Source organism: Prunus avium, chromosome 4, assembly GCF_965620075.1.
Source record: "Prunus avium chromosome 4, drPruAviu1.hap1.1, whole genome shotgun sequence".
In the NCBI taxonomy this organism is placed as follows: Eukaryota; Viridiplantae; Streptophyta; class Magnoliopsida; order Rosales; family Rosaceae; genus Prunus; species Prunus avium.
This window is the reverse complement of record NC_142287.1, coordinates 32,914,246-32,974,882: the sequence shown is the minus strand read 5'-3', so window position 1 is coordinate 32,974,882 and position 60,637 is coordinate 32,914,246. Positions and strand designations below refer to the sequence as shown.

Here is a 60,637-nt window from a genome sequence, read left to right as displayed (position 1 = left end):
CAACTCGATACACGACTCATAACCCGAACGAGAAATTAGTAGGTCAACCCGACATGACACGTTTATTAAACAAGTCGAATCTGAGTTTAGCATTCTTGACACATATATGATCCTAACACGACACAACCCATTGTCAGCCCTCATCTAATGAAATGTTCTGCTGAATTAACGTAGCTATAAGCTTATAATTACTTCATTTGAGTTGACAAAGTAATTAATGAATTATTTTTCCCAAAACTTGTTGTAGAAAATGGAAAATCGACATGGACACGGAAGGTATAAAATGGAAATATGACATGGATTATTGATGAGTTTAGAGGAAAGGGTGTGCAAGTGGAGAGAGGACTATCTCATTCTGGGTGGTGACAGCAAGAAAAGTGACATGAGAGTTTAATTTAGGGTTATATATGTGGCTGGCCTGCCCCCTAGGCCTTGTTGCGTGTGGCTTTGCCACTGTTTTTGCCAGTTATAATATAATATAGCTGTAGCCTGTAGCCTGTAGCCACACCACATAAGATGTTTTTTGTTTGGTCGAAGCCACATAAGATGTTGATGTGGGATTTGTTTAACGTATGCGCAACTTGGTTGCTCCACAATCCTCGGGTCCAATTGCAAATGGAAAACCATCCAACAACACTTCCATTCAACTTGGGAGGCAATAACACAACTTATATGATCACCACTTTTCTACTGAAACTTTTGGTCAATTCATTGCATAAACCCCCCATGCAGGATATTAAATAATTGCACCATTTTCACCGACTGATTCACTCTAGGAAATGAGATGGGATTTTGACCCAAAGCATGCATTAGTATTGTCACGGGATGCATATTGTTCAGTCTGACAATATAAACATTTGTTTCGTAATATAAGTCATACGAAATAAAGCATTATCAATATCGATATATATTACGACTACTGGCCTATATATACATTGAATATTGGTGGATGCTTTTGAATTGAAGAGAGCAATAAAATAGCTCCCAGTGTAAGATTTTTGGTTCCCAGAATCCCAGATAGTCAGATACCACTGGTCTGGTTCATGCACCAGGACGAATAAAAACCTAATTGAGTAGACTAGTTATGCACAAGACAAGCAAGAAAGAAAAAGAAAAGTGGTTGGAGTGGAAATTTAGCAAACTGATCGAGAAGGCTAAGCACTTTTACGAAGAGAGGGTGGTGGAAAAGTAACATATATATGGTTAAAGAATAACGTACGAAACTCTAGAAATATATATATAGAATACGTGATTTGCTTGAACACACCTACAGACAGAGAATCTGGCAAATATATCGTTGGAATATTTTGTGTTGCAATCAGTAGTCCTCCTATAATAATTAATTTGAAAAGTTAATTAGACTAATTAGATTTGACAATTTGCAAAACAACATGAGAGTTTTCTTGATAAAGACTCAATTATCCCACATCAAATTAAAGATGCTCTTCTTAATTCAGATCATCAAATGTCTAACCACTTCTCCCTCCATATTCCATGTATTATACATCCCATGTGATGTGCTACCAACTTCAATATACTCTCTCTCTCTCTCTCTCTCTCTCTCTCTCTCTCTCTCTCTCTCTCTCTCTCTCTCTCTCTCTCTCTCTCTCTCTCTCTCTCTCTCACCTTGGTCAAAAGGAGGGAGACAGAGAGAGTAAAAGGGAAGATTACTGGTATGGCAATAATTATATATTAGTTAATTACTTAATAAATTAATGGAGAGTGGTGTAGTTAGGTAGGTCTTGGCAGTTGGTAGTTTATTTCCGGTCAGTCAGATCGGTTGGGGAATCTGTTAATTATTTATAGAGGACCATCCATGTGTGGACCATCTTCTTGCAATCGCCAATCACCAGTTATATTCTATCAATATTGAAACAAAGAGCAAGAGGACCACATGATTTGCATCCCAATATGCATACACTGTGCTTCAGTGAGCTTTGTGTGTAAGAAATTTATATATAAAAAAAAAGGTTTGAAAAAGAGAGTTTGGCAGGCAGGCAGAGGGTAAGTATTCTCCACACATACCTAAACTTTGATTTGCATAATCTCTACCTGCCAAACTATTTAGAAAAAGAAGTTAGGGAAACTAAAGGGGGTTGTGTCAAAAGGCAAGGGACTTTTCTTGCTTACCAATATATTAATAAAACTTACTAATAAATGTTAATCTTTGTAGTTAGGCCGACATTAACTTTTTAAAGTAGTCAATCTTCATTATCCCACTTTATATATACAATAATTAACATCGCATTTCATTCAACACCATAGCCAATTAGATTTTAGTCTTCCTTAATTGTTGGTTACAAATGAAAAGGAAACAAAAGGATTAGACACATTTATTAATGTAGGAGAGTGTTAATCATGTTATCTACCACGTCACTGATTACTTAATACATTCTTAGTATGACTGTCACACCGCACTTAAGTTATGAACATTTTTAAACTAATTAGCTAGAGGTCATATGTCTAATGTGGGTGTACACATGGGCAACCATGTGTGCACGTGGGAGTAACGAAACCAAACACTCTTGCATGCTTAATATATACAATCTAAACCAAACTTAATTATATGCACTTTTTTTTATTGGAGTATCGTTTTCGCTTGTTGGTTGATTCAGATTGGGAAAAGTTTTGTCCATATCCGTCGTACTGCTATTGTGATGGCTCCCTTGTCTGTTTGATCTAATAAACTTTTATTGCTTTTTTTTCCTAATATTTTTTTATTAAAAAAAAAAAAACCAAACTCATTAGTTATATATTATTATCGTATATTTCCTTATCATCAAGTTTCATTTAATTAAATTCAAGCTACCCGAAAAAGATTGTAAACTACCACATATATTTCTAGCAACAACAACCGAATTCTTGATAGCTATATAATTATATCTTGGGCAAGCCGATGTTTGCAAAGCTAAGCATATAATTATTTATTTCTCAACTTTCCTTCTTACTTGCTTTGGAATCATATTTGCATTGCACATCTTATATAATATTGTTAACTTGTCATCATTTGAGACCACTTTCTTAAATCTGAATTAATGCTGCATATTCTTGGTTCTTTGCAAGATATTCTTGGTGATCATTGTGCATTCCATGTGCCAACTGCTAACTACCACAATAACCAACTTCTTGATTTGAAATAATCATGTTTCTGAGCTTTAACCCAACCATTAACTCATTATTGACCCACGTTATAATTATAATAAGCTTAATTAATTAAACTTTTGAGTGCTATAACATGTGATTTGTCCGGCTTTATGGATCGCAAACTTAATTATCCTAAGCTTTTAGTGATTATGGGTAATCCACTCAACTAATTAATCTTTAAACATACGCGTAAAGCCTTATCCAAGGTGGTGCTTCTCAAATCAATCACTAAAAAATAATTTGATCCACACTACTACTGCATAAAACCGAAAGCAAAGAGTTGGATTAATTTCTCTTCCTCTTTCCAAAATCAGGGTTAGTGTCCACTTTGTTTAAATTTAACCATTCATTGCCTCCAAAGTCGGTAGCTGTGATCACCATGTGCTGTAGTAGAAGTACGACCTTTGTCCTTGTATTGTGAAGCAATTGGTCTGGTTCGTCATTATCAAGGCCAATCAAAGAGGTTAAAATGTCATGTCGTTTCACAAGTGGATTGCAACATTTTCCTTCATTAGCTTTCCATTGTTTGAACGAGTGAAAACCATTTTGTTGTTGTTTGCCCAAGTTAAAAACCAATATACATAGGGTACGAAATAAATCAGATTGATTTTTCGCTCAGAGTCCAGTAGCCGAAAGCATCACTAGCTTACGACGTCTAAAATATAAATTCGGATTGTTACGAAACACCATTATTTTCAATGAACTAACTCATTTTGTGAAACCCTAATGACTCCATTTCCATCTTCTGTTTGCAAAGCTACAACTTCAAGCGATCACATGGAAACCATTAATTGCTTCTCCAAGCTGTGCTGTGGTACCATTTGTCCCCGATTTGAGAAGCAAGTAATTGGGTGGTTCGTCATTGTCAAAGCCAATCAGATCCATATGAGCTAGCTGGGGACAAGGCCGCCTATATATATGGCCAAACAAATGTCATGGCTTTTCACAAGTAGACCGCTACATTTCCCTTCATTGGCTTCGACTTGTTTTAACGAGTAATAGCCATTCGTTTATATATAAACAAATGCATATACTGGCACATTTAGCAATCGCTATGAATTTGGAAGATTTTATTTGTTTTAATACAAAATATATATAATTAAATTAATAATGATCTTGTACTTTTAACTTTTTTGCAACTTGTATTTTGGACTTTACGAGGATTGCCATGCAATTGCTCACCATTTTCATCATTGATTTCACCAATGGTGTTTGTCGCTTCGCTGACCCCATCTGATCTTGTCCTTCAGATGTGTCCCAGTCACTTTGATTTATGTTCTCTTGGACGGATCGATGTACTAATTTTAAACCGCGCATCTTTGCACCAAAAATTCGAACTTAATTTTACTTCCATTTCAGAAAAAGTTAACTGTATTTATATTTTTTTTATTACAAGTGATAGTCTAAATTACGAGAATGAGGTTTCTCACACACAATATCAAGGTGTCATGGGAGATTCGAATCTTAGACCTCTGAACTGCAAATGAAGATCATTTTCCACTAGTCTAGATCCCTCGAGCAAGTAATTAACTATATATATATATATATATATATACTTAGTTATTGGTCTTGGTCATATTTATATGATTGCCCCCTAGGATACCTTAATAGCTAATAGAGTTCAAGCTTCATTAGAAATTATATGTACATTGCTTCAATGATTAATTATAATTATGTCAAAAAGAAAAGAAATTATGTTAAGACTATTATTAATATTAAAGAAGACAGTCCCCACTCAAGCCAGGTTAGGTTTGAAGTTTGATATATATGTCTTCTCCAAGAGCAGAAAATAAAAGAAAAAAACAAATCTGATTAAAGTAGCTTACATTAATCCAATGAAGAGTGGAGGGGTGAAGTGAAGTACCATCAGCCATCTTTGTCATCCTTCTTTGTCCGGTGGCCCTCGACAGTGCCTCTGGTGGCTTAGATATTGGACAGCAACCAGAATGTATATATTTCCTAAAATACAAAATCACCCACCAAATTACCCACCTTCATTTCATCAATTAATGCCATTATCTTGCATCAGCCCACATTTCTATACCACTCATGTGACATGTACCTATATCATACGCCACATCAATTAAATTAATGAAGTATATTTTAATAAATTAAAAAAAAAGGTGTTAATCATATTAATTAGTAGATGTGTACACATGATCTACTAACATGAGATTGCTGGTAATGGGTATCGAACTCGTTTGGGACTAAATGCACAGCTCGCACTTTACCAACTGAACCAACCCAAGTTGGCAATTCGGTTGGGCACGATATAAATAATAAGAAAATGGGTTGCGGAACGCACTAGTCACATATATAGGGGGGGCCATGGATGTTGATAGAGAGCATGAAATAGACCATGACAGCCCTCATATTCATAATATGTTCATCAACAAATGGGTAGTGAAAAATGTTTTGGGGGTTTGTTTGGCAATATTTTTCGAAGTAGTAATAAATCACTTTTTAGGGGGGATGGTGCTTTTTTAAGAAACACTTTTAAATGTTTATAGAGAAGTACTAACATTTTTTTAATGAAGTTTATGTTATTTTATTAATAAAAGTACTTATAGCAAAAGCGCTTATCATCATGCATTCTTTCTTAAAAATCAATCAACAATCACGTCATATTTTTTAACTAATGTAATCTAAAATGTGGCATTGCTAACTTTATTTTTGGGTTAGTATAATATATATGTATAGATTTTCTTTTATGCGGACTGTCTAGGTGTTATTATCATGTGGACACCATGTATATTTTACTTGCCCTACCTACTTTTCTTTATGTTACAACTAGCCTCTCTGCATGCGCTTCCGCGCCTGCGAGAGGTTTTTTTTAAAAAAATTTAAATTTATTTTATAATTAAAAAAGATAATGGATAGTTGTGTTCCATAAAAATAGGATCCATTATCTGATTTTTATTTTTATTTTTATTTTTTTAAATATGAAAAAGTGTGAATTTACCATATTATCCTCATTTAATTAATAATTTTAATTCTTAATATTTGTAATAATCAAGGGCATTTTCTGGTATTTTGAATGTTTCACCATTCTCTGCCTTTTGCTTTATATATATAGATGACGTCTACACGATGATAACGTTAAAACGTCGGTATGTAAGAAGAAGAAACGTATATACATGTACATCTGTGCGTGTGATGTGGGGGAGAGGTGCGGGGGCAAGTGATTTGACCAAGATTTTAGTGGTGGAAAGAGAGCAGAAAACGGCCACGTGGGGTAGGGTAACCCAACTAACCATATGCGTCCTCAAGAGGAAGGGACGCGGAGTTGCATAAAAAAAAGGGCATCACTTGGACTGCTCGCTATCTCCATTTATGTGTTTTTCACACTATTTTTTTCTATTTTTGTGGGTATGTATGTATAATGTTTGCTCTTATTTTTTTATTGGTCCCTAATTGTGGGACCCCATCCAATTATAACCCTTTTTTTTTAATTACCCTTCTATTGCAATTTAAACGTATGGTTATGATTTATTATATTACAATATTTTTTTTAAAATATTTTTCTTTTTGTTTGGAAAATAATAATAATAATTGGGATTGGACCCTCTCTCGAATGTCAATCCCCAATTGCCCTTTCCACCAATCCAATACCATACGTGGTCTTCTCTCAAGATGTCTGAGGTGGACTGGACCCTACCTCACAAGCGAACACTTCTTCTTTTCACCCCTCCCCACAACTCTATTTATACTCCACATTTCCTCTTCCTTTCTCCCCCAAACCTCACTGCCTCTCTCTCTTTCTCTCTCTCTCTCTTCTCTTTTCTTCTTCAAAATTCAAATCAGAGCGAGCAAATCTTTATCTGAAGCAAAACACAACACGTTGCGTGCATACATACATACACAACACAGCTATGTCTGCTCTTCCAAAAGCACCCAACTCTAATAGTTGGGCTACCTCTACAGCCCAAATGCCTCACACTCTCCTCTCTTCCTCCTCTTCTTCTCTAGTGGATCCTATGGGCTTCCCAAAAAGGTCCATCTCCTTGAGAAAAACACACCCTAAAGCAGCAACTCGCAGAACCACCAGCATTCACTGTGCTTTACAATCTCCCTCAGTTCTTAACTTCCCAAACCAACCGTATAATCAACCAATTATTACCAAGGAAGCCACTTCTCCAAAACCCAACAACAGCACCCACCATCATCACCAACCTCCACAGTGGAATTTACTACAGAAAGCGGCAGCCATGGCCATAGACATGGTCGAAGGCGCCTTGGTCTCCCGCGAGCGCCAAAACCCACTTCCCAAAACCTCTGACCCACGAGTCCAAATCGCAGGAAACTACGCTCCGGTGCCGGAGCAACCCGTCCGCCACTCCCTACCCATAACCGGCACCATCCCAGAATGCATTAACGGCGTCTACGTCCGTAACGGCGCCAACCCTTTATTTGAGCCTGTCGCCGGCCACCACTTGTTCGACGGTGACGGCATGGTGCACGCCGTCACCATAGACTCCGGGTCGGCCAGTTACGCCTGCCGGTTCACCGAAACCCAGAGACTCGTCCAAGAACGCGAGTTTGGGCGACCCGTTTTCCCCAAGGCCATCGGCGAGCTCCACGGCCACTCCGGCATCGCCCGCCTCCTCTTATTTTACGCACGTGGGGTTTTAGGCCTCGTCGACAAAAACCACGGCACTGGCGTCGCGAACGCCGGTCTGGTCTATCACAACGGCCGGCTGCTGGCCATGTCGGAGGACGACTTGCCGTACCAGGTGCGAGTCACGAAATCCGGCGACCTCGAAACGGTCAGTCGTTACGATTTCAACAGCCAGCTGGGGTCCACAATGATCGCACACCCGAAGGTAGACCCGGAATCCGGCTCCCTCTTCGCCCTCAGCTACGATGTCGTTCAGAAGCCGTATCTCAAGTACTTCCACGTCTCTCCAGACGGCGCAAAATCCCCAGACGTCGAAATCCCCCTAGCGGGGCCCACCATGCTGCACGACTTTGCGATCACAGAAAACTACGTGGTAATCCCGGACCAGCAGGTGGTGTTCAAGCTGCAGGAGATGATCACGGGAGGCTCCCCCGTGATCTATGACAAGGACAAGATGTCGAGATTCGGAATTCTCAAGAAGAATGCCAAAAACGCTGACGACCTGGTGTGGGTGGACTCCCCCGACACGTTCTGCTTCCACCTGTGGAACGCGTGGGAGGAGCCTGAGTCAGACGAGGTTGTCGTGATCGGGTCCTGCATGACGCCCCCGGACTCCATCTTCAACGAATGTGATGAGAGCCTCAAGAGCGTGCTGTCCGAAATCCGGCTCAATTTGAAAACCGGCGAGTCGACTCGGCGGGCGATTCTGTCGGAATCGGTGCATGTAAATTTGGAGGCGGGAATGGTGAACCGGAACCGGCTCGGAAGGAAAACCCGGTTCGCGTACCTCGCAATTGCGGAGCCGTGGCCAAAAGTGTCGGGCTTCGCGAAGGTGGATCTTTCTACTGGGGAGGTAAAAAAATTTATTTTCGGAGATAAAAAGTACGGCGGCGAGCCGTTTTTTGTCCCGAATGCGGAATCGCGTTCATCGGAAGATGACGGGTACATAATGACTTTTGTGCACGATGAAAAAACGTGGAAGTCGGAGCTCCAGATTGTGAATGCGGTAAATTTGAAACTGGAAGCGACGGTGAAATTACCATCAAGGGTCCCGTACGGATTTCATGGGACGTTTATAGAATCAAAGGACTTGGCAAATCAGGCATAGCCTAGGCGACTGTTTAAATATATATATATAGTGCTCGGTGGTTTTGCTGCTGTTGGTGGTGGCAGTCGCGGCGTCGGTGAAAATAGGATGGGTGAAAATTACCAGAGGGATGGTAGAGAGACAGACAGGGTCCCCGGGATTTCTCCTGGAATATTTAAAACCCTAACAACTTTTTTGTTTTTGTTAGGCTGTTGCTTAGCTTGTAACGTTTTTTTTACAGTCTTCTTTGTATTGGTAACTGTAACTTTTTTTGATCGCCATGAACCAGCTTGTAGCTTTTGGACTGTAGGTAGGTTTTGCGAGCTCAGCTGGTTTATGTTTCTTTTTTTGGTCGAAGTTTATGTTTCTTCTTCTTCTTCTTCTTCTTTAATATTATATTAATGGAGAAGATCTCTCTCTCTCTCTCCTCTCTCAGCTTTTGCTCTGTTGTAAATGAGTAAGAAATTTACAGTTTTACGTAACATGGTTGGCGTTTTGTACATGAGGATGTATATTCCTCCCCTGCAATTCTTACTTTTGCAAATTGTATCCAACCGACACTAATTAGGTTGACCAATTGTTGACTATTCATGTTTCATTTGCAATTCCAATGACTTTTACTTTAGGGTTTGCCTTACCCGAGTTGAACTGGGCAGCCCGGGAACTTTTGAATTAATTGCCAGTGCAAAGCCCGAAATACCCACCTACCCAACGGTCGGTTACGAAGCCTTTTTGTCTTTTTTCCCCGACCAATTAACCACGGTCAAAGCCAACATCAACGCCTAACCTTTGGGCAAGAGCAGAGGAGAGATGAGGTAAAAAGGAAATTATTGAATTGCTAGTTTCTGCATGGCTTCTCTTAATCACATTGGAACATAATTAGCTTTCATGGAAGAACTCTTGCAATCCAGTCCACACAACATAATCTAATTATTGGCTAAAAACCAAATCGAACATGATTCCTATGACTAACATGGATCAATGATTATCAGGTTTGCAAGACAACTAATGATACATTACAGAAAATATCTTACCTGATAAGATAACATACAACGTGAATTGTCGTTGACAACGCATGTGTACACGATAGATAATAATTAGTGATGGATACATACAATAAACCACGTCTTATGTCACATTATTACCAAGTTAAAACAATTTTGTATTGTTGTTTCCTTTTAATTGTACTGTTGTTGTATTCTAAGAATGATGACCACATGATGTTGATAACATGGTCCTCCATGGATACGTATTGAATACTTTCTGTATTTTGCACATATGTTTGCTTTCCTGTGCAAAGTGGTGATAGTGAAACCCCACATGCAGCTCTATTAATTCCTTTATTTAAATACAAAAATTATGCATTTTGTTTTTCAAAAGGCATTTTATTCATATTTTGCCGGAGAATCAATGGGAGCCATAACTTTGCAAAAGATGTTGATGGGCAATGAAAGTTACATTAAAGTGGGGGTGGGGGAACAAAAAGTCCCACTTAACTTTATCATAGAGAGGTTTTGTCTAAAAGTTCCTGTCTTTGCTTCCAAATATATCACTACTGGAAATGGACTAAGAAAGGTCATCTTTTACTTCTATATATATATATAGTTATTCTCTTTTTCGGATGTTCGCACGTTATTATCATACGGATGCTATTATAAACAGCCAAGAAAATAAAGAGGAGGAGTATAAAATATATCACGTCCGGACAATAATAACGTCCGCACAAGTAATAGTACCTTATTACGAGGAAACTGAAAATGGTGTTACTAGCTAAGTGCTGTTATGACGCATCCATGCACTTCCAAATACTATAAGTGAGTGAATGGTGAGGTGCATTATAAATACATTTGAATAATTGGATAAAGTTAATTTTTATATGAATATGCGATTCAGACTAACAAACAATTTATTCGAAAATTTACCGTACATGTGAATAAATTAATAATACGGATGATGGATGCTGCAGAGGAGACTTTGTCACCTAATGAAGAAAAATCGACCGACCGTTGTACAAACTAATAATCCCCACACAAAAAACATGAGCCATTTTATATTATATGCACAATGTCTCTCTCCCTTCTATCACGATCACACTCATGAAAGACAGACATTGGGGACACGAGCGGCAGAGGGTGGCTAGCCATTATTCAAATGTTATGTTTTTCTAAACATCCCTAGTCCCCTATAATGTCAAAGATGTTTTGTTTTGTAATTCGATGTGGGACTGTGGCATTAATTATGACTCTTCTTGCCCCATTTTTCTAATTTAGTTAAAGAAAATTGTTGTGTTCCCTCTAGGCTGTGGCCATCTGCTTAATTAGACTTAAGATATGTTTATTAATCCATAGTCGGACTAGGAGGAATTGAATTGAGGAGGAGTTAGATTGATGAGAATTAGATTTCGGATTCTTATTGAAGTTATTTACTAAACCATATAGAATTTGGGTTAGAGTAGTTCAAATTACTAAAATGTCCTTGTTGTTGAGTTAAAGTATGACAAATTTGAAATTATTAAACTTGTGTGAGGATATAATGAGTAAAAAAGATGAATTTTTAATTCCTTAATGTGAAGTAAACGCAGGAATCATCCACAATTGGAATTCAGCTCTTGATTCTAATTCCAACTTTTGATTAGTAAACACACCATTAATTTAATTTAATGCTAATCCGATTTCCACTATATGCGTTTTTAATTAGTCCATTAATCAAACGTCTTAATCAAGGGAAAATTATTTGATTAAAGGTTGTAAACATAAGTATCTTATTTATGGTAAATGTCCGAATAAATTAATTTGCTATTGTCGTGTTATGCATGGGTGGACTTTTAAAAAGATGACTGGCTTCACTTTAGACACATGCTCGTTGTCTGTCTGTTGGTAATAGTCGCCAGTCCTGGCCAGGCCAGCAGAGCAGTCGTATGGTACATATGGAAGCTAGCTAGCTATAGCTTTTGAAACTTGAGAATATTTTGTCTTCTTTGTCGGCAATGAAGGTGATCACCATCTTCTTCTGCAAAACCCTAGCTAGCTGCTTGCTGTGTCGTCAGTCGTAAGATTTTTAAGTGGTGCACTGGAAGTGTGTGTGCCATTTCCCATTTCCAAGCCAACAATAAAAAGGATTTGGATTTGGATTTGGATTTGGAAGCCAACAACAACAACAACAAAGTATATATTTGTAATAAATTACTGGGAATTACGTCCCTTTTTGTCATCTATTTATTTTTTATATTATTGTTTACTCTTCAAGAATACTTTGAAATGGTTATTAGATCTCTGGTCCCCACTATTACCTGCAATATTATTAATATAATGGAATAGAGCCTTGGAAAAAAACAACTAATTTAAAATTTCTTGAAATGTGACTCAAAAGTTCAAGCCTCTACATAAGATGACAAATGGAATCAAATTGTTCAGAAAATGAATAGAGTGCGACAAGGTTTTATTATTAATACGACAAGGCGGAACTATGAATTTTTTATAAGTGGGTTAACTAAATTTTTAAGCGTAAAATGTAATTATTATTATTTTTACTTACAATTTCTATATTTTTTCTAGACGAACACAAAATGCATGCAAAAAGAATATTTCATTGAAGAAATCATTATCGTGTATCTTACATGTTAAGGTTCGTAATATAATCCTACAAGTACATCCTTAGTAAAATAATCATTATTCTTAAGGTAAACCATTTTAGATTTTTCCTAGAAAAAGCATACACATATAAGAGATTAACAAAGAGAACCCAATCTAATTAAAAAGACATTGGATATTTAGAAATGGCAAGTTGATGGACTATATAAGTATATTTGTATATATATATCGATGGGTTGTACCTGTATAGTTTTATTTTTATCTATATATAGTTTTTTTTTCTTCAAAGAGCTACTTAGGCTACAGCCCATTGTAGTCCTCTATTTAGTTCCGCCATGTAATACGAGTAATGTGATGAGAATTCGAGCTTGAGACCTATTTTGATTTAGTAACAAAATCTTATCAAGGTTTTTCTCTTGGAAGCACAAAGATAGCTCTGCTCTTGATTAATGACCCTCGATTTACAATTAGAAAACTAATTATTTATTAAGTCTACTAGTATATTCGGTATAGAGAAAGATACAAATTAAATCCTGATGAAAGAAAAGACAATTGAATTCAAATTCGAGAAAGTGACCAAATTCGAACGAACGTTTTCTGGCCTCTACACACATGCAGAACATGTGAAACCCACGTGATTCAAAGACTAGAAGCCGAAAACCAGTGAAGAATCATCCAAGAAAAGAGTCACAAAAATAAATAAGGCATATGGGTCAAACTTGCAAAAACAAATAAAAAGAAGAAGAAAATCGAAAAACCTCTAAATATAAAAAGAGAAAGAAGACGACGGTACGCTAGTGGTCTTGTATGATACCGACAATGGCCGCCATTCGTAGGCAGGTGTTGCTTTTCCCTCACATGAGGCCGAAATCTGAGTATATAATTGGAATCTCTCTCTCTCTCTCTCTCTCTCTCTCTCTCTCTCTCTCTCTCTCTCTCTCAAGTATGTGTGTGTAGCAGCAGCATACACGTCCCTGCTTTCCCACGAACGTAAGTAGACAGATAGCTCAACTCAACCAAGTGGGAGTGGAACAAAGAACAAATTAGTCGTGAGTTGTGGACTATGACGAACTGTGTGATGTATATTTCTATTATATTGTATAATATAAACACTTTATTTCATAGTTAAATATGTTTTAAAAAGGACCTTTATCATTAATCTATGCTGTTAACATATGATATAATATAATGATCAAGCTTTCTTGTGGTCGTGTTTAATTGTAGTTAACAAGAAAGCACATTAATTCTCTTTCCTATGTCATGTTCAATTATACCTATAGCTCCACCTTTTTTATTAATTAATTACTACCATTACTTTGGGAAATGTTTAGAACCCATAACTCCAACTGAAACTTATTATATGATAACTAGTGAGTAAGTAGTTTTTGTGTGTGACGGGAACACACGTTCAATTTGAAATTTGAAATTGTGAATTTGTTATAAAATCACCCGCATTGTAGCAATATGATTTATTGACAGTAGAGGAGGGGACCTGATCGAGAGAAGTGGGGGAGTGGCCACTGTTACTTCATCACTCAATTCCATTACCCAACTTTTGTGATGTGTTTCAAAGGATAAGGCAAAATAATAAGCATACAGAAAAAGAAACCTTAATCCCATGAACCGCTCCATGTCCATATATCCTTAAGTCATGGGCGCCATTGACAAGAAAAACCGATTTAAATAACAAAAAAGTATTACCAAAGTGTGTATTGCTTGTGCAGTGATCACTAGCTAGCTATATATATCTATGTATATAGTTAATTATACTAAGATAAGAGACAGTGAGTGTTATTCTAATAAGCTTCAATTGAAACGTACGAGCAGCACTGTCACCACCACCATCATCCATCCATCCATAAGTTTATAGAACTTGCATGAGATCACAAAAGCCTGTGGCATTATATAATATTGCATGATTAAGTGCACACGTACGAGCAGCACTGTCACCACCATCATCATCCATCCATCTCTACCACATCCACAACCACATATCTTATCTTGGATGCTCATGTATATACATATACATATAGTCCAACTTATAACAATTTTTATAAATAGTAATAGTGATTATAAGGATTACTCCCTGCAGGTTAGGGTTATTATCAAAATTGGTCCTGAGGTTTCAATTTCATCATTATGAAACCCAACTTTTTAAAACCTGACCAAATTACGCATTCCGTCAACTTCATTGTTTGATTTTATGTTAAATTGTTATCAAATTACGCACACCATATTGAAACAATAAAAGAAATTTCTTTTACACATCATCATAAAAGTGACTATCCTACTAGCCATGTCAATAATTTAACCCAAAAAAATAAATAAATATCAAACGGTGAAGTTGATGAAGTGCATAATTTGGTCAGATTAAAAACATTGGATTTCATAGTGATGATGAAATCCAATGTTTTTAAACAGTCATATATACTCTACATCGATAACTTTGGCCCCAAGTCTCCCGATACGTGAAACAGCATATTGAACGTATATGCTTTTATTATTATAGTTTGTTCCATTAAAAACATGAATGTGAATGTTTTTATCTTTTCACCACAACCATCATCATCATCACTGTGATTACCAATTACAAGTTACAACTACGAAAACATATGTATGGTTTGTTGAAAAAAGTGAATGCAGATCCTAGCAATGCGGACTTCCAACCCTTTATATATTCAAAATTGCGTGTGTATATATGTATAGACACATACGTAGAAGAAGGAAAAGCAAGATTATTAACAATTATAATAACAATAAAGTATAAAAAAAGATAAACAATCTCTGAAGTCTCCTAGTAACTTGGAGAGCGAAGCATACGTGGTGCCATTGCAAAGGAAACAGAAAAAAAGATAAACTTCTCTGAAGTCTCCTAGTATCCGGGTTTGCCCCTTCAAGCGCACGAGAGACTTTTAAAGCAGCAGATGAGGTGAGTGAGGTGAGATGAGATTTTGTTGTAATTACTTTTATCGTCACCACCATGATCTGAGACCAGGCTCTATCCTAAGTTCCTAACAAGAATGAAGAATTAATGGATACAAGTTAAACATTGTGGACGAGCTCACAGGCTATGACTCATACCCTTTCTACACGTTGTGCTCAGGTAGGTATTCTGCTGCCAGAGACTTACCATAAGCAGGTGAACATGCTTATTCTATCATTATAATGGCCTAATCAATTAGCCTTGACTCAATTTTTCAGTGTGATTGTGTCATACTCTCATAAATGTTACTAATCGTATACATACGTTCTAATATGAGCGAATGATATGATTGATATATTTCTAGACCTAGGATATAGTATTTTTGATACAAGAGATATTGAAGGAAGGGGGAATCGGACTTAGGACCTTATTAGGTACTAGTAATTAATAAATAAATAAACATGTTATAACAAGAGTGAAATTTATAACATTGCGTGAAGTTGTGACGACAACACTTGAAAAATAGACTCTACTATGATCTAGTAGTGAAAACAGAGTCATAAAGCAAACACATAAAAAAGAAGAAGAAGAAGAGAAGCTTAGTCAGTTGCTATAAATGTTATTTTCGGCAATTATCTGGAAGTGAATGCTACCAAAAGATCAATTTTGATGTGCCAATTACTCTCACGCCCACAAGCATAAATTTCAATTGTCACATACTAGGGCCCCTGATTTATTCCATACCATATCCAATCCCAAAAGAAAAATTAATTAAGGGAGGTTGACACTTTGAATTAGACCTCACAAAACAAAGTGGATCACATTGCTTTCCAGCCAGTCAGTGCCTCCATCTATATCCCGATTGCTATCTGGGCCAAGCTAACTATGTCATGATCTATACATATTATTTACAAAATAATGCTGGAGATGGAGCTAGAGGGACAACGATGGCATGGCCCCCATTGCGCATGTCATATGGATATTTTGGGTCATTTTCATACAGGGTCAAGGTGTCATGTTTTCATTGGTTCCCCATATCCACATTGTGCCTCATCCACTGAGCCACATGCACCCAACATTCACAACATGACTATCCAAAAGTCCACCTCGTATATTTATATATTAGTGCTTATCTACTATAGTCTTTACTTTGTTGAAGGAAGTTACGAGTTCAAATCTCATGAACGAGAATTGTTCACTTCGAATACCATCAAGTTTCAAATATTGTCAAAACTTGCTGGTTTGCATATATATGCTGATCATTAAGGGCAGCTTGCAAAGAAATAATGCAGGACATTTACAAGGTGGAAAGCATACATGATGTCTGGAAAATTACGCTTGTTTAACATTGCAGACTTAAGGCAGAAGAAGAACCACGTATACTAAGACATGAATGACTGCAAAATGCCAAAGCCTATATGGCAAAGAACATATCATATCCAACATATCATGTCCAAGATTAATGCCAAAAGTTTGGCACACAAAGAACATATCATATCCAAAAATCTAATGCCAACTCACCCCATTCCAAATCCGATTCCTCCGTCCACATGGTCGTAATTAAATGCACGTTTAGGCGGCGCCATGTCTGAAAAAACAGGCATCCTTAAAACTAGGAGACAAAACCCAGAAAATGCATGGTGGATGTATATATATATGTTCATGCATATGGTTCGAAACCTAAAGCTCTTTAATTTGTTTCCTTGATCTGCCAGGCAAAGAAATTAATAAGAGAGAAGAATCACATCGCACTAGTGGCTAGGCATAGGCATAGGCTTAGGCCCTGTTCATGTGTTCCATGGGGACATGTTTAAACATGCTTTTATGAGGATCAAAATCATCATTAATTTCTTTGCCTTAAGTCTGTCTCCTGATAGTAGCTAGGGTTGAGAGGTTTGTCAGTTGTCTGTCTGGTTCAACTAATTACATTAGATTAACGTTAATCGATGATTTTAATTAGACAGGAAAACCTACCATATCTTTATAAGTATCTGTAAACTACCACAAACAAACAAATAGCTAGTAATATCATTAATCTAATCCCCACAGGTTAGGCATTGCAATATGGGATATATTAATTATAAAAGAGTGATAATAATAATTATGGCAATAATCTAGGCAGCTCTCTGATTTTGTTCCAACCATTCCACATGGGCAGATTTTGCTGCAGATTTAGAAAGCAATAAAATAACAAACAATTTGTGGAAGGATCCCTTTCCTGGATTTTGGGCATGAATATTCACATGAGAAGCAGAATCCACTTGGCAATTTGGCATGCTAAGAAATAACTTCACATACATGCATCATGCATGGGCAAAAACATTATCACTGACAAGTTTAACTCAAACCTATCTATCGATGTAATTCCATTTCTTTTTGTTAGAATTACAACTTACCAAAAGAATGATTTATAACTTTAATATAAGTTATAATTCTGATATCTTCGTGGTTGCATGCAAACACTTTACAACAATTGCAGAGACAGAGAGTATAGACATGGGGTGCAATTGACTCACCAGGCCACAGCAGGCCTTTTGGTCGGCCCATTTAGCCCACTAAAAGAAATGAGAACCCCAGTCGGGCCTAGTAATCCCAAGTTATAGTCCCAAAGGCGGGCATAGACTCACTAAGCAAGGGGACTACAATGCAAAAATCCTATAGTGAGGGCCTTATATATGGCCCTTAGATAAGTATAAGACCCTACTTCTTAACCGTTGGATTAGGCTAATCAATTTGATCCAACGGCTAATTAATTTGATGTAACGATTAAGAAATAGGGCCTCGACTATAATAAGGGGTAATAGGGAGGCTCACTAAGTAGTGCCAGTTTCCTTTCCTCAAAGCTTAGGTGCATTTCACTCTATATAAATGATAAAATGTTCTACAGAAGACCTCAAGGCCCGTTTAGTTCACAGAAAGAATTTAATGAGAAATCAAGAGGAAGCAAGGTATTTCACCCTGCTAATAACCATGTCTGGTAAGGAGGCGTTTGGTTCGTGAAAAAGGAACTCCTAGGAAATGAATTGCCATGTCTTCTTTTTCCCAGGAGATGAGAAATGAAAAATCATGTTTGGTTCATAACATAATGTTACGTTAGATCTAAAGTTTTGGAATGTGCAACAGCAACTACACCGTTCGCTTGTTTAGTGTAGAAGGCGCCTTCTAGAGTTATTTGCTTGGGCTGCTGTATAATTAGAGAGGGTGCAATTCAACCCTCCCTGGAGTTTCACCGGAATATTCCAATCAGTGCAGTTAAAAAGATAAAATCAACAAGTCTTTGATAACCATCTCACACTCAATTTCTCAATTTGACCTATGTATTACATGGGTAAATTTCAATTAACAATCCATAATTCAAAACGTTCTACAAGATAAACGCGATCTTCTTACATGACATTATAATTAATAAAAACAAAGTACCCTGGACCACTTTGAACATTTGCAAGTTCGAACAACACAAAACTGCTAACAAAATCTGAAATTAACTTAAGATTGCTAGAAAAAGCTGCTTAGAAAGAGGCGTAACTTAATGCTGCTGCACTAATTACTGGCAGAGCTGCTCAACTGCCGTCACAATCTGGGCAGGTTGAACAACAGTCACTTCCTCCAATGTTGCGGCATATGGAGTGGGAACATCCTGTGAAGACAGGCATATAATAGGGGCATCTAGATAATCATGGAAGTTCTCAGTGATTGCTGCAGTCAAGCTAGCACCAATTCCACCCGTCCGCATGCACTCCTCGACAATCAGCACGCGGTGTGTTTTCTTCACTGAATTTCCTATTGTGTGAAGATCAAATGGTTTCAACGACCTAATATCAATCACTTCTGGATCATAACCCTTATTCACCAAAGTTTTGGCAGCCTGCATCACATGATACCTCATCCGAGAGTATGTCAATATAGTGACATGCTCCCCAGGCCTAACCATCTCAGCTTCCTCAAGAGAACACACATATTCTTCATCTGGAATTCTCTCCTTGAGATTGTATAGCAACACATGCTCAAAAAGAATCACTGGGTTATCACTTCGAATGGCAGCTTTCATCAAACCTTTGGCATTGTAAGGGGTTGAGCATGCTACCATTTGGATTCCAGGAATCGACTGAAAATAGGACTCTAGACGTTGTGAGTGCTCAGCCCCAAGTTGCCTTCCCACTCCACCAGGACCACGAATAACTACTGGAATTTTAAACTGACCCCCAGAAGTGTAGTGGAGCATACCACAGTTGTTGGAGATCTGGTTAAAGGCTAGAAGGAGAAATCCCATGTTCATACCCTCGATAATTGGTCTCAGACCAGTCATGGCAGCTCCAATACCCATACCTGTAAAGGAGTTCTCAGCAATAGGAGTATCAAGAACCCTGAGATCTCCATACTTATCAGCCAGGCCTTTGGTCACCTTGTACGATCCTCCATAGTGTCCCACATCTTCACCCATTACACATACAGTGGGATCCCTAGCCATCTCTTCTTCCAATCCTTCACGTAAGGCTTCAAAAAGCAGAAGTTCGTGCCTAAGGAAAGAATGCTTATCTTGTCAACTCAATGAGTAACAGAGGAACCAAATAACTAACACAACTATACTATGATCCTGTAGATGTAGTTCTCATGGCCATATATATATCACTTCATAACCTACCCATCAATTTGAAGCAAAGATAAGTGCTGGGAGTATAGCACACACACGATATTGTGCCAACTCACAAGATAAAGATACACCCACTTATGCATAGGGGACCATATGCAGTGGAAAGGGAAAAAAAAGGAAAGTAAATTCAATACATTTCAATTCAAAATCTAAGTCAACCTACAAGGACACATCCAGCATGATTGTCAACTATTCATATTTTTATCTAATTAAGGAAATTATGAGCTTCTTATACTAAACAGTATCCTAAATTGTGAAAAACAATGCATGTCTTCATTGCGGACCTAACAAATACACTTCCTTTGCAGGCATGTCGAGACTCAAGCACCAATGTAAAAGATTGCAAATTTTCGCATCTACGCACAATAGAAAATGTAATTCCCATCTTGTCATGTACAGGCCCTGTTTCACAATTGCTTAAAGTTTTACTCTTAAACAATTGAAGATAACAAATAATTGGAAATAAAAAGTCAGACAAGGTGTAAATGTCATGCTAATGCTAGCCTACAATACCGATATTGAATCTTAACACTGAATTACAGGCAAAAACCACACGTTTGATAAGTGCAAAAATGTGAACTTGTGATGCATGAGAATCAAGTTTAGCCAAAAACAAAAGCTCACAAGCAAGCAAAAGCAAAAACTGAAACTTTGCAATCCCAACAATATAAAAACATACCCAGGTTTCGATGCCGTCGAAGCCGCAGCGCTATCAGCCTTTGTCTAGGAAAAAAAACACCCACAAGTAAAATCAGAATTCCACGCATTATGAATAACAAATTCAACACAATTTTCAAATCAATAGAAAAAAAATTCAAGGAGGAAGAGAAAGATGATTAACTGCAACAGCATTGGTAATTAGCTGATCGGCCCGACGAGCTCTTGAATTCAGAGCCGACTTAGACCCAGCATCAGATCTGACAACAAAGAAGCTCGCTTTCCTCCCTGAATCAAATCAATGAGCAAATAAGTAAACAAAAATAAATCAATGGCGCTGAAGAAAAGGCTAAAGAGGACCAGGGCAGACCTGGGAGGGATCTGCGTGAAGGGAGGTGAAGCTTCCTTGAGTTGGAGGAGACCGATATAGCAGCCGAAGTAGCTCCAAAACACTGAGAGACGGTAGCCATTGAATTTCAATTCTCGAGCAGAAATTGAAATTCCAAGAAACCAATTGAATAAAAAATGAAGCTAATGAAGAAGAATTGGAGCGAGAGAGCAAGTTTATATGAGGATTTGGGCGGAGGGATTGAGAAATGGGTTTGGCGATTTAATTGAGAGGGCTTTGCATTCACAGAGCGTCCCGCTTAGTTTTCATCGCCTCCATCTGGCGTTCTCGTCCCCTGCGTGCGGGTGTTGCACTACAATAGTGGAGAACGAGCCACGTGGGGGAGTAATGGTGGGGAAATTACGAGATTGGGTCTGTGTGTTTGAGAAGGGGTTACGTGGAGGGTTGTGAGTGGGGGTGTAGAGTGCTGTGGAGGAGGTTATACGGTGTGGATTAAAGTTGCCGTTGGTGCTGTTCTTGTGTGAGGCACCATTTGGTGGCCTAGCTTAACCAACCGAAACAGGCAGCTCGTTAATGTCAACGTGCAGCTCACGTGATACCATTCATGATAGAATCAAAAGGCCCAAACTATTGGGTTCTAAATTGGCAAGCCCACCTCGGTTTAAGTCGAAATTTTGGGTTCGAACATTTGATAACTAGAGTCATTCTTTGATAAATGTTCATTATGAGTCAGACTCAGTAGAATTTGATCAATCAATTTTTCTGTTGTTAAGGTGGAGAGTTAAACCAAGAATTCTCTTTCTTTGTCATCAATCCGAATCACTCACTGTTCGAGACCCATGATTCTATTTTATCGTCAGTCCAAGAGTATTGAGTTTAAAGAGAAACTGAGTCTCATAAAGTCACTCTATAATTACTCTGATCCCTAAAACATAAAGCCTCATTTTAGACATGCATGTTATATTGTTTGATTGTCAATTGAAATCAACTATTTATATATAACAAAATTTGTTTGGTAATGGTATGGAAAAGTATGCCTATCATCATAGAAAATAGTCTCATTATATCGATATCATCCCGATATATTGTCAAGATTGTTTAAATTGCCTATTGATAAATTATTAATATTTGTTGATATTTTAATATTGTCAATTTGCTACCGCAATATTGATATTTGAGATATCTAAAATACTTTATTTACTTATAATTTTATGATATAAAAAAAATTTATTACAAATTATGAAACAAAATGTAATGGGTCGGCCCATTAGCCCATAAGGTCAACCCATATGATTTGTGGTCGTTAATTGGTATCGTCATCTTCGTCAAATAAAAACAAAAAGGAAAATAATATTTTCAGACAAACCAATCCCCTTTACCTAAAATGGGAAATGGGAGAAAACAAAGAGAACAAAGAGGAATAGAAGAAAAGGCGCGTGGACAATGGAGCTTTTCTATCTCTTATGCTCCATCCTCTCCACCTTCCTCACTTCCCTCACTCTTTCCCTCCTCCTCCCCTTCAACACGCTCCTCCGCCGCTTCTCTTCACGCGCCGCCTCTTCTTCCTCCGTCTCCCTCTACGGAGGCACCGTCTGGCACGAGCGTCGCCGCCCCGTTCACCACTCTTTTCGCTATGACGTCCGCTACGCGCTCATTGACTTGGACCACCAGCCACAAGGCCTCCCCGACCACCTCTCCGCCGAGGAAGCTCGCCGCATTGCCGGCACCAATGGCCGGACGTAATCACTGATTAGCTAATCACTTGGTTTTCCTTTTGCTTAATTACTGGTTAGTTACATGCTAATAATTCATGTGTTTTGGTGAATTTGGTGTTGATGATGAACAGTTTGCTATTGACAATACCTCAAAGTGTGGGATACGAGCAGAACCCATTGAGCTTGTACTACTGCTATGATAGTGATGACCAGCTTTTGCAAAAGTGCATTGCCGAGGTTTGTTTTTCACTTTGCTGCTTGATTAAGTTGTATTTTTTTTTAAGATTATTGCTGCTGATATATATATATCATTATTAGGTAACCAACACACCATGGGGAGAAAGAGTGACATTTGTTTTCAACCCAAATTCTGATTTAGTGGCAAAGCCATTGCATGTCAGTCCTTTTATGGTATGTTACTATGTTTCAGTAGTAAATTGCTGTGCTCAATTCGTATTTGACAATTCTTGGTGTTGATAGGAACTTCTCTGTTTTGAAATTGATGAGTTCATCTATAGCTTTTGTTGTAATGTTATCTCACTCATTTAGTAGTAGCTTTGACCAATCACAAGGACAGTGTCCTGTTTCCTTAAGTTTAGATGCACAATGGATGAAGTGGAGCATATAAGATTTTAGAAAAGCATTGGTTGTTGCAGAATATCATACCACATTGTCATGTAGCAAACAAGAAAGAAAAAACTTTGAGGGGTACATTATACTAAGATCTTTCTATGTGCTGACTTAAGAGAGTGGAAAATGCGCGGTATGTGCATTTTGTAGATGGATGGGTAAGGGAAGCTAGGACGGTTTTGGGGGGGGAATGCCCTCAACATGTGGTTGTGATTTCTGGCTTCTGATAGATGTTGTACTTTGTCTAATTGTAGTCATTTCACTTGTTCCATTCTCAGCAGTAGGAAGAAAGTGTTTCTTGTGGTCAGTTGAATTGTAAAAACTGTAGTGATCAACCATTTGCTAAGTTTTACTGAAATGTCTTATGGTTTGTATGCCTTGCTCATTGTGCAAATGTCAACTTTGAGAAACCATTTATGACAATTGCAGGATATGTTGGGGGATTGGAGTATCAGAGCAAATGCTCCTGACGATGATCTATTTGTTTCCATTTCAGTTCAACACCCTGAGCTAGGTAATTATTTCACAGCTACCCTAAAAGCCAAAAGGGTATCCTCATCATTGGTGTTTGATCATGCACTGTTTTTCTGGTTGATGCCGCACAAGGTTGCAGTGTGGATATATTGGCATGTAAGTATAGTAGGATAGCTGCTTTATTTGGTCTCTGCTGCACTCTAGATCTTACCATAAGCTGAATCTGATAAATTTAATGAAAATTAAAACTTTGGTTAGAAACTACTTATAGTTGGATCAGTTACACTATGTGGACTTACTATACTTTGGATTAATTCAAGATTTAAGTCGACTCTTCCAAGTTGAGAATATGTCTATGCTTCAACATTGAATCAAGTGCGGTTCTTTTTCTTTTACCATTTCTTTCCCAGGCCTTCAAACTCTGGTGGAAGAATGTATCATTTGTCCAACACCCAAGGTACACCAACCCTGCATACAGGAAGGAAGCTTTGGAACGCGATGAAAAACTTCAGTGCCGTCGGGCTGCCAGATTGGACAAAGATGAGCAGCATCTGCAATTTGAAGGAAGTGGTCAAGGCTGTATGGCTAGCAGGAAAAGCGAGGCTCGTTTTTGTACATGGAGAGATGCTAAGTGGCCTTGGTCTTAACTCCGAACGGTACGACTTAGTGTTGTCCTCTATGTTAACATGGGAAGCAGCACTGGATTTGGGTAGTTCTATTTGTTCTTGTTCCCTCCAAAGTTTGTATTTTGGTAGTATACTATGCAGTAGAAAAGCCCATTGAAAATGAAAATACATAATAATGCAAGCTATAAACCTAGGCTGCAGCAGATTTTAGGAAAAGATCAAAGCTTAGACTGCAATCTTGTTTATGTCTCTTTTTGGGGCACAAATTATGTATCTATCTATGTGGATAAGTCAAGCTCCCACTTGACTATGAGCAGCTACCTACTCACACTATTTCTGTATATGATCATGTGGCTCAATTTTTCTTTTTTAATTTAATTTGATTTCTATATTGATGGACTGCTAACAACTCTTTAGTTTTTCTCTGATATTCAACTTGTAGGATAAGTTAGTGTGATTGTACTAAATAAATAGTTTGGCTTAAAATGATACATCGTGGTGTCCACTAATAATTTTTTAAGGGAATTTAAGGTTTTATGAAACTTCAATCTGTCAATTGTTAACAGCAAGAAACATTGTATTTCGATCCTCTGATTTTTCAGGTTTGTTGGGCTGCTTTTTCAGCACGCAAATGAAGAAAGAATATACAAGTAGTATACTAGTCACATGAAAGTAGAGGAAAATCAGAATTAGCATATAAGTTGAAAAGATTACGCAGTTGTTGGCCAGCTTTGGCAGTTCACCAATAAAATAAAAATGATTACGCAGTTCACAAAAAGGCTTTTGCTTTCCCATCCATTATCATGGTAAATAAAGGCAAACATTCACGTGAGATATGAGGAGAGGAATTTGTATGGAGTTTTGGTGTGAGAAGTGAAGAGCATGGTTATGTATTTATAGAAAGAAAACAAAATTATGAATTTTTTTGGTATTTTTTTTCTTCTTTTTCTTCAATTTTATATATATATATAAATTGATCATTGACGTCACGTTGACATCAGCATGAGGACAGCGCCCCATACAACAGTTCATATAATTCTTGCTTTTGGGTTGCCCAAATAACCGAGGTCCATTCTTGCCCAGGCTGACTTTCCTTGCTGGGGGGCTTCTTCCAAGCTCGAGCTGCCTTTTGCCCTAGAAAAAGCACCGATGGAAGTGCTATAATTGGCCATGGTTATTTTTAAGAAAAAAATAATTGTAATTTTAGATATCTTGCCCCATATAATCGATTCAAATTTATAAAATTAAGAATGAAAGAAAGTTTCCACAATTTTCTTGGGAAATCTGTGTGGTATCCACTTGCAACAACTTAATGTAATAATGTGCACATCATCGGGAAATTTTATTGGGTCGGTATCACACTATTACGTGCATCTAACAATTCACTCATGCTATAACTTGTGTATTACGATAACCAAGTGCATTACGTATTAATTATGTCATCCACTCATATATGATATATATATATATATATATATATATGTGGACTAACAATACCACGCCTCACTATGTCTCGTGATTGACTTGATGCAGAGCAGCAATCTGTTAATTTTATGGTGTAAACGGGTGGCGCACCGCAAGTTGGCAACCAATAAATAAACCCACCCACCAGCCGAAGACGCTTTTGGCGAGTCACGGCTCAGCACCGCTGGATTTCTCTTGAGAGGTATTGATCACGTGCATGAAGTTAGAAAGTATAAACCGCCGCTCTGGATTTCTCTGGATTTCTCTTTTTTCTCAGGTCAGGCGGCCAGAAACAACAAGGTTACTTCAACTTGAAGTTAGAGGAAGGACTCAATGTTTGGCGGCCACCGAATTAATAGAAAGTATGAACCGCCGCTCCTCTCCACTGCCCAATGGGCATGCCTGGTTCACGGAAAAACATCTCCAACTTGGGAAGATGCATATGGAAAACGTGATTTAGTTTATTCATTAAAGATGTGTTTGTTGTGTATCATTATGTTATTTACATGTTATAAATACATGTGCGGTACACAGATAAATTTGGTGAGAGTAGTATCTAGCAATGCTCATAATACCACTCTTCTTGTTACAAAGTTTTCAAATAACGCTATTACTATAGTACATGTACAATATCGACATAATATTGATAATTTCTTGATTGTGGTATTAAGACTATCCGATCATGTCTGTCATCGAAATAATAAGATAATATCGACACACAATATTGAAAGGAAAGTTTTTGGATAACGTTATCATGATTTAAGGAAGAAAAAAAGAAAGGATGCTTCAAAATGGAAAAAATGTTTTTATTAAAGAAAAGAATTGGCTTACAAATGTTGATGTGGTGAATCATGTGAGAAATGTAATGGTAAAATCGTAATGAGTGATGATAACTATCATATGCCGTAGACGTCGTGTCCATTGATGTGAGGTGGTGGGATCGTGTGATACACATGATATAATTGTTATTTTAGTTGTCGTATCAATTTATAAAGGAATTTTAGTAACTGAAAAACTTTGTACGAATAATTGGTGGTGACCACAGTTTTGCTTTTTCATCTAATTAGTTTCTTAAGCACCAATCACGTCCTCACCGTTCATCTTTATGGTGATGAAGAGAATGTTTTTATTTTATTTTAATCAATAACAGAAATAAAGGAGAAGAAGAAGAAGAAGAAAAAGTGAAAAAAAAGGTGCTTGTTTTTTTGTTGGAGTAAATTTTGGGCATCATGGGCTTAATTTGTGTCCAGATATTCGGAGGCACAACCACCGTATCATAATAATTGCAGAGATTCTAGGACTTGGTTTGATGTGGGAGGGTTTTGAAAAGTGTGCAAAGAATTATCGGGTGTGCAAAGCAAATAATATCATCACCAGTTAAGGTCTTCGAATACAAGGGTGGGGTGAAAGAGGTTTCTCACACACGCACACTCTCAAGGGGCTTTGAGGTTTCGAACTTGAGACAACTAGTGATTTACAAGTCAATAATCTTTTTCATTGAGTTATACCCTTTCGGCAATCGTTTATGATATTGTACTAATCCTTTAAAGTAAGGCATTATTTAATGATGAGAAGAAATCATGTTTATGGTAAAAAGAAATAATAAAGAAAAGAAACCCAAATTCTGACTCAAACACAACAATTCCTTTTTGCACCATGTTCAATACATCTAACCCTTCCTTGATCCATAAACAAATAAATAAATTGATACAAAGTTTGTGTGTGGTTCAACTTATAAGCGTGACCAAGCCGAGAAGCAGCCACAGAAACCAAATTCAACGTCCCCCCCCCCAGTTTTGGTATTTACACATTTAATTTGTTTTCTTTCTACCGACGCACGTATTCCTTGTTTTATACCGACGCACAAATCCAAATACAAAAACAATTCATAAATATAATTATAACTATAAAGAAAGTACTTGCCGACTAAAAGGCACGTGACTGAATATGATAGCAGTCGAAAATTCCAAACAATGAAGAAGAAAGAACGGCACAAGGAAAATAAAGGAGGCAGCAGCAGCTATAGAATGCTGTACAGTTTTTGGAGGGCATAATTAAATGAAGAAAAAATAAACGTTAAAATAGAAAGAAGTTGACAAAATCGTTGTTCACGTGCTTAAAATGAAAATGGGTAGCTAGCTCCTCCTCATCCATTCTCTTCCGCCGCTAGTGCAGCTGGCCTGCCTTTTGGTTTTAAATTAAACGTGCGTGCGTTACGTGTTCGATGGGTGTTTAGTTTTGTCCCGAAGTCATATTTACGTGGGGCCCTTGAAACACTTCTTTTTTATCCCAAAGCCACTCACGAGATATATAAATACAAGTCCTCATTTGATAACACTAAAAACTCACTCGCTCCTCCATCTTCTTCATCATCTTTTATAAAGAAATCAAAATGAGGAGAAACTGCAACCTGGAGCTTCAGCTTCTTCATCCTTCTTATGAAACCCGTCAAAAACAACAAGAGCAAGAACAACACGAAGAACAGCAGCAAAGGCAGCAGCAGATGATGACCATTTTTTATAATGGAGTGATGTGCGTTCGTGATGTTACAGAGCTTCAGGTATGTCATCTCATCTCTTTTAAGAGTTTTTGTTCTTGTTTTCTTTTTTCTTTCGTTTTCGTGTCCGGCGGACAAATTTTAGCAGACGGATTAATTGGCCTAATTCACGTATGTTAGGGAAATTAAGTATAGATTAAATGATATGGTAGGGATGAAGAACTGTAGAGATGTGCGGCTGCCTCATGCCGACAAGTAGGTGGCCTGCCAATATCTTGTGTTGACTCAAAATTTCACGGAAGATATTTTATTCATCATTAGAATCATAGAAATTGAAAATATACATGTACTTGTGTTTTGACCAAAACAATTTCCACGTTTTTTAAAAAAAAAATTTGTATATCAAGAACTACAAATTTGACCTAACCTAAATTTTAGTACATTTTAAAAGTTGAATTAGTTGGAGGTTGCAACGTTAATTTGAAAGTTTCTCATTAATCCTCTAATTAATTATGCTAATTAAATGTTTTGCAGGCTAGAAGCATCCTTTTTCTTGCAAACAGAGAAATGGAGGAAAGGGTAAAGAGTCCATTTACTCCAAGTGGATCAGAACCATCTTCACCAACTGTGATGTCTCCACTGTGTAGCCCTGTTGCTGGCATGTCTATGAAGAGATCACTCCAGAGGTTTTTGCAGAAGAGGAAGCATAGGGTTCAAGCCAAATCTCCATACCATCACTAGACTAGAAACGCACTTTTCGATTGATTAATTGCGAATTTGGTTGCATTTTTTTGTTTTTTTGTTTGTTAATCGAAGCGATAAGAGAGATTTGTAGACAGCATCTAGCTAGGAATCCTTAGCGAAATGATGATATATTAGCCTTCTTCTTGTATATTAATCGCTTCAAATCATGTTGGGAATATATCATCTATATATGTAAAGCCAAAAAAAATCCTTATGATATATTATGTCTTGATTGATGAACAGATCTATGAAAATTACATAAATTTTGGCAAAAAAAAAAAAAGAGTACAAACTTATATGAACAGATCTCAGAAAATTCTTTATGATTTGAGAATGCAATAAACAATCTTCTTTTATTTACATGAAGCAGTGATTAATATCAATGCTAATTAAACTTGGTCAGCAAACACTCTCAACAAAATGCGGTTCAAGTCACATAAGTTAATTAGCAAGTTAATTGTGGAGGCGTAAATAGCTTGTATCCTAGGCAAAACTTCTACTAACATGTTTACTTATCAGGAATGGGTATTGGAATGATTCCAATATTGACTTTCCCGTGTTTACTAACACATAAGGAATAAAAATTTATGTAAATTATACCTTAAAAATCCGTAATCGAATACCCACAAAATTGAGAATGGGATCAACTAGAATGGGATCAACTAGGAGGAGTAGTTAATCCGATTCCAATACCTTGATTCTCCTATAAGTAAATTTAGCCAAAGTAATTAACATGATTCAAGAGAATTAATTTCTGATTGGGATCTTTCTGTATTCATAGCTTTCTCGAACTAATTTTTGATTCAAGAGAATGGGATTGTCTAGCTAGGTACGTATCCTTGGAGTTTTTATATGAAATTCATATCACTATATTTATGCTCTAGGTGGCCAATTACTTAAGTATTAGACACTCTGACCTAATAACTGGGCAAAAAGAGATTTAATAAAAAACCTTCCCAGCTAATTTAATCATAATATAGATACGTACATGTAGTTAACTGTAATTGTGAAGATTCGAATACAGGACTTCAAGTAAATAAGAAAATACCGCCAACCACTTGAGGTCAAATCCCTTGATTTGACTTAGTGAAGTGTTTAGACTTATCGGGACTTGGGTTTTCACATAAAACTAACCAATAAAGGTTAAATTGAATTATAATTAAAGCCAAAGGAAAATTGGAAAATGGTGTTGGAGCTATAATTATTGGAAATAGGTGTCTGTCATACGAAATTGCATGGCAGTTTCTGGAAAGATATTATGTCTTCACTCATAGCTAAGTTAGGACTCAATTATGAGAACCACGTTGTCTGCTTTTCCAACTTCTGTTTGGAAAACTGCACTTCGTGGGACACAAATTGGAAGGTTCCCTTAAGTTACATGGCAACAGCAATGGCAACGGGGATGAAAATTCTGCAAAAAACAGTATATGAAACCGCAAAGGGAATAAATTTGTACCTGGCGCCATCATTTACCATCACAAAGCTGGAAATGGCCCCATCATAATTTAAAAGGGTTTGTAATTTTCTTGACCGAGAAAACTTTAAAGCAAGAGAACAAAAGTGGTTGCAATTTCTTGTCACGTCAAATTGTTGAAAATTTGTGTGTGCAAATCAAGTTTGCTGTTCTGCCCATGATTTTGAAGAGATCGCTGAAACGTTTTAAATGTCTTTATTGGATCTTGATCTTTTATGGTTAACGGCTAATGAGAATGAGGTGATATGACACAACAAATTGAAAATTGGATTTCTCTCCACCACCTCCCATTTATGCTTTCCTCAATTTCCAAAACTTTTCTGGTCCAATATTTTGGCTCCACTCATGACAAACTTATATAAAACCTTTCAGCAGCCTACCTACTCTTTCTTTTCTTATTCCATACAAATGTAAAATACTTACTTGTAACGGGAATAGCATGGCTGTCCAAGAAAGTGGCGTTTGGTGCAGCAGCAGAAGGGGAGTCTCTTTTTTATGTTCTGCCGAACTGTGGTTAAGAATCTTTGCAATAAGCTATGTTTTTTAACTGTAGGGACAGTGAGGTGAACTAGCTTTGTTTTTTTTACTACATGAGGCTTTTAGTGCTGATGCTGTTAAGCTGTTTTGTCTGCAACAAATTAATTACTGTAGTAGGGCTGTGAAGCCAATTTTCACTTCAAGTGAACTAAGTAAAAGCTCTTTATTGAACACCATTGATTCCGAATATAGAAGTCGAGTTCTCAAATATATAATTTCTGAACCATGAGAGTTCAAGACAGGAAATTTTTGACAGTTCAATGCACTTATAATCTGGGAGCAATCCGAGGACGATCCCATTCAGTCACAATGTGGTCACGGGTGATCTCCTTCAGCGAACGACATCCACTTAACGCCATTGTTAGCTCAAACTCATCATGAAGCATTTGAAGTACTTTCCTTACACCAGCCTCACCATCAGCAGCTAATGAGAACACCACTGGTCTACCAATCTGAAATTGGAACAGTAGGCATTGTTTCAAATTCATTGCTTTACTATATAAATCATAGGCAGGCAACAAAATGGATCCTATTTCTGATGTAAGTGTTAAGTGACATGTTTTACTCACAAATACACCAGATGCTCCAAGAGCCAGAGCCTTAAAAACATCAGTTCCTCTCCTCACTCCACCATCCAAAAACACAGGAATTCGGCCTTGTGCAGCTTTGACGACCTATAAGCCATCTCAACAAAGTCATAATCTCAGAATACACCAAAGATATAGTCCTAGAAGTGTTCCAAATAAGGGCAAAATAAAGAATAAATATAAGGGAACTACTTGGGACTTAGAATGGCTAAAGTTTCACGAATATAAACTGTTGAAGAAGATAATACTCCCCCGTTAACATTTATAAGTCATTCTACAACTTCGGGACACTTATATAAGTGTTAAACGAATCAATAAAATCAGATTTAGGAATGAAGCAAATGTACCTCTTCCAAAGCCATAATAGTTGCAGGGACATAATCAAGCTGGCGAGCTCCATGATTGGAGACAATAATTCCTGCAGCTCCATATTGTACCGCTAGTTGTGCTGCATTGTTAGCAGATATATCATGAGTTGGCCATAAATTTTCGATACAGATAAAGCAGGGAAGTTAGTTTTGTGTTGGAATGTTGACTCAGGGATATGGTTACTTACCATCCTCACCGGTAATTACACCCTTTACAAGAATTGGTAATTTGGTGATTGTCTGAAGCCATTTTACATCCTGTGCATGTGGCCAAGAGAATCATTTGAATTATTAATTCAGATTTCTTGTTTGAATTATCTTACATTGAAGCAACCACCTTTACCTTCCAGCTGAGAGACTGGTCGGTTTGTCCAGCAACATATGATGCAAGTCCAGAATCATTGGTCTAGAATTTCATCACCAAAATGGTCAAGGAATGGATGATAAATGAAGTTACCTACACAGTAAGTTATTTGTCTGATATGGAAAGTCATATAAGTCACCCACCTTATCCATCTTTCCGAGATCCAAATCCTCAAAGTTTTTCAATGTCAAATGTGGCGGCAAAACAAATCTGTTACATACAATGAACTTATAAAAGATACATAAAAGCCTTAGATTTTGCTGCGTTTTGAAACATCCTAACATCTTTGTAATAACTGTTTTTCTTTATTTCCAAATAATATCCTTGAATGAATGATCACCTGTTCTTGATATCAGCCTCCCTGCGCCCAAGCCTTGGAGTGTCCACAGTAAGAACTATGGCCTTGAAACCAGCCCTCTCAGCTCTTCTGACAAGCTGTGTGACCACACTCCTGTCTTTGTACACCTGAACAAGAAGCACAATAATCATGGACAGAGTTAACAATACAAAACAAATGAGAACCTTGAAAGGAAATATATAATTTAGCCAAAGAGAAACAGGAAAGAACAAGAAAGAAAGTAACAGAAAATAGTGAGGGATGAATTTGAAACTCACATAGAGTTGGAAAAAGCGAATGCCAGGTCCTGTTGATGCAACCTCTTCAACACTAGAAGTAGCCCAAGAAGACAATGTCTATAACAACCAATATGCATATATGAGTTACTGATACAGCTATTATGAAAGTCACAGAACAAAGCTATCCACTAATTGGCTTGCATCTCAAAGGCAACACTTAAACAAACTGTGATAGGAAAACATAATTCAATATTAAATGATATAACAAGATGGTGTCAAGCCAAACCATAATTGTGTCAGCCGCGGCTGCTGCTCTTGCCGTTGCATACTCTCCTGATTGAGAATTACAAAATTACATTTAGCCATCTCTGCTTTATAGGAAAAACTTGACAAATAAAAACTGTAAAGAGCTTTGAATGTATTCCAATTGTTGTTTAAGTTCAATATTTTTATCCAACTTACATAAAGAAGTATGTCACAGAAAAGTACAAATAAAAGGGGCTTATACCTTCAGGATGAGCCATCTTCTGCATGGCTGTAGGAGCAATCATGATGGGCATTGAAATATTGAAACCCAACACAGTTGTTCTCAAGTCTATCTTACTTACATCAATAAGAATACGAGGCCGAAACCTATTCCATCAGAAACAAAACAGCAAAAGTACAACTTGAGCAAAGAGCTTCAATGAAATCTAGCCCAAAATACCAAGGAAAAGAAAACTACTTTTTGAGATGATTATCAATTAGCAAGAGAAGAGCTTACAAAATCCTGGAAAATGCATGTTGGTTCTCCTTGAGAGTCCACTGATCCTCTGCACCAGATGCGTAGTAGTCATAGACCATCTTTGGCAATTTCTGCTTTGCAATTGCCTCATACTCAGAAACATTGGTTATCTCCATTTCTGCAACTTTATGCTTATGATATCCTCTCACTAATCTGAAACAAATTCAAATATGTAATTGGAATTTGAAAATCAAGTGAATCTTATGTTATGTTAATTGAGACAGTGAAATAAGTGAGAATAAAAATTCTGATCAAGATTTACATGGTTTCTGTGCCCAAAACGCAATCCTAAGTTCTAGGTGCGTAGTAATAGAAGAAGCTATGAATCAGCAAAAGCAAACTGGTACTAAAAGAGAATTAGGAAAAAGCCCCACTGCCTAATTGGGCCTAGATACACACTTGGATGCATCTTCATTTGGTTGTTTCTGCAAAACTCATGCGGAAGGCAACAAACAAACAATGTAAAAGAGCTTTCAAGTCTCACACGAGTCCAACCATGAAAGCGGTGTCTTCCAAGTTTCCAACTTTCTTTGATTTTGACTGCAGGGTATGTGAGCCCTACTCTCTCAATACCTTATTTGGCCATCTTAAATTGAGTTTTTACGATCAAACTCATGAGTTATGGGCTACTTATGTAAATTAAACGTGTAATTAGGCCCACTTAATAATATCAGAATTAAGCTTGAACAAATCTAATCATAACCCAAGAAAACAAACACAAATTACAGTACGGGATTGAAAATACTCAAGCAAGAAAGAAATGGAAAAAAATGCCAATTTGACTAGCAAAACAGAAAGAAAAGTATCCGATTTGATATAACAGGAAGAAAACAAGACTTCATTTTCACAGTACCATACATGATTTTGATCAAACCCATGTCCAAATTCAATCATTTAATCTAAACACAGAATCAAATTGTGTAAGGACAAATTCAAGAAGATGAAAGCTGCATGAATTGTGAAGCAAAGAGCACACCTTTTGGCTCTCCTCCACTTAGAGAGAATGAAGGGAAGAAACAGGGAGGAGCTGGAGATAACCTTGATTGCAGAGAAAAAAGCGAGAATGACAACTCCCGCAGTGATACTGATACAATTCTACAAACAAACAAAGACAGTGATTGGAGAAAAGTATTAAAGAATGATGGGTGAAGACAAAAGAGGTAAGCATCATCAGATAAGAAAAATTAATAATGTGAGTGGATTGGATTGGATTGGTTTGGTTTTTAAAGGTGAGCAAATTGAAACCAATCTGTTTCTTGGAAATGTGAGACTTTTGCTGAGTCCATTTGGTTGACTATCATTGCTGCATGCTCATTCCACATATACATTAGAATTTAGACAACACAAGTATATTTTTTTTCTTCTTTAAAATCAGAAATAGGTGACATGAACTGTGAACATGTGAATGTGAATGATCTGCTGTACTGCCCTATCACCTTCTGAAAGTGCATAGGTCACATGAACATGTGAATCTTCATCCTTGATGTGAATGCTCCAAAAAAAAAAAAAAAATGTATATTAGATTTTTAAAATTCTTTTGGATGGAAATACATAATTCCTTAATTCATGACAAGGACTGTTGCTGTGTTAATGATATTATCTTTTAAGGTTACTAAATTAGAGGTTTACATTCTTTAATTCAAAATCATTCTAAATACATCCCATTTTACTTTTTTGTGGGCCCATATGAGGTGCATGTATGCAAGTTGCCTTGCTATATATAAGACACAAGGAGCCAGCCACATAAGGGAATATATGCTTTTGGACAGTATTAAACATTTGGATGATGCCATGCATGAAAGAAAACCATAGGACAAAGTTTTAAAATAACAATAATTAATTTGAATATTTCCATGAATAAAGTTCAAACTGCTCTTTCAGGTTTCAGCAACTTGTGTTTCTGATTGCAAATTGATGAAGCTCACTTCTTATGAACAATCTGTTGATGAATCAACTGATGTTTGTGATTTCTTTAATTCAAAAAAGAAAAATATTTGAAACTAGAATCTCTTTCTTTGTCTTTACCATGCAGGCCCTTCATTGCTAGATCCCACGCCTTTGCTTCCCTTGTAAAAAGGCTGTAAAAATATAGACAACACACTCATCGACAAGACCTGAGAGTTAAGACTGATCATCAGCTTTTGATACTAGATACCACTACCAGAACTCCATTAAAAGCCAAAGTCTCTGAAAGACTGAAACTTTTTTTCGGTTAACAAATAAAACACTGCAACACTGCTAGTCCAATTCAGCAACTGATTATGTTATGATCATCAAACCTACATTGCAAAACCTTGGTTCTTATTCAATTTCTTCAAATTATCTTGTAAGTTGAAAACGTCTGGTGTCTCAGCTTTCCTTTAAACTTTCCCAAGGGATCAATATTTAAACCGTTTCTAATGTAATGCTAATCATTAAACTCAAAAACTTGGTTCAATTCTGTTGATGCGAAATGTCCGAATGGACTCATGAAATTCAAAAGAAAATCAGTTCCTCAAATTGCCTTCAAATGGAAAGAAAAAAAAGTGTCGTTTACAGCATGAGATAAAAGAAACATACAACAAAACTACATGAATTCAGTTTTTCATATGACCATGAAGAACCTGAACTTTTCTGAACAGGGTACTGACTACATGGCTTCATTCTATCAGACTCATTTGGGTGTCCACCAGCCAAGGTTTTACCATCTCTTGGTCCACTTGCATTCAAACAAAGAGGGGTTATCAAATTAGTAGAAATGCTCTTCTTCTTGTAAAGTGGATTTGTTGTACATAGACCATTATTTCCTCTTACATCCAACCTCTTCCCAAGCCTCTCAATGAACTCCTCTGGAAGTGATAGATCTCCACTTAGCTGATTGTTGCTCAAATTTAGCTCATTTAAACTTGGAAGAGTCCCTAAATCTTGAGGAACTGTCCCAGTAAGGCTATTGTTGTTCAGAGAAAGAGCAGTGAGATTTTTCAAGGAAGATAGAGAGTTGGGCAATGGACCAGTCAAACCGCATCCTGAAAAGCTCAGTGATTTGAGCTTCATGAGCTTCCCTACAAACTGAGGAATTTCTGTGTTGATTGGGTTGTTATCAGCTACCAAGTACTGTAATTGCTCCAAACCTGAAAGGGTTTCAGGTATTGGCCCATTTATCAAGTTATGGCTCAAATCAAGCAACACCAACTTGTTGAGCTTCCCTATATCTGGAGGCATGCTTCCTGTAAACCTATTTGAACTTAAATCAATCTTTTGGATGAGCTGAAGCTGACCAACAGAGCCAGGCACCTGGCCTTCTAGAGCATTCCAACTTAAATCCAAAATGCTCAAAGTCCTCAACCCTCCAATTTCTAATGGTATTTGACCACTGAAATTGTTGTAACTTAGGTCAAGTTGCTGTAAGCTGACCATCCCACCAATGTTCCCAGGGATCTTGCCTAGTAGATTGTTCTGTGACAGGCTCAGGACCCTTAAGTTGGAAATTTTGGCTAAACTTGGGGGAAGTTCTCCTGAGAGGGCTGGATTGGACACAAGGGCTAGGTGTTCCAAGGAAGACAGTGCACCAAGTAGAGTTCGAGAAAGAGTGACTGGTGATGTCAAAAAACAATTGAAAATGGAAAGTGTTTTCAAGTAAGGTAGTTTGAGCAGGGACTCTGATAGGGTAGCAGAGGATTTGCAACAAAGAAAATCAGGGCCAATATGAATCTTTGTGACATGAAACATTGGAGGGTTTTCATCACCAATCTCACATTGAACACCAGGCCATGGAGTCTCATCACATGGTTGTGGGTGTTCTTGGGCCCAGCTGGAGTCTTCTAGAAGGGCACCCAAAACTTCATAAAGCCCCAAAAGCTCCTCCTTCACCATCTCTATTTGAAACCCATCTGAGCTTTGCTGTCCTGACACTACCTCACCTGCAAAAACAAGGAACCCAACAAAGAAAAGAGGGAAAGAAGCCATGAGAGGAGAGCAAAGTAGAAACAAAACAAGCCAAACCCCACAAGTGAACAAGAGAAAGCAAAGGAAAATGTGGCTTTAATTAGACCCAACCCAGAGACTGTAGCTTTACTCTTTTTCGTGGTCCATGGCATTGATGACAGAAAGTAAAGTGTGGCATCGAATTATCTCAATTCAGGGTCATGATCTTAGTGGCAGTGCCTGCCAGTGCCAAGGCTGCTGTGAAATAAAAAAAAGTTGTCGCCTTTGCCTCCCACATTGTGCAAGGGGCGGGTGAGGGTGACAGTGTTAGTTTTGCATGGAAAACAGAGTGCGATGTAGGAAGAGAAAGCAGTCACTAGAAGTAGAAGAAGATGTCAGAAGGGTCGTGATCGATGGGTATTTTCAAAGAAGGATTTGTAAAACATTGATGGGACTTAAGAGCTCTTCTCTATCCAGCCATCTATCAATCTATCTATCTATCTCATGTCTCAGCAAGAAGCCGATAGATCAAGGCCTTTCATGCTTTACAGATATACACAGGTGACACATGTGACTGATGTCTCTCTCTTCTTCTCTCCTTATACCATTCGGAATTTGCATGCGTGGGAATCGATGTGTGTGTGTTGTACAAGTATATTGTCATTTCAGGGAAGATTCTAATTAGACATATTTAGTGATTAATTATGTTATGTATAATGCATGTATGCTGAATAAGATACTTAAATTTGGATTAATTTTTCAGTGTGAGTGATCGACCTATAACTAATTCACTTATATTATAATACATGTATATGTTTGTTAATAATATATTATCAACTATGTCGTTTATAACATGTGAATCAATAAAACCCGTGTGGTGTGATTATATTCATACATTAGAAAGTTATAGAGATATATTTTTTTCTAGTTAGACTTCTATCAATGAAATGAATGAAGAACCATCCCTTCCTATATATGAAATAACACAACAAAATTGAAATGTCTCCTAATTTCACGTAGCTCTTTGAATGAGCTTGAGAACTCAAATGAAACAAACCAAAACGCCCATCTTCATAAACTACAAACACTTGACTCTTCTTCTGTTTGTTTTTCAATTCACCTTGACCATTTCTTTTTTCTTTTTTTAATGGTAAATTGGAAATTCTAGTTTCATGCAAGCCACAGTCTAATTATTTAACATCCTGCTTTATAATTGCAGCAGAAGCGATCAGTGTCCAGTGATGTGTCATTTTGATGTGCCACAATAAAACTTGACGACCTACCCTCAATAGGCTGATCAATCACCCATTTTAGGCAAGCCAAACCCTAGATATGTGTGCACCCACATATTTTTACAAATTTGAGTTTTCCATGAACTTTTGGGTTCTTCTCTAGAAAGAAAGGGGAAAAGCAGTCAAGGCCTGCCAGGTGTTGATGCGTTGAAAATGCCAGAAGTGTCGCTTCAATTCATCACAAGAAGCGGATGCATGCATGCAGGGTGCGGGTTGGGATAATTCTTCTCAATTTTCTTTTGTGTTGGTCCTCTACTCCACATGATTTTATTAAAGGTGTACATGTTGACGTCCACATGGCTTCTATGAAGCTTGAAGGCGGGGGTGATCCAACTCCCACAACTCCTTCTTCAACTGCTGTCACCCACCTTAGAGGCTCAACAAAAATGGATGAACATTATCCTCAGACAAGTCGGAACATGAATTTTTCAACGAATGGACTAGCTAAAGAGTTATTACCTTAAAATCTAATGATATTTTTGTTTACTTCCAGTTTCTGTAGTCTTTCTAGAAATAAAAGTATACATTAAATCATATAAATCACACTAATTCATAATTTTATTGACTAATTTTCAAAAAGCTTTTTTCTTTTTATACAAGCGATATTTGTGGAGAGGGGAATCAGACGTAGGACCTCTAGTGCATGGCTAAATACTAATTTCCAATAAGATTTAACATAAGCCAAATGCATATTAATGAAACCAAAAAGCACATATTATAGAATAAAAATAGGCTAGACAACATAATTGAAAATGTACCTAATTTAATGTGTATTTTTATTGATATCTTGCAACTAAACTCATAAAGAATTGAACTTTTTTTGGACTAGTAATAGGTTAATACATATTGGCCTATGTTTAAAACAAGTCAAATATATAGGTTTGATTTTGTTAATCCCTAAAACTTCCCCTAGGCTACATCCCACCTTAGTCATTAAGGTATTTCCGCCCATGGCCGCTCAAACGATTTCTCACCCCCGCCTTGAATGTGATCCACAACATTGTCCTGCAATGCAAACAATTCTTCGGCATTTCTTGCAGCGGAATGCTGGTGCACCAGTTTTGACTCCATTTTGAGTTGTTTTTACTCCAGAGGCAACTTCACTAGGGAACTCAGGATCTGCCCCAAATTTAGAACTGTCTATTTTATCCCCACGATGATAAGATTCACCCAATACTTTCAGGCGAAAAGACTTATATATGGGGCTGGCACGATCGACCTTGAAGCCCATTTCCTCGTACATTTTGAGCTGATCTAGAAAACCATCATTGGGGCAAACAATGTCACAGCTTTGCCTCAGGGATCCTAGTGCATCTTCTTGTGATAAATGTTCTGTTCTCATCAGATATGCTGTAATGATAGATGCACTTCTGGAAACACCAGCAAAACAATGCACCAAAACAGAACCCTTTTTTCTACTTTCATCAATAAAATCCACACACACATCCAAATAATCCAATAAATTCTCATCGTCCATATCTCTTAGCGGAACCCCCATCCTCACCAGCTTCAAATCCTTGCCTGCACGTTCCAACGAGTAGGAAAGCTTATCGGAAAGCAAACAACTTTTCGACCCATCACCAACATAAGCTGATCCACCAACAGACCCGCCATCATAGACCTTCTTGCTTTCCTTTGTGGGAATTGCACAGAGAATATGTGTGATCTCTTTGCTGCCATTTCGGATAACCTCTGCTGCATCGCCGATGTTGCCGAGGAATAGATTCTCACGAACAAGATACGGCATGACCACTGAAAAAGATTTGATGTTACCCTAAACCCAAGATTATCAAAGCAAGAAAAGTCGAACAATATGCGGCAAAATTTAAGATTGTATTCTTCCCACAATAAGGTATATATAGGAATTTACAAGTGTACTTCATAAGGAAATAGATACCGAAACTAATTAGGAGAATATCTCCTAATTATACAAGGATGTGTTAACCATATAAAGTAAGGAAGTAAATCACCTAATTAACTTAGGAAATAAATCTCCTTGATTTAGTAGGTTAACTCACATCAACAGTACTAAAGCTTGAAACCCAAACAGTGAACAAATCCGACACTTCAAAGACTAAACCAAACGTTTCACTTTCAAGTTAGAGAAGCAATGAAAACGTGGAATTGAATTTGAAAGCATTATAGCATATAAACGTCAGACAATCGACTTATTACATATAAAACTACATCAGAGTCAATTTCTTGAAAATTCAATTCACCCCTCATACAATTGTCTTTATTATTATTCTTATTATTCTTATTATTATACAAGTGATATTCTACTCTCTTTTTTAATAGATAGTAAGTGCAACAATTTTATTTTTATTTTTTATACAAGCGATAATCTAATTAATCTAAACTATTGGTGAGGGGGATTTGAATTCGGGTGTAGAGTGAGGAGCACATTCACTCTAGTCAACTTAGCTAAGCCCACTTCATCTACTATATTTGTCTTGTTTATAGACTGAAATTCGATAATCATTCGTTGTACAATATTAATTAGTTTGTTGATTGTGGGGGAAAATATGGATTCTTATGTTACCTTAGCTAATTAAGTCCATTCATCTCTCCACATTAATGATTTGCTTTGCCTTAAAACAACAACAAGAACCACCAAAGTAAACCCTACGTATGCATGCGTGGTATCGTTGATCATATTTCAATCAATTTAATATTGGTCATAATTTAAGCAGAATTTAATATGAAAAAGTATGAAAATTAAGTTTCCTAAGCTTCTCGATCTCGAATCGTACTTCTTTGATCACAGAGCATCAAAAGATATGCATATGCACCGCAAATCATGACCTTTTTTGTTCCGTGATCAAGGCAGTATATATATTTAAACCAGATTCACCAAACTCATTTTTGGTCCTCTGTTCTTGGAGTGTTCCCCCCGTTACCACAAAAATCTGGCTAATTGCGTATATAAAATATGATTACTTGGTAAATAATATCATCCACGATTACGAAAGAGAGAGATGTTGAAGCAACCAATCAGCAAGTGACAGACCAGGGTCCCCATGAGTGTTTGTTCCCCAGATTTTAATTAAAATACAAAGCAAGTCACAAGGACAAGCACAATTAAATTTTTACACTATATTGTACTTATGTACGAGTCATCTAAATGTCTCACAACAATTTCAGTATGGTAATCATTGTCATGATTAATTGTCAAGTAAGTAATTTATTAAGAAGCTGAGGTGTTACGGCGGCCCCACACCCGACATAGCATGGTTTGCAGACGAGACGACTTTTGGAAAAGATGAGTAACCTTAACTTCATCTTTTTGATTTCGATATCCAACTACTATGAATCATGAATGTTAAGACTTGCAGACTTTTGGTCACTTCTCTATAATTTTGGTGTTCCTACCTTCTTATTATGCGGCCTGTAATCTCAGATAACTGGGTACCATCCATGCGTGCATGTTGTCACAATCTTATATGTACAAGATGATATTGGCCGTCAAATTAATGTCTTTATTCTGAGAGATTAATTAGGTGAGTGATTTAAGGAAGTATTTTTGTTCACCACTTCAATTCAAGGTGTATTCTCGAGAAACTCAAGGACAGCAAAACAAAACTATCAAACGAAGAAGCGACATGTGTCGTTGTGCTGTCTTCCTATGCTGACATGGATTTTGAGCTGTCGCAAAAGCACAGAGAATTATTATGACTTCTTTTTAGTGCTTCCAATCTTCTCAGTTAAGGATATTTATCCAATGGTTGTTCTGGGTCTTTCATGAAGCCCATTTTGGAACCTAAACAAAGTGATGAGGGGCATACATGGTAAATCACATAATTAAATAAAGGTGACACCTCTAATAATTGAAGTGATTGCTCAATTATTAATTCAGCAGTATATCCAAATCTCACAAGTATTTAAAACCCCTTCATTTGGAACTTCTTCTACCAACCGAATTTAAAAACCACATTTCTCTGCCACAAGCAATATCTCAAGTCCTTCTTCTTCCACTCGCATCTCTTCTCTTCCACATAATAACATGGCCAAACTAGCATCAACAAATCTTGTGCAAGATTCAATGAAACCCTACAAACCCAAAGAATATTACCCTAAAAATGCCAAGGGCATGTCCTTCTTGGCCTTTTTCTTCTCCATATGTATTTACATTTCCATCTTCTACATCTTCAACCTCTCTCTCTCCACTCTCTTCCGCAACACCAAGTTCTGGTTTGCCATATCCAACACTCTCATCCTCATCATTGCAGCTGACTACGGCGCCTTCTCTTCCTCCAAAGACAATAAACAAGACCAACATCTTTCCCAAGAGTACATGATCCACCGCCAAGCTCGAAGTGTTTCCTCATTTGTTTCTCAATACCCTGAAATAGCTTTCAAGAAAAGCAGCTGTCCCAATAAGCAATCAGAGGTGGAGGTGGACGACATGAGAGCAAAGAATGAAGAAGTGGCAGACACTCAAAATAAAGTTGTCCAAGAAAAGAGTGTCGTCCACGTGTCGAAAGGCGATGATCAGAACAAAGGTTGCGACAGAGAAAATGTTGCAGCAAAAACTTACCAGCGAAGTAAGTCTGAGAAAACAAAGACAAAGAGAGCTGTGATCGATGAGAGGAAGAAGGATATTTTGAGGAGGTCAGATGATGAGAAGAAGTACGAGCCAAATACTGTTGAAGACAATGAATTTTCGGTCTTGTCAGATGAAGAACTAAACAGGAGAGTTGAAGAATTTATTCAGAGGTTTAACAAGCAGATTAGGCGTCAATCAGCAGCTACAAATTAAAGTTCCACCAAGTCTCTAGAAGTTAATGTTCCATGCATATATGGAATATGAAAGAGAGTTCATCTTCCAAAAATTTTGTTTTTGTTTTTGTTTTTTTGTTTTAGCTCTCAAATAAATATGTAAATACTCTGGACTTCATGTTTAGTATGAATATTTTCAATCAAAGTAGTTTTTGTATGCATGAATGTGTAATTTATTCTGAAATCTCCTTTTTTCTTCTAAATATGCTGTCGTCTTGATGCATTTTAATTAGTTAGGTAAATACTATTTTGTTATTCATGATCAATATTACAATGACACGTGTCACACATATTATTACGCTATAATTGAGAATAACAAAAATTAATTAGTATCCCCGTTGAATGAAAGTATGAATGAGCTGCCAGAATATGAGTTGTAGGCTAAAATTGAATGGAACAGAAACTCGCCATCACCAAAATCACTGATGTGATTTTAGTGGGATCTCTTCCTTTTGCAATCTTCCACAATTCTTTTTTTTTTTTTTTTGTCTGAACCACGAGGTAGTCCTGGATGGGCCCCAATTATGGGTGGCACCTTTAAGCCTTAACCACAACCCAGACTAATCCCCGCTCACACCGGGTCGGCCCATAAGGGGTAAAGTGTTGGCCAAAGTGGTGACTCTATACGAGAGCGGAGATCAAACTCCTAACCTCTCTTAAGGAATGAGAGTGTCGAACCACTCACACCATCTTCCACAATTCTTTCATAATCTATAAAGAACTTCCTTTTCTCTGATGTAATTTTCATTTAGCTTTTTTGATTAGCGTAATATAAGTAAACATATATATAAATAAAAGATAATTGAAGACAAGCCACAAACATGGGTGATAATTGCAAATATAAAATTTTAAACTTTGGTCGACAAATCAATCAAAAATCTATAAAGGCCCAAAGCCACGTTAAACCACAAACAACCACAAACCAAAAGGGGGCATTTTTGCTCACCACTTTAACCATAGGTGTATCCTCACCACCATCCTCAATGCTTGACACGTATCCATAGGTATAATCATGATTCCATAAATACAAAGCAAAAGTTAACTATGGTTATGTCTATGGATATGTGTCAAGCATTGAGGATGGTGGTGAGGATACACCTATGGTTAGAGTGGTGAGCAAAAATGCTCCCCAAACGAAAAAGAAGCTTAAAATAATTATCCTTTTTTAAATACATTTTATAGGTTCACCATGGAAGGAATTGACACGTAGCATAGTGCCCAAATCTTCTAAGTAGTTTCAAGAATTTGATCAATACACCCATCATCATACATCCAAAGCCCGTTTGACCCAAATTCAGCTTTGACTTTCTTTAAATGGATCTAACCCGGCCCATTGAACAAAAACATTTTTCTGAATTAATATTTTTTTCTTTTTCAAAAGGAAAATAAGCTCAAATATGAAAATTGTCTGCAAACGTTTCGTTGTGAAGCACATAGACATCCTTATTTATCCCAAAATTAAAAAACAAAAATAAAAAATCAGTTAAAATACCCGGGAAAGAGAGAGAGAGAGAGAGAGAGAGAGAGAGAGAGATGGTGGTGTTGGGTTCTCTTAGCCAAATCAAGCCTTCTCCAATACGAACCAACTCTTCTTCTTCTTCCTCAAACCCTTCACAGAAGGGTCTTCTTCTCACAAGGAGAAGAGCCACAGTGCTTGGTCCAAGTTTTGTGGTGGCTTCTTTGCTCCATTTCAATAACCCCATTTCCCCACAACCTTCATCTCACCTTGCACTTGCTCAGCAGCAACAAGAAGATGAGCTTCAGCAAGAAGAGGACCGCTCTGTGCATCTCTTCCAGGTCTCTCTCTCTCTCTCTCTCTCTCTCTCTAATTGACACATTTTTCATGGTTTTCTCTAAATTGAGAGCTCCTTTTTTAGGAGAATTGTTGATATTATGCAGAGATTGCAATTGGGTCACAGAGAGGCCTGCATTATTTGTTACTCATATGATCTTGATCTCTTTACCTTTTCCTAATCTGATACTTTTTGCATCAATCTGCTGCTCAAAATTCATTTTTCTATAATGTGTGGGTAATGTGTTTGTTCGTAGGAAACGTCTCCATCAGTTGTTTTTATTAAAGACCTTGAAATAGACAAAAGCCTCAAGGCCTCTCCTGATGCCGTCTTCCTAAGTGAGGATGGAAATTCCAAAGTTGAAGGAACAGGTTCAGGCTTCATTTGGGATAAGTTCGGTCACATTGTAAGCATACCCATCTTCTGCTTCTCCATCCGAACTTAACTTTAGATTCTATGTGCAAGCAAGTTATAGTATTTTAGTTTATGAATCCTTACATCCACGGTACTGAAATTAGTCAATCCTTTGTCTCTCCAGGTCACAAATTACCACGTTGTGGCTAAATTGGCCACAGACCAAACCGGATTACAGCGTTGTAAGGTTTTGTCCTTTTTATTCGATTTAAAAGCCTTGTAATAGTTTTTTTTAAAACTTTTGTTTTGACTGATATTGAATTTTTTAGTTTGGAGCCCAAGTCATTCGTCTGAATTTTCAAAGTTTCTTTCGTGTCCTTCTTTATAGGTTTATCTAGTAGATGCAAGAGGCAATGGTTTTTACAGTGAAGGCAAGATTGTTGGTGTGGATCCAGCCTATGATCTGGCTGTTCTAAAGGTATTTATTCTCTTGGTCGTTGCTCTTCTTAGTTCCTTATTGTTGTAACTTGTATGCTGATAACTTCCAGCCGCTGTATCATAATCTACCAAAGACTTTTCGTATATGACTGGAACCACGTAATATGCGTAAGATACTGAGAAATCATTGTATTGATATCAATCTCATTTCTTAAAATCATGTTAACTAATGCACCATGTCCATATTCATTCATTATTTGCATAAAGAAGAGCAATTTGAAATAAGGAACTTCCCAGGCAAAATTTCAGTTTTCTCTCCTACTGCATTCATTAAACTATCAAGTACATGTGAGTGTCTTTATTTTGGCTATGAAGTGTTGGAGATTCTTAGCCTAATACCATGTGCAGGTTGATGTTGAAGGACATGAGTTAAAACCGGTTGTTCTTGGCACATCTAATGGTTTACATGTGGGTCAGAGCTGCTTTGCCATTGGGAATCCTTATGGATACGAGAACACTCTAACAATGGGGGTAACCTTTCTAATATCACTACCTACACTTCATTTTTAGAGTGTTTTAATGTTTTGATCAATTTCGAATGATATTTCCTTATGTCAATAACAAGAGGGAGCAAAATGTCAAACTATTAGATGGTTTACATTTAACTAGTTTCCTTTCCTAATACTAAAAAAAATATCTTAGTTTCTTTGTCGAATGTGTTATGGTCTGATGGGTACTTTGGATATTGCAGGTGGTCAGTGGATTAGGCAGGGAGATACCCTCACCAGATGGAAAGGCCATTAGAGGAGCTATTCAAACAGACGCTGCCATTAACGCTGGTAACATTTTCAATTTGCATAAACTTTCACTCATTTTCTTATAATGTCAAAGTTTTCAGCCTCATATATGTTAGAATTTCTGCAGGGAATTCAGGTGGGCCGTTGATTGATTCATATGGTCATATTATTGGAATTAACACAGCAACTTTCACTCGCAAAGGTAAAGCATGCTCTTTCATTTGTATTATCAAATATTCCTCGAATGAGCTCTAAACTAGTTGGCAGCACCACCCCAGGAGAGAGATTTTGAATCCCAAGTTCTATTACCCTATTCAGAAGGCTGGAACTTGGAACCTAACAAAATTTTTAACCAGCAAAACATATCCGAACTATAAAACGTAGTCAAAGCTTCAAACCTTTTCATGAAAACACTGGAAGCTAACTTACTTACGGCTTTTAAATGCTTATATTTTCTCTCCATATTTTGCAGGAACAGGAGCATCATCTGGTGTTAACTTTGCAATACCAATTGACACTGTTGTGCGAACTGTACCATACCTTATTGTGTATGGAACACCGTACCGTGACAGGTTTTGATCGATTTACCATTGTATCTAAAACATATCCCTCATATCCGATATGTCTCTTGGGAAAAAAAGCTGTATAAATTTCATAGAACCCTATCCAATTTCTAAATGAATATTGATTTTGATGGATTGTGAAGAAACATACATGATAACCTCACACAAGATCTGGTTAACTTTTCCAATGCACCATGGTGCTGCCAAAATTTCCTTTGTCATGCTTTAACAGAAAACTATGTCATTTCCATATGAACTTCACCACATCATGCAGAAAACCTTTTAACCATAGTTGTACCAGAACAAGAAAAGAAGTCTCTAAATCTATAATATCATCCCCCACTTGTAAAGTTTTGTTCATGATTGTTCAAAAGCATCATATTGTGTTAAACACAGAATTTAACTATGATGACAAGCAAGAATCATAACACTCAACTAGTGGCAGATATCTCAAATTCGAAGAATGCCTGCCAATTTGGTCAAGAATTATAAAAGCACTATGTGGCAAACTATTGATCCAGTAACTCCACCTGAATTCTTAGATGCACGAACATCTACGAAAGAAACATCGAATTCATGGGTAGCCACACAATGCTCACAAACAATCTGACATGAATGAAGCTTGTATGAAAGCTAAAAACAACATAGGATTGCAAAACAGCTTTAATATTATTCATAAAATCAAACATACATGAGTATCAAACACTTGTTCTAGATATCCCAACAGCAACAGGACCCTAATATGTCTTGTTATCTTCCTAGAATGAAAGCAGAGACAATTGTTCTTCAACAGAGCAACCAACATGACAAGAGACACGGCAAGAAGAAGGGATAAGAATGAGACCGAGGAACCGCTGCTCCATCGGAGAAGGCGAAGACCGCCGCGTGCTACGATACTCCACTGCATCTTGAAGAATAATGTTTCCTTGTTTGTCAATGCAGTGAAAATTTCCCAAGAAAAACCGCCCATCTCTTATCCCCACTAGCATCCGCCGAAACAGCAATTTCCTTGCCCGGTTCACAGCCTCCGACTCGTCTGGCCCCTTCGGGTTCGACCCATCGGAGCTCGCCGCCTGAACCAGTGTCTCCGCCGCTTCTTGTTCCATGTTCGTAGTGCGTTTGCGTTTGCGTTTGAGTTCGCAGATGCTTGATGAAATTCGTAATAAGCCCAGATGGATGAACTTTTTAGTTTTGTGCCCAAATAGTATAAAACTCGAAATAAAAATAAAAGACAATCTTACTGTTGAACTGAAAATACTAAAGTACCCATATGTTGGCAATCCCTGTGGGGGTTGGTCTTTGGATTGGAAAATACTGACTTCCTAGAAACACATGTATTTGTCAATAAGAGTATCAATGTGCGTAGAAGTTTTTCTTTTGGTTATGTTTTTGATGAATTATTTTTGTACATTCGTCAAACTCTGATTTGCATTTGCAATTACGAGGAGTATGATATGATATGTGTATGGAAGTTTTTCTTTTTGCTTTTTTGAAGAATTATTTTTATACATTTATCAAATTGTGATTTATAACAAGGAGGAGTATCTCCTTCTATGGAATTATTTTATAAAAACGAATCTCTAAGTAAAGAATTATTTTTGCTCAAAATAGAAAAATTATTTGAAGGGAATTATTTTTTTAATAATTACCAAAAAGAGAATTTTAAAGGAGCAACTTGATGGCAAAGTCGTCTAAAGATGACGCACTCCGTCATCAGAACCATCTAACCGTTCCTTTCCTATTCCTACGTCAAATATTTAATTAGAGAAAATAAAAAGCAAAAACAAAAACCTAAGGAATCTAAAACTTGACTGCTTCAAGAATCCAAAAGGCTTCAGAGGCCTCTACCTCTCTGTCTTGGGCAAACTTATCTGATTATAAGGTACGTTTTCCGACTAGGGTTTGTGTTTACCATTGGATTAGCCGCTTCATCATCTACTTCTGATTTTCTTGGAAGGTTTTTCCTTTTTCTCTGTAAAAATACCCCTACTTTAAAAATGGAAGACGACCCAATTTTTTTTTTTTCCTTATGGTGCACATAAGGCCAAAGGGGATTGGGAGATTCACACTCTGACATTGGTTGTGGGATAAATTCACATAAACCACTGCAGCTAGAAAACCCCCCACGAATGAATGAAAATCAATATTGTTCTTACTTGACTTGCCACTATTGTTGTATGGTAATTAGTGGTCTTCAATTAATTATAGGAGAGTGCTTAAGTTTGTTTTGTGTTGTAGTTTCAGGAGGAAAATCAATTGAGAGGAATAATGGGTGAAACGGGTAAGCGTTATCGTTCTCAGAGAGACCATGATGGGGGCAACAAGAACCAAAAGAGGCGTTTTAATGACAGAGAGGAAAAGGGTAGTGATGAAATGGTTGTTTATAGGATTCTATGCCCTGATGGTGTTATTGGAAGTGTTATTGGTAAGAGTGGGAAAGTGATAAATACAATAAGGCAAGATACTAGAGCGAAAATCAAGGTTGTGGATCCATTTCCGGGTGCTAAAGATAGGGTTATAAATATATACAGCTATGTTAAGGATAAGGAAGAAGTCGAAGTTGATGATGAGTTCAGTGATAGGGAACCTCTGTGTGCTGCCCAGGATGCTCTTCTTAGAGTTCATACTGCCATTTCAAATGCATTGGCGTCTGTTGGAGATTCTGACAAGAAACGGAGAGATAGTAGGGAAGACTGTCAAATCCTTGTTCCTTCTAGCCAGTCTGCAAATATAATAGGTAAGGCTGGTTCAACTATAAAGAAACTGAGAAGCAAGACGAGGACCAACATTAAGATTGTTGCAAAAGATGCCACTGACCCAACACATTCATGCGCTATGGACTTTGACAATTTTCTTATGGTTAGTATGTGTTATTAAATAAGAATAATTCCTGCATGTTTCAGTTTTGCTTTTGATTTTGGTCATAAAAACATTTAGGAATGTGGCTTTTACAATTTTGCTTTTGCTTTTGAAAGTTGGCACTTCCATTCGAATGTTGGGTTGTCGGTACAGTACCTCTTTAGTTATGAGCCATATCGTTGATTCTTGCCTTGGATATGGCTCTTTTCCCGAATCGTGATAATTTTTTCTTTTGTTCATGAAATACTTTTATTGGATACCGGAGAATGAACAGTCTCTAGGGACTCTACAACATATAGAGAAATTGTGTAGTTGTTTGAAAATTTTACTTTGAAGATCCTTAATAGTTGTGTTAAATGGACCTTCTTTGTGCATAGAATGTAATAGATGTGAGAATGTGAAGGTGACAATGTCCCACATTGGAAAGTTGAGAAATCTAGCGAGGGCTTATAAGGTGTTGGCTACTCCTCCCATTGCCAATTGGTTTTGGGGTGGAACCTCAACTTTCCAATGTGGGACATTGTCACCTTCACATTCTCACAATAGATTCGTTATTTTATAGTTGTCAATTTTCTCCAGAGGTTTCACTTTCCTGTTTAGTTAACTTCTTATTTGGTAATGTTTTTGTGTTAAGATTTCCTTTCCCTTTGTAAACAGATAAATGGAGAATCCGAAGCAGTGAAAAGAGCATTGTTTGCAGTCTCTGCAATTATGTACAAGTTTGCTCCGAGGGAAGAGATTCCTCTTGAGACATCAGTACCAGAAGCCCCTCCAAGCATAATTATACCATCAGATGTCTCTATTTATCAATCAGGTGGACTATATCAAAGTGCAGATCCTATCGTCCCTTCTAGATCTGTACCTCCAATTATAGGTGCTACACATGTACAAGATCTTCAGGGTTACGCGGATACAGGGAATACATGGCCTATATATTCATCTGCCCTTCCTTTAGTTTCTGGTTTCAGTGTTGCCTCCCGATCTGAGGAGTTAGTTGTGCGAGTACTGTGTCCTTTTGACAAAATTGGTCGTGTAATTGGCAAGGGTGGGGGCACAATTAAAATCATTAGGCAGGCAAGTGGCGCTCGTGTCGAGGTTGATGATACCAAGGACCGTGATGAGTGTATAATTACTGTTGCCGCAACAGAGGTATGACTGTGACAAGTGTATTATTACTATTATTGCAATAGAGGTATGACTATGATGGCATGATGACAAGGACGGGTATACTCATCCTTTATGTTTTGGTAGACTTTATAAAGTACAAAAGTTGGGGAGAGTACTGTATAAATCCATTTGCCACTAAATTCAGTATTTTGCTTATGCTAGATGTACTACTGATGCGTTTGCATAGTATTTCCTAGGACAAAATTACTTTTCGTCCTGGAAGTTCAATCAAATCCAATATTTTACTTCCTTAAGCTGCGGGTTTATGCAGATGTTAGCAATGCCAAGATCTTTTTGTGAGCATGTGCTCTTGTTTATTTACTGTTATGATGTCAAAAATGGATTTGGTTCTGAGAAAGACTCATTCTTATCCATTCCTCTGCATTTAACATTAATGCTGGATTTGTCACTAAAATTTCATGATCAACATTGTGTTGGGTGATTAAGTTGTGAATCATCTTGACTAGCATTATCCATAGATCACACATATGTCTGTGCTTGGTATTCATGTTCTAGTACATGTTGATCATGTTGGGTTTATTGTCTGGCAGTCGCCCGATGATCTGAAATCCATGGCAGTTGAAGCTGTTCTGTTGCTGCAAGGGAAGATAAATGATGAAGATGATGACTCTGTTTCTATTCGACTTCTTGTTCCATCTAAAGTTATTGGTTGTATTATTGGAAAAAGTGGTTCAATTATAAATGAAATCAGAAAGAGAACAAAAGCTGACGTCCGTATTTCAAAAGCTGACAAGCCTAAATGTGCTGATGCTAATGACGAACTTGTTGAGGTTGGTTTTAAATAAATACGTCTCAGCTCTGCACGTACCTAGAAATTTTTTGTATCTCCAACTCCACTATTTCCATTTTTTTTTTTCTTGATTCTGATTGATTGCTTGGTACCTGCAAAACGAAATGAACCCTAATTTTGCACCTGTTCCTGTTTTTGGAGGTTCAATGGTCGGCTTCGGTTGGAAGCATTCTTCCTTGAGCTTTATGGTTCACTCTTTTCTTGTTGATCACCTCTTTATTATTATTATAATTAATTTTCCTAATTTAGGTGGCAGGAGAACCCAGTAGTTTGAGGGATGCACTTATTCAGATTGTTCTGAGGCTCCGGGACGATGTCTTAAAGGATAGAGATGGTGGTCATAACCCCTCTGGTGGTGCTGAATCCCTGTACTCCGGTGGCACTGGACTCTCAATGCCATCTGTCCTGCCTTCTGTCCCTCCAGTTACTTCATTGGGTTATGATCAAAGGGCTGAAAGTGGAAGTGGCTTGGGCATGCTTTCTTCTGGTAGCCTCTATGGATATGGATCTATGTCGGTATGTCAATTTTAGTCATTTATTTTGGAATTGAATAAATATCGTAAATAAATCTCTGATAGTACTTGCTTGATTTTTCTATTTTAGATGGGAGAAAATGGCTATGGATCCATGTCTTCTTATTCATCCAAGTTATATGGAGGGTCAGCATATTAAGTTTTTTTCTATCTTGTTGTGAAGCTTGCCTTTTTTGGTTTCTATTCTAGCACCCTTACACTACTTTTCAATAACATGCCTCTATGCAGGTTGCCACCCCCTTCAACACTTGAGATGTTAGTTCCTGCTAATGCAGTTGGTAAGGTGCTGGGCAAAGGAGGGGCAAATATAGCCAATATTCGGAAGGTGAGAGAATCTTTCCATTTTAGGATCTACATCTACTGGTTGTTTATTGTTTGGAGATGGATCAACATGGAAAATCTAGGTTGTTTCTACCTGAACATATTCAGATTGCGTCTTTGATGTCATTCCCATGTATATTTGTTTCTCCTACAGATATCAGGAGCAATGATAGAGATCTCTGACTCCAAATCTTCCCGGGGTGATCGTATTGCTCATATATCTGGCACACCTGAACAGAAGCGTACGGCAGAGAACTTGATTCAGGCATTTATAATGGCCCCCTAACTTCCTAGGGTGCTTCTTGCTGTTTAAAGGTGAATAGTCCCTTAAGCTAATATATGTCTGGTGCGTACAGCAGAGAATCTTGGGCATTTCTCTCTCATCCTATCCTAGTCCTTTAGGTTTGGTTTTGGAGAAGGCTTCTTTTCTAGGCTTATTCAACTTGACTCTTCCTGATTTTCCCACTAAAGCGGGTATTGAGACTGAGCCAGAGATTCACTGCAGGGTTTATGCTTAGGCATGTAGCCTTCTGTCTGTCGCCGAATCTATTCTTAATCTACAATATTAGTTCCTTTCTTTCCTGTCACATCACTTCATCTGGTTCTTATCTTCGCTAATATAAAGTTCATCTAATTTTTCGGCATTGTCACACCCTATATTCTATAATTTGATGTTCTTGCCAGTTTCAGTAATGACCATGATTGTCGATCTTATTATATATGCATGTTATTTCTCTGGCCATTCAACTCTTGCTCTCAGCGTCTTGCTCTCGGCATCTTCTCAATCAATTGTGCAAGTGAAATGCTATTGGTAATGATCTCTTCTTTTTGCTGTTCTGCATAATTTAGATGCATACTGCAGCTTAAACGGAGAGGAACCGCTTTCTGCAATTAGATAAACCCAAGGGAATCTTTTTCCTTCTTTATTCTCTATCTTCTGTCTTCATCTCGGGCATGTGAAACATCATCACAGAATCAAAATTTCGAAATCACTGTACATGTGAAATACTAATTGATCTCTTGGCTTGTTTTGGCGCCATCCTCACCACAAATATAGTAAATCTCTCAACATTTCTCTAACATTAATCAGTGTGCCCTGCACATGGAAATCTTTTGCTTCATAAGATCATTGGATAAATCAATATTCACAATTATGCAGCTGTCTTTTTGACAGTGTTACATCATATTGTCCTCTTGATCGCAATGGTTTTGAGCAGCTATAGGATTTTGTTTTTGCCATCTGAATCTAATCCATGAGTGAACCACTGTGCTTCCAGAGCTACTGAGTTTCTCTTTTCACAAATTCAACTAAGCTAGGTATTCAATATTACTAATTGCCAGAAACTTATTATCTGCATTAATGATATCAGCGCATTCTCTCAACCCATGTTATCTCCTCATAGATCAAACTGGTAGCATATTGAGATGCCATCTTCTAGTTCTGGTGCAGATTGAGTTACCATATTCTAGTTCGATGCTCCCCTAGAACCTGCATGCTCTTTGACATAATGCCATTCGGATCATGTCTAGATAGTTGTTGTAGTGGTTTGGCACTACTTGTTTACAGTGCTGAAACTTCTTGCTTCTGATATAGATAGATATAGGTTGTACAGAACTGTAGAATTTTAGATTGGTTCCTTTACACTAGCCATAAATAGGATGTATCACCATACCCATGAAACTCAAATTCATTCCCTTCATATCGATCACAACGAAAAGCTTGTAGTTTGCGGAGATAATAGGATGTATCAACAAGCCACTTGAAATTCAATTTCTTTCCTTCATATTAGTCCCAATGGAAAGTTCATATGGGTGTTCATATTGGCTCATAGGTACTTAAGACCGTCTTTTTCAAGGTCTAGTTACTTCAGCTCCATTTCGACTTTAAGATTGTTGTCAAGCCACTCTCCTCAAACAGACCTTGTACTCTTGTATTTTTTACTTCAAGTGCATTTCTAGTGTTTAGAGTGGAAGTCAAGAAATCCAATTAAGATGGTGTTTCACTGTTGGTGGGGGTTTGTGTTGAATCAGTCGTGTATATACGGTACGTGTGGCCGCATTTTACAGGCCATTGATTGTTTGAAACTGAAACCACTGTAAGGGGGGGATCAGTTTGGGAAGGGGATGCCAAATGTGGCAACACTGAATAACTTGTATATTTGTCTGTACTGTGAAAGATTTTGTAAGTAATGTACTAAGAAAACGAGTCTGCAGGTTTATGACCTTTTTTTATTAATGAAGAGTCTTCAAAGTATTTAATTTCAACTTTGGCAAGTGCTAGATTGAGGCTTGATTATTGATTGTGACTTTTCTATGAAAGATGCTTTGTTTTGCAGCTAGCTTACATATGATAAAGAGAACTCAGGAACTTAATCCAGAATTAGAAGAAGAAAAGAAAGAAAATTAAAACTCCATTGCACTCAAAGAAAAAAAGGGTCAGGGATAGAGAAATTAGGGAAAACGTGAGTGGAAAAACATATCACACTGACTTGCAATCAGCCAAAGACGTCAATACCACAACATTGAGTGCCGCGACTTCTCTTATATTTTTCTTATTGAATTTGAGACCTATAATTTTTTATTTTTTTATTTATATTTTTGGGCCAGAGTTGGGAAGAGAAGTGGGGAAGTTTACACACATAATATTATAGGGGCTTAAACCGAAGATCACTTGGGAGCACATCAAAAGTCTGGGCCAATTCAACTAACACTCCGATCCCCATTGATTGAGACCTAAATTACAAAAGGGTACCTTTATCCTATGGATTCATACGTGTACTCAACTTGATTAGATAACTTATAAAAATAAGCCAAGCAATTATCAAATGACACGTCGAAAGTAATGTTATGCTAAACAAAGCTATGAAAAAGTAATTCATTCTTCACCCCATCTTAAGTGACATGTTGTCTAAATGTACGTACTTCCTTTTAAAGGAAAAAATTGGTCTCCTACGTCATATACCTCTGCTTATCCATAAGAAAACACAAATCAAACATTCTATGTGAACTTAGAGAGCATTAAATCCGCGTTCAAGCAATATGTTTCACTTGATTATATGTTTGGGCACATTTAGAACATTATGCAATCATAACAGTTAAGAAATTATCATATTATCACATGTGGTACTAGTTCTAAAAATAATAGTGATTTCTGGTGAATTTTGTCAAATCCTTTTGGTTAAAATATTTGTGCTTAATTCTTTTGTAGACTCTTTTTTTTTTTCAATTTTATGTTTGAAACTACTACTTTTAATCGCTTGAGCTATGTGAAAATGAAAATATTAGATAGGTTGACATATGACGTGGCACTATTATTTAGGATCATGGATATCCTTTGGAAGGCGTATCACTGCGTCGTATAGCGACAGTTATGCCAAACACGAACAAACATGTGCGTCATTATCGTCTTCCACTTGGACAAGTAGCAAATTTTCCCAGAAAAAAAGGGCGGGTTGAACATCTCGTTCTTCCAAAATCACATCCAGGAAAGTTTGGTATTTAAGGAAACTAATCACAAGAATCTAGAGGCCCAGAGTATCTCAACCATCCATCATCAATGGCGAGCAGGAGGCCTCTGCAGAGTGTGCTGAGCAGCTTGAGCTTGAACAGAGTGATCTGGAGTGGAAGGAGGAGCTTCGGTGCTGTTCCTCAAGCTACTCTTCCTTCGTCTTCCCAGGAACTCATCAGCTTTGAATATGAACACAGCGCTCACAAGTCAGTTCTTTCTCTTTTTCCTCCTGATCTTCGGTTCTCGTTCAAAAATTTCTCTTTTTTGCTGTTACTTAAGTTGTTCTTCATTTTGCAATCTGGGTTTTGATTGTTTTCATCCAATTCCCTCTTTGTGGATTTTGGATGTGTGCCTGATGGGTTTTTTTGTTTTTACTTATTGTCTTGAGCTCGGTGTGATTGAAGTCTTTGTCTGTTTTCTACTTTTGGAGCCTTTGTTGATTGATCCGAGTGAAATTTTCTTTTTTTTCTTTTCTGGAGTAACATTAATTCTGATAATCACGGAAAAACTATATAAAATGAGGATATTGGTATGGGATGGTTATGACAAGGTCAGGCCTCCTCCGTGAAAAAGGTGTTCTGGAGCTCCCTTGCTCCTTCTAAGTTTTTGCCTTGATGGTTTACACACGTGTTAAATTCTTCGCTTGGAGTAATTAACAGAGTTTCAGTGATATCGTTTTGACAAAGTTTCCTGGTGCAATTTGCAGTTACCACCCAATTCCCGTCGTATTCTCTCAAGCAAGGGGGTCATCTATATGGGATCCAGAGGGAAACAGATATCTGGACTTTCTTTCAGCTTACTCTGCTGTTAATCAGGTATAGAAAGTATGTAAATATGTTACAACACTCATGCTTGCCGCGTGCACATACTTACACATACACTTTGCATCCATATTTGTAACTAGCCTATGAGTGGAACTGCTTTCTGAACCATATACATTTTGCATACATATTCATTTGACAGTGGCTTTTTTCTTTAAATCCGAGTAAATGTAAAGCCAGTGAAGAAGCTTGTTCACATCAGAAACTCCAATTTTTAAGATGTTTTTCCATTATTTGATGGAGCTTCTTGCTGTAGGGACATTGTCATCCAAAGATAATGAAGGCATTACAAGAACAGGCAGAAAGGCTCACTCTTAGTTCTCGAGCTTTCTATAATGATAGATTTCCACTATTTGCTGAGTATCTAACCAGCATGCTGGGATATGACATGGTGCTGCCTATGAACACTGGTGCTGAAGCGGTGGAAACAGCTTTAAAGTTGGCGAGGAAATGGGGTTATGAGAAGAAAAAAATTCCAAAAAATGAGGTAGAATTCAAGGAGACTATCTATCTTTTGACATAGATTTTATTTGTTTTGGCTTACCTTTATATCTTCAAGTTTTTCTAGACGGAGGCACAGAGAAATGTTTCCTGAAGTCGGTTCACTGAACAGAGTAGTTCTTATTGCCTGCACCCACCGTAGAGAAAATAACTACAGGCAAATTTCTTAATTTGGGGAACTAAGATCACCCTCAAGTTAGAACACTTTATATTATAGCCGGCTTGATTGTTTCTCTTAGAGCTATGCCTTTCTAGTTTGGTAACCTGCACATTACAAGAATAAGGGTACTAAGGTTATTGTCTCACATATGTCCCTAACTCAACTGAGCCATACACAGGCTATTATTGTATCGTGTTGTGGCTGCTTCCATGGTCGTACATTGGCAGTCATCTCCATGAGCTGTGACAACGACGCAACCCGAGGTTTTGGACCCTTATTGCCTGGACATCTTAAAGTTGATTTTGGTGATGCAGTTGGCCTTGAAAAGATTTTTGAAGGTTTGGATACATTTTTTTCCTGTTTAATAGTTTCTGGTGCTTGTTTTATATGTACTTCATCCTTCGACTAAACAAGATAACATCTGTGTAAAATCATCATATGGTTCGCACCTTTTTTTATATCTATCTGTATTGCCGTAACACTACCAGATTTGTGTACTAAAATTGAACTGACAAATTTCTCTGTTTTTGGGTGCAGAGTATGGAGATAGAATAGCTGGATTTCTCTTTGAACCCATTCAAGGAGAGGCTGGGGTATTTTTTTTCTGGAATTTCAATATTGGATTGATTTAGGATGTTCCAGAGGAATGCCATCAACTTAGACTTGTTGCATGCAGGATTCTACCATGTGTTCTAAAGCATAAAACTCAAGAAATGACCGAGTCGTTCAATTTGTTTTACATAATTATTCCCAACTTCAGTCAATTGTTTTGAGAAAATTGTCTGTTGTGTGATCACAGGTTATAATTCCTCCAGACGGTTATCTGAAATCTGTAAGAGAGCTGTGCTCAAAATATAATATTTTAATGATTGCTGATGAAATACAATCTGGTTTAGCACGGTCAGGGAAAATGCTGGCTTGTGATTGGGAGGAAGTTCGCCCAGATGTAGTGGTGAGTATCTTTAAGTATTGATAATTTTTTTTGACTGCTGATATAGACATACCAATATTATTTCTCATATTTTATTTTGAAGTCGCCTAGCTCTAAACACATATTTCTTCTTTATCTAAACCTTTGACAATACGTTAAAATGCAGAAGCTATTTAGTCTTCATGATTCATAATTATACCTCTTCTTCTTTTTTCGTGTAGTTCAGTTTTTCTCCACACTGCAAGACACTGGTTTATAATTATGCTAGATATGTTTCATACTTACTAAGACTTTATGTGTTTTATTCAGATACTAGGAAAAGCATTGGGTGGTGGAGTGATACCTGTAAGTGCGGTGCTCGCAGACAAAGATGTAATGCTTTGTATCCAACCTGGAGAGCATGGAAGGTTTGCTTTTATAACTGTTTCCATTTATAGATATTTCCTTAATCCACTTACCATATTAAATTCTGTAGATGTATTTCTGGACACTAATTTTTTGACTCGAAAGGTATTTACCAGGACTGATCTCCTGATCTTTAATGATATCCATTGTTATGCAGTAAGATTCTTTTAAAAAAGAAAAAAACATATGACATAACAGAAGCTTTCCATTCCCCCTGTGCTAGTGTATCTGGTTCAAATGGATACAGAAAGAATTACTGCCCTTGGTTGTGTCCAGAAGATGGTTGGAATAGGAATGCCCCTCAGTTGGTCCATTTGTTCCACAGGGTTCAAAAGAGTAAAAAACTTTTAGGAAAAACCTCACTTGTATAAGATTTCTAGTTTACGACGTTACACCTATTTGGGTATTCAGCGTTGCAGTTTATGGGAGGTCTTCCATCTTAACCTCAGTCAGAGGGATGGTGAAATGTTGATAGTCTATTTTCCACTTGCTTGCCTTCATTTTGGTTTTATTATAATAGAGCTCACCCTGCTATTATTTGGGATTATTTGCAGTACTTTTGGGGGTAATCCGTTGGCCAGTGCAGTTGCTGTTGCCTCACTAGATGTAATCAGAGATGAGAGACTTGCTGAAAGGTATTACATTTGTAGCGTGATGTTTTTTAGTATTGAGATAACTGAAAACAAAAGCTGGAAAGTGACTAACGAAGTCTTGCTGAAATATTTTATTTTTGGCCATGTATATTATCAGGTAGTGGAGAACTAAAATATGGAGAATGCATTATCTATTTATATAATCAAAATATGTTGCTCAAGCTCGCAGAGAGATTTTGGCATGCCAAT

At 37.3% G+C, this 60,637-nt stretch overlaps 11 protein-coding genes and 1 pseudogene across 14 annotated transcripts in view; 7 read left to right on the top strand and 5 right to left on the bottom strand.

Annotated features, from left to right (window-relative positions):
* Positions 1–6,890: 6,890 nt before the first annotated feature.
* Positions 6,891–9,290, top strand: LOC110773976 (9-cis-epoxycarotenoid dioxygenase NCED2, chloroplastic). The gene has a single exon (XM_088252516.1). It carries the CDS (start codon positions 7,017–7,019, stop codon positions 8,868–8,870), a length of 1,854 nt encoding a protein of 617 aa, XP_088108642.1. The 5' UTR covers positions 6,891–7,016; the 3' UTR covers positions 8,871–9,290.
* Positions 9,291–18,661: 9,371 nt separating this feature from the next.
* On the bottom strand, positions 18,662–21,339 carry LOC110774041 (pyruvate dehydrogenase E1 component subunit beta-3, chloroplastic). Its single transcript, XM_088252700.1, has 4 exons — positions 21,041–21,339; positions 20,855–20,958; positions 20,693–20,736; positions 18,662–19,879 (listed from the first exon to the last, which is right to left on the bottom strand). The coding sequence occupies exons 1-4, from the start codon at positions 21,138–21,140 to the stop codon at positions 18,907–18,909; spliced, it is 1,221 nt and encodes a 406-aa protein (XP_088108826.1). The 5' UTR covers positions 21,141–21,339; the 3' UTR covers positions 18,662–18,906.
* A 1,044-nt stretch (positions 21,340–22,383) lies between these two features.
* Positions 22,384–24,855, top strand: LOC110773990 (DUF1365 family protein). Its single transcript, XM_021978505.1, has 5 exons — positions 22,384–22,758; positions 22,866–22,971; positions 23,053–23,145; positions 23,794–23,994; positions 24,249–24,855. The coding sequence occupies exons 1-5, from the start codon at positions 22,463–22,465 to the stop codon at positions 24,483–24,485; spliced, it is 933 nt and encodes a 310-aa protein (XP_021834197.1). The 5' UTR covers positions 22,384–22,462; the 3' UTR covers positions 24,486–24,855.
* Positions 24,856–28,257: 3,402 nt separating this feature from the next.
* Positions 28,258–29,388, top strand: LOC110774049 (protein TIFY 5A). Its single transcript, XM_021978573.2, has 2 exons — positions 28,258–28,488; positions 28,960–29,388. Exons 1-2 carry the CDS (start codon positions 28,321–28,323, stop codon positions 29,164–29,166), a joined length of 375 nt encoding a protein of 124 aa, XP_021834265.1. The 5' UTR covers positions 28,258–28,320; the 3' UTR covers positions 29,167–29,388.
* Positions 29,389–31,360: 1,972 nt separating this feature from the next.
* Positions 31,361–35,014, bottom strand: GOX3 (Aldolase-type TIM barrel family protein). Of its 3 annotated transcripts, none has more exons than XM_021978614.2 (12): positions 34,836–35,014; positions 33,839–34,012; positions 33,584–33,708; positions 33,362–33,408; positions 33,115–33,192; positions 32,840–32,964; positions 32,643–32,709; positions 32,479–32,541; positions 32,324–32,393; positions 32,115–32,215; positions 31,750–31,854; positions 31,361–31,632 (listed from the first exon to the last, which is right to left on the bottom strand). In XM_021978614.2, the coding sequence occupies exons 2-12, from the start codon at positions 33,973–33,975 to the stop codon at positions 31,447–31,449; spliced, it is 1,104 nt and encodes a 367-aa protein (XP_021834306.1). In that variant the 5' UTR covers positions 33,976–34,012; positions 34,836–35,014; the 3' UTR covers positions 31,361–31,446. The 3 variants fall into 3 exon arrangements, with proteins under 3 accessions (XP_021834306.1, XP_021834307.1, XP_021834308.2); XM_021978615.2 differs by lacking the exon at positions 34,836–35,014 and adding an exon at positions 34,122–34,277; XM_021978616.2 differs by lacking the exon at positions 34,836–35,014 and having other exon boundaries at positions 33,835–34,012.
* A 1,316-nt stretch (positions 35,015–36,330) lies between these two features.
* On the bottom strand, positions 36,331–38,010 carry LOC110774053 (uncharacterized). The gene has a single exon (XM_088252569.1). It carries the CDS (start codon positions 37,802–37,804, stop codon positions 36,392–36,394), a length of 1,413 nt encoding a protein of 470 aa, XP_088108695.1. The 5' UTR covers positions 37,805–38,010; the 3' UTR covers positions 36,331–36,391.
* Positions 38,011–39,909: 1,899 nt separating this feature from the next.
* On the bottom strand, positions 39,910–40,876 carry LOC110774067 (uncharacterized; annotated as a pseudogene).
* Positions 40,877–42,968: 2,092 nt separating this feature from the next.
* On the top strand, positions 42,969–43,981 carry LOC110774063 (uncharacterized). Its single transcript, XM_021978589.2, has one exon. It carries the CDS (start codon positions 43,058–43,060, stop codon positions 43,811–43,813), a length of 756 nt encoding a protein of 251 aa, XP_021834281.1. The 5' UTR covers positions 42,969–43,057; the 3' UTR covers positions 43,814–43,981.
* A 1,316-nt stretch (positions 43,982–45,297) lies between these two features.
* Positions 45,298–47,926, top strand: DEG5 (DEGP protease 5). The gene is made up of 8 exons (XM_021978511.2): positions 45,298–45,630; positions 45,883–46,032; positions 46,165–46,227; positions 46,369–46,458; positions 46,827–46,949; positions 47,170–47,257; positions 47,343–47,417; positions 47,688–47,926. Exons 1-8 carry the CDS (start codon positions 45,367–45,369, stop codon positions 47,792–47,794), a joined length of 960 nt encoding a protein of 319 aa, XP_021834203.1. The 5' UTR covers positions 45,298–45,366; the 3' UTR covers positions 47,795–47,926.
* Positions 47,927–48,428: 502 nt separating this feature from the next.
* LOC110774050 (Small nuclear ribonucleoprotein family protein) lies at positions 48,429–49,012 on the bottom strand. Its single transcript, XM_021978574.2, has one exon. It carries the CDS (start codon positions 48,882–48,884, stop codon positions 48,537–48,539), a length of 348 nt encoding a protein of 115 aa, XP_021834266.1. The 5' UTR covers positions 48,885–49,012; the 3' UTR covers positions 48,429–48,536.
* Positions 49,013–49,502: 490 nt separating this feature from the next.
* Positions 49,503–54,056, top strand: LOC110774022 (KH domain-containing protein At4g18375). 2 transcript variants are annotated; one of them, XM_021978540.2, is made up of 8 exons: positions 49,503–49,660; positions 50,017–50,637; positions 51,295–51,786; positions 52,356–52,595; positions 52,865–53,131; positions 53,219–53,274; positions 53,377–53,473; positions 53,624–54,056. In XM_021978540.2, exons 2-8 carry the CDS (start codon positions 50,047–50,049, stop codon positions 53,753–53,755), a joined length of 1,875 nt encoding a protein of 624 aa, XP_021834232.2. In that variant the 5' UTR covers positions 49,503–49,660; positions 50,017–50,046; the 3' UTR covers positions 53,756–54,056. The 2 variants fall into 2 exon arrangements, with proteins under 2 accessions (XP_021834232.2, XP_021834233.2); XM_021978541.2 differs by lacking the exon at positions 50,017–50,637 and having other exon boundaries at positions 49,527–49,660.
* Positions 54,057–56,835: 2,779 nt separating this feature from the next.
* The window catches only part of DELTA-OAT (ornithine-delta-aminotransferase), a 5,858-nt gene continuing 2,056 nt past the window's right edge, over positions 56,836–60,637 (top strand). The window contains exons 1-8 of the mRNA XM_021978575.2: positions 56,836–57,183; positions 57,684–57,792; positions 58,055–58,285; positions 58,638–58,797; positions 58,997–59,052; positions 59,259–59,411; positions 59,700–59,797; positions 60,350–60,430. Of these exons, the coding sequence (XP_021834267.1) occupies positions 57,026–57,183; positions 57,684–57,792; positions 58,055–58,285; positions 58,638–58,797; positions 58,997–59,052; positions 59,259–59,411; positions 59,700–59,797; positions 60,350–60,430 (1,046 nt within the window). The 5' untranslated portion in view covers positions 56,836–57,025. The remainder of the gene's footprint in view (positions 57,184–57,683; positions 57,793–58,054; positions 58,286–58,637; positions 58,798–58,996; positions 59,053–59,258; positions 59,412–59,699; positions 59,798–60,349; positions 60,431–60,637) is intronic.

Bases quoted from the DNA above. Each gene is read 5' to 3' on its own strand.
- LOC110773990 (XM_021978505.1), top strand. From the start codon at position 22,463: ATGGAGCTTTTCTATCTCTTATGCTCCATCCTCTCCACCTTCCTCACT. The intron at 22,759-22,865 runs GTAATCACTGAT...GATGATGAACAG, and splicing joins GCCGGCACCAATGGCCGGAC to TTTGCTATTGACAATACCTC. The intron at 22,972-23,052 runs GTTTGTTTTTCA...TATCATTATTAG, and splicing joins TGCAAAAGTGCATTGCCGAG to GTAACCAACACACCATGGGG.
- GOX3 (XM_021978614.2), bottom strand. From the start codon at position 33,975: ATGGAGATAACCAATGTTTCTGAGTATGAGGCAATTGCAAAGCAGAAA. The intron at 33,193-33,361 runs GTTTGGCTTGAC...TGGTTGTTATAG, and splicing joins CCGCGGCTGACACAATTATG to ACATTGTCTTCTTGGGCTAC. The intron at 32,394-32,478 runs GTAAAGGTGGTT...CCACATGCACAG, and splicing joins ACCAGTCTCTCAGCTGGAAG to GATGTAAAATGGCTTCAGAC.
- LOC110774041 (XM_088252700.1), bottom strand. From the start codon at position 21,140: ATGGCTACCGTCTCTCAGTGTTTTGGAGCTACTTCGGCTGCTATATCG. The intron at 20,959-21,040 runs GTCTGCCCTGGT...GATTTGATTCAG, and splicing joins TTCACGCAGATCCCTCCCAG to GGAGGAAAGCGAGCTTCTTT. The intron at 20,737-20,854 runs GTTAATCATCTT...TTTTTTTCCTAG, and splicing joins TAATTACCAATGCTGTTGCA to ACAAAGGCTGATAGCGCTGC.
- LOC110774022 (XM_021978540.2), top strand. From the start codon at position 50,047: ATGGGTGAAACGGGTAAGCGTTATCGTTCTCAGAGAGACCATGATGGG. The intron at 51,787-52,355 runs GTATGACTGTGA...ATTGTCTGGCAG, and splicing joins TTACTGTTGCCGCAACAGAG to TCGCCCGATGATCTGAAATC. The intron at 53,132-53,218 runs GTATGTCAATTT...TTTCTATTTTAG, and splicing joins ATGGATATGGATCTATGTCG to ATGGGAGAAAATGGCTATGG.
- LOC110773976 (XM_088252516.1), top strand. From the start codon at position 7,017: ATGTCTGCTCTTCCAAAAGCACCCAACTCTAATAGTTGGGCTACCTCT.
- LOC110774063 (XM_021978589.2), top strand. From the start codon at position 43,058: ATGGCCAAACTAGCATCAACAAATCTTGTGCAAGATTCAATGAAACCC.
- DEG5 (XM_021978511.2), top strand. From the start codon at position 45,367: ATGGTGGTGTTGGGTTCTCTTAGCCAAATCAAGCCTTCTCCAATACGA. The intron at 46,228-46,368 runs GTTTTGTCCTTT...CCTTCTTTATAG, and splicing joins CCGGATTACAGCGTTGTAAG to GTTTATCTAGTAGATGCAAG. The intron at 46,459-46,826 runs GTATTTATTCTC...TACCATGTGCAG, and splicing joins ATGATCTGGCTGTTCTAAAG to GTTGATGTTGAAGGACATGA.
- LOC110774049 (XM_021978573.2), top strand. From the start codon at position 28,321: ATGAGGAGAAACTGCAACCTGGAGCTTCAGCTTCTTCATCCTTCTTAT. The intron at 28,489-28,959 runs GTATGTCATCTC...AATGTTTTGCAG, and splicing joins GTGATGTTACAGAGCTTCAG to GCTAGAAGCATCCTTTTTCT.
- LOC110774053 (XM_088252569.1), bottom strand. From the start codon at position 37,804: ATGGCTTCTTTCCCTCTTTTCTTTGTTGGGTTCCTTGTTTTTGCAGGT.
- LOC110774050 (XM_021978574.2), bottom strand. From the start codon at position 48,884: ATGGAACAAGAAGCGGCGGAGACACTGGTTCAGGCGGCGAGCTCCGAT.